We start from the raw sequence: 71298 nt of genomic DNA, 5'->3' as shown, positions 1-71298 counted from the left end.
AGGAAGAAAAAGTAATAAGCTATAAGACATAAGCTAAAACGCTATTTAAAATAGCGTCTGAAAAATAAGCTATAAGCTCGTGATGAAAAGACTGTTACCAAACAGGTCTAAATTATCATATGAGCTTATAAGACATAAGACATAAGCTATAAGCTCAAAAATATGTCTTACCAAACAGAGCCATACTATTAAAAAAAGATAAATGTTAGAGTTTTATAAACAAAAATAATATTATAACGAATACAAGAGATATTCAATTCAAATATAAAAGACAAAATACACTAACAATCTAAATTTTTTTTTATCCGATTTTCCTTTATGTAAAGGAGATGGCTCTTAATTGTAGCCCCAAACCAATCTCAAACTAGGGGTATAGCCACCAAAACAATATCCTAATCATCCACGTAAAAGATAAAAGGCATTTTGGTGCCTCAATGGCCATTGATAAAATCAAGTAAACCATTTTCAACCAATTTGTATTCATACTTAATTAAATAAATGTATAAAATATGTTTACAATGATAATCTGTCATGTCATTAAGCTTTTTTTAAAATAAAATAATTGTTTAATCGAATACATGGTGGTGATTGATTGACAGTATAAAAATATTTTATATCACCTCTTTTCTCGTTAATTAAATTGAATAAATATGTAAAATATGTTTACTATGTTAATCAAAATATTTTCATATAATAGAATAATATGTCATTATGTGCTGTAACATGTTCAGTCAATAGAAGGAGGGGAAAAGTAAGTTTTTTTCCCTTTATAATGAGAATCATGCCTTTCTCATTCTCATCACATGAAAAGCTTCTCTTTTAACATTTCTTTTGGGTAAACAAAGGCGCTTAAGTTTTTTTTAATTTTATTTTGAAATAGATAAAACGTTAACTTGTGTTTTGACAGTGAAAAAGTCGTCATAAAAAAATAAAAAAGCCAATAAAAAGTGTTCATTATTTTTATTTATTTATTTAAAATATCAATAATCAAATTTTTTAAATAAATAAAAAAACAGAATAGCACAAGAAAGTAGGCTAGTATAATGACCGTTACAATTTGCAAAACAGAGAAAGATTGAACCGACCGTTACCACCTATCATCATCAACATCATCATTCATTCCTCACTTTCACTTCATGTTCATGTTTCTGTTTATGCTTCTGTCTCTTTCTCTTTCACAACAACGTTAGAATCAGACACAAAAATGGTTTCCAAAACCCCACTCACACAAAATAATAATATGTTACCTGTTTTTAATCCTGTTCTAATCAGAGAAACACTAAACAAGGTAATTACACTAATCACATCATTAATTAATTTTAGTTACATTTTTATGATTCTCTGAATGTGAATTTTTCATTATTGTTTGAAGGTGGATCGTTGCATGAATCGACTACAAGAACTTCAGTTCACTGTTTCTGGACTCAATCTAAGCCCTCGCAGTGCCAGAAATTATCTCAGAACAAGTTTAAGGTGCAAGCAAGAATCCATTAGGTAAATTGATTATCATTATTATGATTGATTGACAATTGCTATTAATAATTGTGTTGTAAAACATAAAAAAAATTCTTCTATGTTGTTATTTTGAAGGATCAAGAATAATGCACAAAAAACATCTCCAGTGGGGAAGTTTTCAAAATCAGATAATTTAGGAGGTATGATGGGTTTGCTTGCTCTAATTGTCTCAAATTAAATTCAAGCTTTAAATTGCGGCCGCGATCAGAGAATTGTGTTTGATGCGGCCGCAATTGCAAATCCATTGTGGCCGCAGAAACATAAATGCGTTGAAGCGGCCGCAATTGCAGTTATTTACCCTGATGCGGCCGCAGAAATATAAATATCTTAATGCGGCCGCAATTATAGTTAGTATTGTGGCCGCAGAAACATAAATATTTTTTAAATTCTTATTAGCTGTAACGTTGATGCAGGTGAGTGGAGGCAAATGTCATTGCCTGCAATGCTTGTTGGTGAAACTGTCGTAGAAATTTTGCAGGCAAGTCAGTTTGCTAGAGAAATGGTTTCTTCCGTTGGTCCGAAACCTGATCCAAAAACTCCGATATCTCGATCCTCACACCACAAATCAGACCCTGAAAACACACAACTCAGAGCTAAAAGAAGCAAAGAGAAGGAAAATAAACAACAGTTTGATTCGCCTCCATTACAACCTCATCGTGTGCGTTCGAGAATCAACTTCGAAGTGGTCGCTCCCCCGAAAAAAGCAAGAGACTTTGATAAAGAGAAAGAGAATATTAAGCATTTAGCAAATAGAGTATCTCCAAGGAATAGGCCATGGTCTAAAAAGACAGTACTGTTTCCCAACCCTTTATTCTCTTCAACATCTTCACATCAGCGAGAGTTTTGCAAGACAAAATCACCTGTCATGTCAACAACGCCGCACAAGTTTCGGATCAAATCACCATATAAGTTTATGATTGAGTCACCAAATAGAGTAACAAAAACATCTCCTAAGTTTCGGATAAAATCGCCTCATGTGTTTGTGGACGAATCGCGAAATAGAGTAACAAAAACACAGCACAAGTTTCGGAAAGAATCAGAAGAACATAAGTTTCTGATCAAATCACCAAGTAGAGCAAAAACTACAACACCACACAAGTTTCGGATTGAATCACCACATAAGTTTCACATCAAAACACCACCTTCACCCAAGAGAGCTACAAGATTGAACTATCCAAAGAGATTTGGTGCTGCATCGACATCAAGTCGAACCATCTCTCCTTCTAGATTGGCTGCACCAACAAAGAGCAAGAAAAGTGTACAGAAGAGTAATGCATCAGTGTGTTTGAGTAAGAGTTCTCCAACTAGCGAGAAAAGTGATGGATTGAGTAAGAGTTCTCCAAAGAGATCAGCGGCATCAAAATTGCGGCGATCGTTCTCTCCTTCGAGACTTGTAACAAAGGCGCTTATTTTTGAAAGAGATAAAACGTTAACTTGTGTTTTTGACAGTGAAAAAGTCATCATAAAAAAATAAAAAGTGTTAATTATTTTTATTTATTAACTTAAAATATTAATAATCAAATTTTAAAAATAAAATAAAAAAACAGAATAGCACAAGAAAGTAGGCTAGTATAACGACCGTTGCAATTTGCAAAACAGAGAAAGATTGAACCGACCGTTACCATAATCATCATCATCATTCATTCCTTACTTTCATTTCATGTTTCTGTCTCTTTCTCTTTCACAACAACGTTAGAATCAGACACAAAAATGGTTTCCAAAACACCACTCACACAAAATAATAATAATAACATATTACCTGTTTTTAATCCAGTTCTAATCAGAGAAACACTAAACAAGGTAATTAATTACCCTAATCACATGATTAGTTCATTACAATTACATTTTTATGATCCTCTGAATGTGAATTTTTATGATTGTTTGAAGGTGGATCGTTGCATGAATCGACTACAAGAACTTCAGTTCACTGTTTCTGGACTCAATCTAAGCCCTCGCAGTGCCAGAAATTATCTCAGAACAAGTTTAAGGTGCAAGCAAGAATCCATTAGGTAAACTGATTATCATTATTATGATTGATTGATAATTGTGTTGTAAAATATAAACTCAATTTTTCTGTTACGCTAATTGATATTTTGAAGGATCAAGAATAGTGCACAAAAAACATCTCCAGTGGGGAAGTTTTCAAAATCAGATAATTTAGGAGGTATGATAGGTTTGCTTGCTCTAATTGTCTCAAATTAAATTCAATCTTTAATTTGCGACCGCGATCAGAGAATTGTGTATGAAGCAGCCGCAATTGCAAATCCATTGTGGCTGCAAAAACATAAATGTGTTCATGCGGCCGCAATTGCAGTTTAGTTACCCTGATGCGGCCGCAGAAACATAAATACCTTAATGCGGCCACAATTATTACAGTTGTATTGTGGCCGCATAAACATAAATACCTGGATGTTTTTTAAATTCTTATTAGCTGCAACGTTGACGCAGGTGAGTGGAGGCAAATGTCATTGCCTGCAATGCTTGTTGGTGAAACTGTCGTAGAAATTTTGCAGGCAAGTCAGTTTGCTAGAGAAATGATCTCTTCCGTTGGTCCGAAACCTGATCCAAAAACTCCGATATCTCGATCCTCACACCACAAATCAGACCCTGAAAACACACAACTCAGAGCTAAAAGAAGCAAAGAGAAGGAAAATAAACAACAGTCTGATTCGCCTCCATTACAACCTCATCGTGTGCGTTCGAGAATCAACTTCGAAGTGGTCGCTCCCCCGAAAAAAGCAAGAGACTTTGATAAAGAGAAAGAGAATATTAAGCATTTAGCAAATAGAGTATCTCCAAGGAATAGGCCATGGTCTAAAAAGACAGTACTGTTTCCCAACCCTTTATTCTCTTCAACATCTTCACATCAGCGAGAGTTTTGCAAGACAAAATCACCTGTCATGTCAACAACGCCGCACAAGTTTCGGATCAAATCACCATATAAGTTTATGATTGAGTCACCAAATAGAGTAACAAAAACATCTCCTAAGTTTCGGATAAAATCGCCTCATGTGTTTGTGGACGAATCGCGAAATAGAGTAACAAAAACACAGCACAAGTTTCGGAAAGAATCAGAAGAACATAAGTTTCTGATCAAATCACCAAGTAGAGCAAAAACTACAACACCACACAAGTTTCGGATTGAATCACCACATAAGTTTCACATCAAAACACCACCCTCACCCAAAAGAGCTACAAGATTGAACTATCCAAAAAGATTTGGTGCTGCATCGACATCAAGTCGAACCATCTCTCCTTCTAGATTGGCTGCACCAACAAAGAGCAAGAAAAGTGTACAGAAGAGTAATGCATCAGTGTGTTTGAGTAAAAGTTCTCCAAAGAGCAAGAAAAGTGATGGATTGAGTAAGAGTTCTCCAATGAGATCAGCTGCATCAAAGTTGCGGCGATCGTTCTCTCCTTCGAGACTTGTAACAAAACTAGTGTTACCATTGAAGAGCAAGAAAAATGATGGTTTATTGAAACAGCGGCCACCAACAACAGTGCACTTGTCTGGTCCAAGATTTTAAGAACATAGTGTGATATGTTTTCAATTTTTGTGTTTTTTTTTTTTTTCCATAAGGATGTCAAGCTCCTTAAGAAATTCTATACTGTGTCTCTATACTATACTAAACACTTTTTTGTTTTTCATGTCAATGCAGAATTTGACCATATTTATATACTGGGAATTTCATGTGCCATATGAGAACATGAATTTTTCTATTGAAATATTTGTTCATTCAATTTTTGTCATTTTAACTGATAACTTCCTTACTCTTTTATCTATTCTTTCTCTTTTGTTAATATGGTATCAAAGAAATTTATTGACTCGATGAGATATTTGTAACAATAAAAATTGTTCTCTAACTTTACTACATTTTGTTTACTCATTCAATTGACTAGTTTGTCAATTTGTGTCTTATAATTTGTTGATATACAAAAAATATTGATAGAAATTTTTTTGGATTGCTCTGCATTTGAATTCGTTTGTATTTTAAATTTTTAGAATAATAGTAATGGTTAAATATTCAATCATAAATTTTTTGGTACCCATGAATTTAAGCTGGGTACTCATATTTTTAGTATAAATTGTATTAAAATTTTAATTTATTTTAAAATAAAAATGTGAGGGTACTTGTACCCAACTAAATTTAAAGATACCAGAGTGTTCACCTTCATCAATATGTTAGTGTTCAACTCAATGCACAAAATTATGACTATTGGAGTTATATAATGAAAAAAAATTGTAAGAAAAATAATATGAAATTATGTTATAGAATGAAAAAAATTGTACGGAAAATGATATGAAATTATGTTGAAGGAAATTTTGTTAAATCCACGTATAAAAAAAAGATAAAGCAAGAAAGTTTGAAATATGGGACGTTAGTAATTTGAAGATCTTTGCTTGAATAAATAAATTGTTTCTCGGCCAATAGATGTGCAACTAGCAAAATATAATACTTTTAAGAATGTTTGGCATCATTTGAAATATTTGTGTAATGAGTCTAATATGATCATTCAAGAATTTTATTCAAGCATGAATGATTGATGTGATCAATTGGCTTTTATAGAATCAATATAATTAAAAATTGTCAAAGCATACATACACCGATCAAAGAGAAAAATAATGTCTCATTTAATTTTTTTATGGACCTTAAGAATGATTTTGAGAGTATTGTGGAAGCATTCTACTTCGTAATGTTATTCCTAAAATGTTGATTCAGTTGTCAATGATGTATTGGGAGAAGAAATTAAATTTAAGTTTCACTATAATATGATTTTCAAATAAAGAAATTCTCTACACTAGTCCATTTGTTTTGTTCTTTCTATTCAAAAGAAAAATATCTAGGTAGAATTGGCCTTGGTCATTATGAATGTGTGATTTTCAAGGAAAAAGTAATTGGAAATCATAGTTTTCCAAAATTTTGGGAGCAAATAAGAAGAATTTTAAAAGTTCATTATCCAAAGTTGCTATTACTTCTCCTATTACCATTGATTTTGGTTTTGATTATGTATATTCATCTAAGACCACTTCTCAAATATCTAATATTGCATAGCAGCTCCAAAAGATTCTTGCTACTCAGCCACATGTCATGTCTACCTCCACCATTAAAGGTTTGAATTCTTATATTTTTTTAGGTATGTCTCTCTTCATATGGATCATTGATTATGGAGCATCATAGCATATGTCATATGATGATAAATTAGTTGGTTTTTAAATCCTACTTCATCTATGTCGGTTATGACTACTGATGGTACACATATGCCACCAGCAGGCATTGGTTATGTCTCTACAACTAATATGACATTTTCTCGTGTTTATTATATTTCTAATCTTACTTTGAGTCTTGGTTTTGTTAGTCTATCATGTGATTCTAATTATTCTGTTACATTTTCTTCCACTTCTTGTTGTGTGCAGGATCCACATTTTGGACGGATGATTAGGACAAGTTGTAGACAGGGGGACTTTAAGTTTTGGATGAGTTGAGAGTCTAAAATATTGCAGCTTCAACTTCTAATTCCACTACTTATTTATTAGCTTCTTTTTCATTTGATATCTTCATCTTCTAGCTTTTATTTATGACATGTATCTTATTCTAGATTAAAGTACTTAACTTCAACTAGAATTTTAGAAAGACTACACGTCAATAATATCTCAAATTGTTGTAGTTGTAAACTTGCAAACTTTTCAGTGTTACTTTTTATTAAAAGTGTTTTTATTTCATGTGAATAATTTGACTTAGTTCAATCTGGTGTATGGTGTCCACCATTAATTCTTACCAAAGCTGAATCTACATATTATATTTTATTTACTGATGACTATACTCGTTATTGTTGGGTTTGTCTTATGAAAATTCATTCTGAATTTTTTTGACATTTATCTACGTATGAATGAGTATCGACTAGTGTGTGGACACATGGTGGAGAGAAAGACGATTTTCTCATTACAATTGGTTTGCATCAAAGTTTAACCCAAAGCCCATATCTTTTACCTTAATTTCGGATTACTCATAGAACACATCCAAGAGCTAATACCAAGATGCATGTTTTTTGCAGATGATATAGTCCTTCTTAGAGAGTCGAAGGAGGATTTAAATGAGAGGTTGGAAACTTGGAGACGTGCTTTAGAAATGCATGGTTTTCGCCTAAGCAGAAGTAAAATGAAGTATATGAAATGTAAGTTTAATAAAAGAATAAGCATTTTTAACCTAGAGGTGAAAGTTGGAAACCATATTATCGTACAAGTCACGTAGTTTAAATATCTTGAGTCCCTAATACAAAATGATGGAAAAATAGAAGGGGTGTAAATCATCGAATTTAAATTGGGTGGTTGAAATGGAGAAGTGAATCAGGTGTTTTATGTGATGTAAAGATGCCGCTCAAGTTGAAGGGAAAGTTTTATCTGATTGTGGTAAGACCTATGAATTGTATGGGACAAAATGTTAGACGATTAAGAATCAACACGAAAATAAAGTAAGTGTAGCAGAGATAAGGATGTAGTGGTGAATGTGTGGTAAGACTCGACAAGGTAAAATTAGAAATGAAAATATTAGAGAGAGTATCAGGGTTGCGCCTATAATAGAGAATATGGTGGAAATAGACTTAGGTGGTTTTAGCATGTAGAAAGAAGACTGGTAGATTCTGGTGTAAGGAGGGTAGACCATATGGGGAGAATGCAAACAATTAGAGGAATGAGAAGACCTAGAAATATTATTAGAGAAGTTATTAAGAAAAATATCAAGATTAATGATTTGGATAGAAGAATGATCCTTGATAGAACATTATGGCAAAAGTTAATCCATGTAGCCGACCCCAGATAGTGGGATAAAGCTTAGTTGTTGTTTTTTGATGTAGTTATATATGTTTCGTGCAATGGTTAAGATTCAACATATTGGCGTTATAAAGTGTTTCCATTGTGGTTTAGGTGGTGAATATATTTGTAATAAATCATTTAAATACTTGAATATGATAGTATTATTTACCAAGCATCTTGTACTAATATTCATCAATAGAATAGAGTTGCTGATATAAAACATTGTCACATTGTTGAGATTGCTTGTTTCCTTTTGTTATCTGCTTCGATACCCGATGATTATTTGGGTGAAGTAGGTCTTACTATTCTTCTTGCTATTAATAGAATCTCATCCTCTGTCACATTAGGTTTATCTTCTTTTGCAAAATTGTATGATTTTATCCCTGATTATTCTTCTTTGAAAGTATTTGGCTCTAATTGTTTTGTTCTCCACCCACAAGTAGAACGTAGTAAGTTATCTTCTCGTTATTCCATGTGTATTTTTCTTGGTTATGGAGTTGGTCAAAAAGACCGTCGTTGTTATGATCCTCAAGCAATAAAATTTTATGTTTCTCTTCATGTTGTTTTTCTTGAACGCGTTCCTTTTTACTCTATTTCTTTTTATTCTAATATTACTAGTAGTTCTGAACTCACGCATATTGATCTTTTTGGTCTCAATGATAATATTTCTAATGATTGAAATTTTGAGAGTGCATGAATGATACTATTTTTATTCCTGATATTGACATTCACAACTATAATAGTTTGGTTTCGTTGGTTACTTATGAAAGTGAATATTCTTCTTTCTGAACCAACTCTCATGTATTGTGATAACAAGAGTGTCATTTAAATTGCTCACCACTCATTCAAATTGCTCTTTTTCTATTATCACGTGTGTTTCGTTCTATGGTGAAAAGAATTTATTTTAAATAAATTGATTCTATAAAATTGATTTTAGCTAAAAATAAGTTGAATGTATAGTGATTCATGTTTTGACAAATTATGGAGAAATGAGTTGAACAATAAAATTTTAATGTAAACTCAAAAATTATAAATTATTGTTTGAAGTAGAGTCAATTCTAAATGCATAATCGATTCTATTTTAGAAGAATCAAACAGCCCAAATTATTTTAAAATCAATTCTGAATTGCTTTTGATTTTTCAAGAAGTTAAATCAAATATACATAATATTTATATTCTATTATAATTCTTATTCTATAGATTTATACTTCCTCCGTTTTTTATTATAAGTCGTTTTAGACTTTTCACACAGATTAAGAAAAATAATAATTGTTGTATGAAAATTAAAAATTACGAAGGTTTTTACAAAATTATCCTTCATTAATGACATGTGGAAGATAAATTTATATAATTAAAAGGAGAGAGAATAATAAATACTTAATGATATAATAGGAAAAATAGCATTAATTATTTAGAATTGTAAAACGACTTATATTTAAATACAATTTTTTTTTCTAAAACGACTTATAATAAAAAACAGAGGGAGTATCATTTTATGAAAACTCTAATTCCTTTCTCTTTTTTATCTAGTTTCTCTTTTTGTTAACAATTATACCAACAAAGTCCTTCCATTACTAGTTTGATTAATATTAGCTACTGATATAGCATACAGTGAAACAAATTGAAACGAAAAGAGACCAATGTTTTGAAAAAATGAAAGGATTGTATAAAAAGAATAAAAGAATTTAGGTGGGGGAATTTTTGAGGATTTATTTTTATTAAAAACCAAAAATCTCTTAATTTAGAAAACTAAAAATTTATATTTTGAAGGAGGTTTTGAAAGTTTTGGACGGCTAAAAAAATGAAGGATTATGTGAAAAGAATAAAAGGATTTAAGTGAGAAGGGTTTTGGAAGATTTATTTTTATATTCAAAAGCCAAAAATCTCTTAATTTGGAGAATTAAAAAATTGTATTGAATGAGTGATTTTGAAAGGTTTCGAAAAAAGGGAACGAGGGTGTAAAAAAAAAAAATTTAGGTGAAAAGAGTTTTGGAGAATTTATTTTCATTTAAAAACCAAAAATCCTCTAATTTATGGAACTAAAATAAATGAAAATGATTAACATTCTTTTATCATTATAAAGAAAAAATATTAAAATTTTCTATATTTTTTTTTTTTTTAAAAAAAGTTGTTTAAAAAACTGACTCTTTCCCTCTCATTCAAAATCTAGAAGAAAAAAAAATTTGAAATCAGAGAAATCTCCCCCATGCCTTCTCAACAAATAATGTCAAAAGTGCAAATAGAAAATCAATCATTCGTATTTTAAAATTCTAAAAAAAAAATATTTGCATCTTTCATCAAAAGGAATTACAAGTCATTTTTATGCCACCATTTTTAATTGATGAAATATCTAAAATGTTTTTCCATATTTTTGTATTATCAAAATATCTAGAACATTTTTTCATGAGTTAAGATCTCTCCAATTGATGCCTTTTCCATTTCTTCCATTACCGAAGTTTTTTAAATATAAATGTAATTATGTAATATTTAATTATCTCATTTATTTTTAATAGATATAAAATTTTTCAAAACTAGAGTAATGGAGAGAGAAAATTGAGAGGATCGGAATATGTTAAAAGTCAATACAGAATAGTTAATTAACAAGTTAAGCTACATAGAGGTTGTGCATGTGAAATGCACCTTTTATCTTTGAGAATAATGGCAGCGGATTTAGAAGCAAATTTAGAGACATGGTCAGCAACAAAGAAGAGTATCATAATCTTCTCTCATCCGACCATGCTGTCATATCTACCCATACCATAGAATATGCATATTCTCTCCATCTCGGTATATTTGGTGTTTGAGGAATTTTCAAAAACATTCAGTTACAAACTAATTTGATCAGAAACCAAAAATAAAGTTAAAATCTAATCTAATCACATTAGTTTCATATCGATAAATCAAACTGCAATTACCATTGAAAAAACAGAGGCAATCTTGCGCCACACAATTCTGATTATTTCTATATTCATAATACAGTGGGCATATAAATTTGAGACGAGCATCCATCTCAAGCCCAATCGAAAGCCAAAAATTTCAAGCAACACTGGTGTAAAAAGCTTTACATAACACAACAGCACGGACAAGGCCATCTGAGATATGTCAAATGACACAGTGATTTAATCAGATATCAGATTGGATAATATATAACGTTGACATCCCAACAAAACTGCGGCAAGGCCTGTTTGCAATCTGACGTTCACGAAGACAGGATGAACGCTCTAACAACAGTTATTAACTGGGAGAAGCAAATCTTGTCGGCTGTCGACGTAAAGCTCGGTCCTTTGGTGAGGATGTCTTTGCCATACCTTGGCGCATCATTTCTGCAACATTATCCAAAAGCCAATAAATGGATTACATGCCAAATGCTGCTAGGCATCACGATATATTTTTAGACACTGATATGCCATTATTTATTATATACAGTGATTTTTTTTAATACAACAGCAGTGCTGCAAATTGTGGATCACTGAAAATAGTGGTTCGTTCAAACTTTTTGCTACACAGCAGTGCTAGCCACTATTTCACAATATTTTATACTAAATAGTATATCGCAGAATAATAGCGATTTGTTCAATTTTGCTGTGCAATAGTGCTAAAGCAGCTATTTAACAAACACTAGGCAACAGTTGAGTAAAAATAATTACATTGGTTACTTGTATATCAAATAATCTAAGAAAGATTAAACAATAGGTTCTTATATTTCAAAGGTGTGTGAGATGTTAATCTTAAAATATCTCAAGATATTAAATATTAATATCTATTTAAGTCATTTTTAATTCAAAGATGAATTAAACATTGTCCAAGAATTGCTTTCTAAAAATTTCTAACCTCGTTTTCTCTCTAGCTCCTGGTCGAGCTCTTCTTTCCACTTCCTCTGTCTTTCGGAAAAGCTTAAACTGCAAGTGAAACATAGCATTATTAAAGTACTGTATTTTTTAATATAATTGATGCTGTGAAAGTATTTAATTGGGATACACCATTAGTATAAAAGATTTTACTTTGTCAGCAGATCATAACCAATTGTATGTGTGGCTTTAGAAGCAATTTTGATTAAAATCAAATAAATTAGTGATCTTACGGTTATGATTGATTGTCAGTGTAAAAAATAATTACAATGACGGTGCATATGTATTAAACACTCTGGAAAAAGCAAAGCAAGGAAAAGAATTAACACAAATAAAACCTTGGGCTAAAGGGCTCCTGCTGAGAGTCAACTATCATTCCTTTCCGTTCATCAACGGGAGTTGCTGGAACATCTTGTGAACCATGACTATTTACATTTCCAACTGCTGACGAGGACCTGCCATTACTTCCAGGACTTCCAGCATTGTCAACTGCTTTGGAAGGAGAGCTAAATGGTACCCGACTTGGTGATTTGCTTTTAGGAGGTAATCTCAAGTATTTTCGACCAGCGATGTCATCACTTGGGCTGTCAACCACGTTGGGAGAGCAAGATGCATTTAAACTGTTGAAAAACTCTTCATATAAAGGTGTCTGCAGTTTTTTCAGTTCAAGAGCCTGTCGTAATCGGACAGTCATCATTCATCGTCATCATAATCATCAAGAAACAGCAGTTTGTAGATAAAAAAATGGATGAAAACTTTATCTCTAAGGCTAACTTGATTCAAACTTAAAAGCAATACCTTCTCATCCAAAAAAGCTCTAATTTTGGACTCGGTGAGCTCGTCATCTTCTTCTGACAGAGATGGCACACTTGGAAAGGATAAATCTTTTTGTTCCTTATTAGACTCCAATTGAGTACGTGACATGCAACTTTCATCAGTGTCCAGACTAACTTCTCTATTTTCCAGTTCTGGAGTTGCATCAAATTTACACCCCCAGTCTTCAGAGGGATCAGACATTGGGTTGAAACTCTACAATAAAAAGATTAAGTTTTTTCAGGAATTGCTTTCATATTAAATAAAACAAGAAGTTGAATGCAAGAAAGAACCTCAAAATTATCTGGCACAAAAGATTTGTGTTTGACATCGCACGCTGAGAACTCTTCTTTATCATCAATCACACACATGTCATCATCATCATCATTGCCCATTCCCCATAATTGATTATTTCCTGAGTCCTCAGGATTTGCTGTTGAGCTGCATAGTCTACATAAGTAACGAACATCTGTTAACCAAAATAATTTTACTGTTTCGCTAGAATCAACAAATAATGTACGGGAAAAAAACAGCTTCTCTAAATGTGCAACATAAAAAACTGTCGGGTTTTAGAAGTTGAAGAAAAAATGTTTCAACACTTACAAGGATTCAACATTTGGAGCACATGATGGCGAAGAAGCTCTAAAATTTCCCTGTCATAAGTGAAATTAATGTCATAAAAATCAAATTTTAACTTAATAATTAAAAAAGATACACATAACAGCATTTCAAATAATACTTGATTTATACATACCATGTCAATAGATGACTGAGGATTCGAGTCCGTATTTTCACCGGTAACAAAGGGGTGCTACAGCCAATTATAAACTGAAAGTTAATCTCAGGGGTGGAGCTGATTATCTCATGCAAAACACTGATTACAACAAAGTAGACTCCAGTAACTCCACTACTAATCAATAGCAGTACTAAAATGACTACAATGCTCATATGCAGAGTCAAAAGAGAAATGCTTATAGAATCACCTGCAGCAGTTCTGATGCTGATAGCCTCAAGATTGGTTCCCTACAAAATCATTTAGTATGATCAATTATCCTGCATATATTCATTATAAATGGAAAGCAGCATAAAATCAAAAGGAACATACTTCTGCAAGCACTTTAGAAGAAAATCCTTTGCTCCAGCAGATAGATGATCAGGTATAGGTGGATGAGACTTAGTTGTTCCTATATGGAAGAGAGCAGCAACCTGAAAGCCCGTTATTTAGTAAATATACATATTCAAAGAGCATCTCAAAAGTCGAAATGTAAGCTACCTCTTGTTGGTATTGCTGGCTCCAAGGAGGCTTTCCTGTGGCCATCTCAATTACAGTACAGCCCACGCTCCATATGTCAGCAGAGCTGAAAAGGAAGCATCAACATATGAAAACATCAATATTTAATCTTGAAAGCTTTTGGAAAATTCCTGCCGCTGACTATTTTTCTATATCTCAACCAAAGGTTTCTATTTTTGAAAAATGATTGTCACTGTAAACAATGATTCACAACTTTTTTTCTTTTACACTTTTCATCTCCTCCACCTTTTCTCCATATTGTGTTCTGTTTTTTCTCTCTTCACACTCATTTACTATTTGTAAATAGCAACTATCTACTATTTTAACAGAAGTCACCATTGTCTAATTAATATATAATTAAGTCAGTTGCAATGCAACTCCGGATATGCCAGACTTGCATAGAATGCTCAAACCTTGGAATAAAAAAATAATAAGTCTAGGCTACCATACCGAGTGACATCTGACTAGTAGAAACCTCCCATTTGTTTCATGTCAAAGTATATTAAATACAGAGCAGTATATCATAGAATATGTGAAGAAGGTTAATATCCTTACAAGCTATGCCCAGTCTGGAGAATAACTTCGGGAGCCATCCAATATGGAGTACCCTTCATCGACTTGGCACCAGACATGGTAGCCTAGAATAAAACATTGTACCTCTTAAATAAAGATGCAAATACAATATCCTTCACAAAGGTAAAGCGTACATATAGTGTCATAATTGTAGAGTGGCAGATAAGAGTATTACCAGCTCAACGACCTGTTTGGATGCTCCAAAATCTGCAAGTTTTATGCATCCTTTATTATCTACAAGAATATTGGCCCCCTGAAATTAATTTATACTTGGACATCAGTAGCTGAAAAAGAACCAAGCTTACATGCATATCAATGAGATGATACAAAAGGCAACCTTAATGTCCCTGTGCATGATTCCATTTTTATGCAAGTACTCGAGTCCAAGCAATATCTGCTTCGTATAAGTTCTTATGACCTGTTGAATGAATTAGTGAAAATAGTTTGGCATAAAAAACCACCAAAATACATTGATCCGGTAGCTAGAACTTACAGCCTCTGGGAAAGCTCCAAACTTCCCCAACAGTGAAGATATGGATCCACCAGGAACAAACTCCAAGAGAATATTTAAGGTATCTTCTTCTCTGACTGTACCCAAATATCTCTACACCAAAAAAAAAAAAGAGAGAGAGGAAGAAAAATTATTAATTGAAGAGATGGTTTGGGTGAACTAATCGGTTTGTTAAAATATCGTTTACCAATCAAACATTATACTTACAACAATGTTGGGATGCGAAAGATCTTTAAGCAGTTTAACTTCTTCCTCAAGCTCTTTTACATGAGCCTGTCCATAGTATGCAAAACATTAACGAAAACAGAAGTATGCACAACACTAACCAAAACAACATATGGTCTCTCCTAATTCAATTTGTATAATTACAGTCCTAAATCTGAACCATCCCACAAGCAAGTCTTCTCAATTAGTGTTGTCATATATCGGACACAGCGGAATCATAACGAATAGCATTGGCATATTTCTTGACAACCGCCACAGCCAATTTGTGAAGGATGGAACCGCCGTGGCAATTTATGGCAGCTAAAAATGGTGGATTTTGGCTTTCGGACATGAGTAGCGTACTGTATATAACGTAGCCATTGCATCATGAAGATTACGAGCAAACACGTGTTTCATTTCTAAAGGTTAGTCAAACATTGAAGTTGTGGAATAGCGGAAATCATATAGGCAAATGACCAATGATATCACCTCGCTATTTTTCGCAAAGCAATTGCTCGGGAGTCAGGATCAAGTATCAGTCAGTTTCTAAATTTAGTGACATTTTCATTTGATCTACTTAGTTAGAACTTTCAAATTTCAATCAAATGGTTAGATTTATTGAATCCATAATCTCCAGTCCACATATCATAAAAAATTGTTAATCAAATGGGACTGTATATACAAAAAACAATTAAACCGACTATCGTCAAACTACTGTAGTGAACGCAGTCATAATTAGTAACACAGATAACTTAAATCAAACAACAAACCTGTGCCCTCTCCTTCGAAGCACTACTTGCTGCAATCAAAACCTGAAAAATCAAACAAATAACAAAATCAATTAATCCTTCAAACCTCAATCCATATCCACTTCAAATCAAACTGAACATGATTTTCAAAAACACAAATAAAAAAAGCCGATTCCGAAGGATCAAAAGGAACTGAAAAACAAATAGCTAATAACCGAACTGAAATCAAAAAATACACTAAAATCAAAAAAAGGTGAAACAGTAAAATCGATCAAAGAACGAAGAACTGAATAAACCTGTTTAACGGCTAAAAGCTCTCCGGAGTCGAGATTCATTCCAACGTAAACATGACCGAAAGCACCACAGCCGATCAACTCTCCTTTCCTCCATCTGATTTGCGGCACGGTATCCTTCGGAATCGGAGGTGACGGCGGCGAAGGTTTAGAGAAAACTCTAGAATTACGGATGCAGTAACCGATCTTATCAACTAGGGTTCCGCCAACTCCGAGTGAGTGATCTTCGTTCTCCGGTGAAGCAGGACGGAAGACCAGTGACCGGCGAACTGATCCGAAAATGTCTTGCATCTGTGAGAGTGATGAGTGAGAGAGACGTTGCGTTGCGTTGAACAAAGAAAGAAAGAAACTATACAAATGAGAGAGATTAGAGGGAAAAGACGAAGGGCTTGCGTATTTTCAAATTTTTCAGAAATGGGGAATAAAATAATAAAACTAACTTTTTGGGCCATTTTGTTAATTCTTTTTTATTTACTTATTTATTAATTGGAACACTTTTTTATTTCTTTTTTTACCATTTATTTTTAGTATTTGCATCTTTGTTGAACTCATCATTCTTATTGACATTTTTCAAAAAATAATCATCATCTTTTTGTTCCCAAATTTTTCTTTCTTGAAAATATAATATAAATGATATTTTTATTTTTATGGGGAATCCTATAGTAGTAGATATTTTTGAAATTGCAAAAATACATGTTTGATTTCCCAAAATATTAAATTTGTGTTAGATAATTGTTTTTTTATTAAAGAAGCTGATAATTCCACAATTAATAATAATTGAACTAATAATTAATTCAATATTACAAAAATTGATAATGATAATATGCCTTTCCAAAATAAAATAGATGTTTTTTTATGGAAAATATTACGTACTATAGTAAATATCTTTGATATTACGTACATGTTAGATTTCCCAAAATAATCTAAATTCATGTTGGATATTTGTTGTTTTATGAAAAACCCGCTAATTCCAATAATAGGTACTAAAATAATATGTATGGGTTTAAGGAGGAAAAAACGAAAATAAATATAAATAAAGTGATAAACATATAAAAAAAAATTTAATAAATTTTTAAATGAAATTTTAAAAAAAGAAAAAAAATTCCAAGTCCGAATAATTAATCTTCTACAGAATTTTAACTAAATCAAAATGGATAGTGCTTTGGACCGACCTCAAGACCCAATAACCAAAGATCAATAGCAAAATAAGCGATTATCGCATGAAGAATATGCAACCTCATTTTTCCTATGTGTCACATAATATCTAATACGAATATATTATGTCAATTTTCCATAATCAATCCAACGATTGACTGCATCTCATACACATGTGTCAATCATACATCATATTTAAAGAAGATAACACGTCCCTCTTCAGGTATCAATCATTCTCAATCAAAATTTTACTTTCACACTCTTACTAACTGGAGCGTTAGAGTGCTAACCTTGCAGGTCAGCTTTCACTTCACCGCATCGGAAGCTTTGGACCACCATAACTCATCGTGAACTCAACTTCTTTGATCATTACACAGTTCCAAAACAAAACATTAGCATCATTTGTGGGAATCAGCTTTTGATTCCTACGATTTTCACAATTCACCATTTATCTATTATGGTGAATCAGGTCCAAATCTCTTTCGATCGAATCACAGATCTCTATCTCTAAATCAATTCCATCTAGTTCATAGTCAAACTTTTTCTACCAGATCCCTCATACTATGGTAGCTTCCAAAGTCACTAGTTTTATTGTTCAAGAAAAAACAACTGCAGCCGCCAATGTGGCTTGGATTCCTCATCTCCCTAATTCCACTTAGCCACAAAGCTTTCTTCAAACATACACTATTGCCTGCTATAACCTGGCGTGAAGCACTCCTTGGCTTCCAACTCTTACAAGCTAATTCTGACCTACAAGAAGTTAATGAAATATTTAACACTGTGTACTAAATGGTTCAACACAAAACTCGCAAGCCTTGGCAGACAAACTAACTCGGATCAAGGAGAGCCTGCACAATGTTGTCCCAAAGAACAACATTGCGTAGAAGGCGGCGTCACATAAAATCGTTGAGCCATTAAGGGATCTCACGAAGAGATCATCCTAATTTTTTCTACAAAAAATAATTCTATTCCTCGGGGTTTCCAAGGACATATGGGCGATGACGCTCTTATGAAATCCAATCAGAAAATAATGATGGAAAGTTTCATCAGATGTTAGACCAAGCAGAATACTGAATTCAAAAAACATAATATGCAAAAGAGTAAAGTTCTAAATAAGTTAGAATCTAAGTGGATTTGATATTCACACATAACAAAATATTAGAGACTCCAATCTTTCAAGTGGCAAGCTTCATCTTCTACTTCAGTTAGAACATTTTTGAGACAGTCTGTGTGAATCCCAAAAGGACATTAATGTTGTCACTTTAATAAGCGAAAAAATCAGAGGATGCTAGTGAGAAGAATAATGAGAGCAATGACTATCCAACTTACAAGTGAGATTATGGAAGAAGAATAAGAGAAACCCTATGTACCTCCCCCCACCATATAAGCCTCTTATCTCATTTTCGCAGTGATTTGCAAAATCCAAGATAGAAGAGCATTTCAGCAAGTTTGTTGAGGTTTTGAAAAAGTTATATATCAACACTCTTTTCACTTAAGCATTATCCCAAATGTTATCTTATGCTAAATTCCTTAAGGAAATTCTATCAAATAAGTGGAAATTGGAAGATACTAAAAATGTAATGCTAACAAAATAGTACAATGTTTTAATATAAAATAAAGTGCCTCCAAAATTAAAAGATCCTAGGAGTTTTTAAATTCCATGTGTTATAGGCACCATGAATTTCAAGAGAGATTTGTGATTTACGGGTGACTGTGAGCTTAATGTCTATGTCTGTCTATGAAAAATTAGGCTTTGGTGGGATGAAATACTCCAGAATATCTTTACAGCTAGCTGACAGGTCACTCAAGTACCTAGTAGGAATTGTGGAATATGTACCGATAAGGATATGACAACTTATTATTCCTATGGATTTTGATTTAATGGAAATACAACAAGATTTTGAAATCCCAATCATATTAAGAATACCTTTTCTTCCCATATATGGGGCAGTCATAGATGTTAAGTGTGAGAAATTCACATTTGAAGTAGGGGATATAAATATTGAGTTCTTATTGCCCAAAATTATAAAAAGTCTTGCTTTTAAAGATTCTTGTTGGAGGCTCGACATAGTTTAAAAACATATCGATGAGTCCTGTTCTGAACTAATCCCCCTTGACATAGTGGGAGTTAAGCTAGTGAGTCTTATTAGCCATGGTAGAAAATCAAAAGGAGATGAGGCTTACAAAAGGACCTGTATGAAAGTCCCACCACTCAAGACCAAGATTTAAAACAAAAGGCTTTGTACTAGCACACGGGGCTATCCTAAAAGTAAAAATATATATATATATATTTACCACCATACCTCAGGTATAAACCCCTTCACATAATAAAGATAGAAAAGGGTAAAGTATTTGGGGGATGGTTGGATATGTTCAAATGGAGTCCTAAAAATGTTGATCACAAGTATAAGGATTCAAGTTTGAAGGAAGCACACTCTTGATCAAGAGGATCAAACAGGTCAAGCTAATGACCTTAAATAAGTGTTGCATGGGAGGCTACCCAGAACTGTGTGTTTATTTTTGTAGGAATAAAAATAAAGTTGCATAAAAAGATTTAATTAACCACCACCTCTTAACAAATTATATGTGTCAACAAATGTTAATCAGGAGTGGGGTAAAGCATAGAAGCGAGGCAAGAAAGTCAAGCCATTTTCCATTGCCTTTGTGATAAGATATTGTGATCTATCTCTCTCCCATTTCTTTTACTATTTCATCGGAGACAATGTTTAGTTCAAGTATGATGGATATTTATTTTTTGTTTGGTTTGTTTATTTTCTTTGTGTTTATGTGTGTTGCTGCTGTGAAAATCTACATATATTGATGAAAATTGGAAAAAATTTAAAAGTTTGATATGATGCATTATGTGAAAAAAGTAGTTAATCATTGAGACGTAAGGCATAGGACTAAGAGTTTCGAGAAAAGTTTAGCTACAATTCTTCCTAACGTCTAGAGCCTCCCGATTTGATATTTATTTAGCATGTTTTGACTTGTAGCCTTAGTTGCTTGATGACTGGGCATGATATCTGTTTTTTCTATGTTGATAAAGCTTAGTTAGAAAAAAAAAGGAAATTGCCTTTACAAAGTTGAGTAACTCTCACCGAGTTCTTCGATCCAAAGACGAGTTGATCCCCAATGCATATAAAAAGATAAAATTATGCATTAATAAAGGATGTTTTAATCAGAGTAACAGTTATCCCTTTACCAGTTGTCCTTCCTAAAAGTTATACGAATCCAAAAGAAATTTTTTGTTCAGCTCTAAACAACACATAAAATTGAATTAGGAAGGAATGTAAAAAAAAAGGCCTTAGAATTGACCACATATGTGTTTTGAAGAGAAAGTGGTAGGTGTGTAGACTTATAGTCAAAACAAAGGCAGAATTTTATTTTTGAGAGAGGCTTTATTAAGCGTTTTTATAAGAAATTTAAGCTAATGTGAGTACCGAATGATCTAAACCTAGGCTGGGGAAAAACATGGATTATAAGCGAGTACCCTATATGCATCCCTTGAAAATTTTCTTTAAGAGAAATTTGCTTAGTCCTAATCTTCCCTATCTTAGAAAATTGTTTGAGGACAATCAATGAATTAAGTATGGAGAGACTTTACCAGTGGCATTTAAGTGTGTTACTAGAGTATTTAATTTTTGAATCTTAAGTAGTTTGATATCTATTTGGTGCATTTTACTCTTGTATCTTTGTTTTTTTTATGTTACAGATGAATGAGAATAATACATGACAAATAGGAGATGAATCGGGGAAAAAATACACAAAGACTGCATAATGAGGAAGTCTCTAGTACAAAAAATCAAATTCTACTGCAGTTTGGCAAAAATGGGAGCCTTCATACATAAAAACAAAAAAACGTTGCGATCTGTCATAACCAACATTATTGGTTGTTTCCAGCATTACCACTTGCTCGTAGCCTACAATACTAGTCGTAGCCAGCATTACCATTAGCTTGAGAAAAGTGCATTCCATCATTTTACACATTAGCATAATATTAAGTTTATTTGTTGCACTTTATTATTCTCTGCATTGTTGTAATCTTGAATTCTTCTTGGAGCAAGCTTTATTTATATACTTCACTGCATTTGACCAGGTTTTATATTGCACTCCTCTTATTGTTATTATAATTATATTTGAGTTGTGTGTTGTTTATAAATATGTCAGAGTTAACTCTTAAGAATCTAAGACATTAAGGACTGTCAAATTGACTGACCTCATGCAACTACCAAGGAGTACTGTAGGTTTGTTCAATTTTACATTAACAACTATGGGTGTTCGCGGTGCGGTTTTTGTTAGATTTACAATAGTTATTTTTAATATTTAATTGTTTTATGTTTATTAGTCTGTTAAATTAATGTCCTATTCTTTAGGGAAGTGGAAGCACTTTAATAGGAATTAGAATCTTTCTTTCAGTGACTAATTCCACGTTCTAGGCAGTAAAACGTGGAGTTGTTGCAGTTCTCAATTTGTAAGGCTATATAGCCAACAGTTTGCTTTTAATTCAACAAGTAATTCTCTCCAACTTTATATCAGTGTGCAGTTTCAACAATTGGTATCAGAGCTCCATTATTGGGGCCTGATCCTTAGTGTGTGAGTGTGAGAGAAACACAGTGAGTGTGAGAGAAACACAGTGAGTGTGAGAGAAACTCCCATTTTCTTTCAAGTAGAAGAATGGCAGAAAATGGTAGCAGTAGTTTCATGCAGCCGGCGATTCCCAAGTTTGATGGTCACTATGATCATTGGGCAATGTTGATGGAAAATTTTCTCCGATCTAAAGAATATTTGGGTCTCATTGAGAATGGAATATTGGCCGTGGCAGGTGGAGTACAACCGACAGAGACACAACGTAAATTGATTGAAGAGCAGAAATTGAAGGACTTGAAGGCAAAAAATTACCTCTTTCAAGCAATCCCACGTGATGTGCTTGAAACAATCCTTAACAAAGACACATCTAAAGGTATATGGGATTCAATGAAGCAGAAATTCCAGGGCTCAACTCGGGTTAAAAGAGCCCAACTACAAGCTTTACGAAGGGATTTTGAGATTCTTCATATGAAAGAAGGGGAAACAGTGAATGCTTATTTCTCTCGTACTCTAACCATTGCTAACAAAATGAAAGCTCTTGGTGAAAGTATGACTGAAACAATCATTACTGGGAAAATTTTGAGATCAATGATCTCAAAATTTGATTATGTGGTATGCTCAATTGAAGAATCCAACAACCTAGACACGATGACAATTGACGAGTTGCAGAGCAGTCTTCTTGTTCACGAGCAAAGGATGAGAAGCCATGGAGAAGAAGAGCAAGTTCTAAAAATATCACATGAAGATAGAGCAGGAAGAGGAAGAGGTAGAGGTGTATTTAGAGGTGGTCGAGGTAGAGGAAGGGGAAGACAGCCCATCAACAAAGCTGTCATTGAGTGTTTTAGATGTCACAGGTTAGGACACTATCAATATGAGTGTCCAGACTGGGAAAGAAGAGCCAACTATGCTGAATTGGAAGGGGAAGAAGAAGAGGAGCTTTTATTAATGTCCTATGTTGAACTCAAACATGCCAAAAAGGAAGAGGTGTGGTTTCTCGACTCCGGATGTAGCAATCATATGAGTGGAATCAAGGAGTGGTTCACAAACTTGGATGAAAGCTTCAGACAATCTGTAAGACTCGGCAATGACACTAGAATGGCGGTTATGGGAAAAGGAAGTGTTCATATGCAAGTTAATGGAGTTACTCAGGTAATTTCTGATGTTTACTACATTCCTGAGTTGAAAAATAACCTATTGAGCATAGGGCAGCTTCAAGAAAAAGGCTTAGCTATTTTGATTCAAAATGGGAAGTGTAGGGTATATCATCCTACAAAAGGGTTAATTATGCAGACAAATATGAGTGGAAATAGAATGTTTTTCTTGCTAGCTGGTATGATACCAAAGGAGTCTATGTGTTTCAAAACTGAGTCAGAAAATGAATCTTACCTTTGGCATTGTCGGTATGGTCACTTGAGCTACAAGGGACTTAGGACACTTTTTTATAAGAAGATGGTTAATGGATTGCCTTCACTCAAGATTCCAAAAAGGTTGTGCACAGAGTGTTTAACCGGCAAGCAACATAGAGACTCTATGCCCAAGAAGAGTTTATGGAGAGCATCAAACAAGCTGCAACTTGTGCATGCAGACATATGTGGACCCATTAAACCAAATTCAAATAGCAACAAGAGGTACATTCTAAGTTTTATAGATGATTTCACTCGTAAAACTTGGATTTACTTCTTACATGAAAAATCTGAGGCTTTTGCTATGTTCAGGAATTTCAAAGCTTGTGTTGAAAAGGAGTCTGGTGAATATATCACCTCTCTAAGGACAGATAGAGGTGGTGAATTTACCTCAAATGAGTTTGAAGAATTTTGCAAAGTTCAAGGCATATCCCGACAACTGACAGCAGCCTATACTCCGCAACAAAACGGAGTTGCTGAGAGAAAAAATAGGACGATCATGAACATGGTGCGCTCTATGTTAGCCGAGAAAAAGGTTCCTAAAATGTTTTGGCCGGAAGCTGTAAAATGGAGTGTGCATATCCTCAATAGTTGTCCTACTGTGGCAGTGCAAAACAAAACTCCAGAAGAGGCATGGAGTGGTGTGAAGCCAACAATTGGTTACTTTCGAGTGTTTGGGTGTGTAGCTCATGCACACGTTCCAGACCAAAAAAGAAGTAAACTAGATGACAAGAGTAAGAAATGCGTTTTGTTGGGAGTAAGTGATGAATCAAAGGCCTACAGATTATATGATCCAGTTTCGAAGAAGATAATCATTAGCAAGGATGTGGTTTTTAAGGAAAATGAATGTTGGAATTGGGACATAAGCAAAGATGAATGCAAGCTGGATGTCTTAGAGTGTAAAGATGATTTTGAGAATGACATTGAACGAGTAGAGAGCAATGAAGATGAAGGCGATGGCGCTGTTGCTAATACAAGAAACTCAAGTGAATCTGGTTCAACATCTAGTGAATCACATGAGGATGAACCACTAATTACTAATGAAGGGAGGGTAAGAAAACCACCGTTTTGGATGGAAGATTATGAAACTGGTGAAGGTTTGTCAGATGAAGATGGTTTGAATGCAATGATAATGCTCACTGAAGATGACCCACTTACATTTGAAGAGGCTGTCAAGAGCAAGAAGTGGAGGGACGCAATGACGACAGAGATTGAGTCAATAGAAAAGAATAAGACATGGGAACTAACAGTTCTGCCCCAAGGAGTAAATCCCATTGGAGTTAAATGGGTTTTCAAGACTAAACTTAACGAGAATGGTGAAATAGATAAATACAAAGCAATGCTAGTGGCAAAGGGATATGCACAGCAATACGGAGTTGATTATACTGAAGTTTTTGCTCCGGTGGCCAGACTTGACACTATTCGGTTGATACTCGCTTTGGCAGCTCAACATAGTTGGAATGTTCTTCAGCTTGACGTAAAGAGTGCGTTCCTTCACGGTGAACTAAATGAAGAAGTGTTTGTGCAACAACCGCTAGGATATGAGAAGAAAGGTGAAGAAGGCAAAGTCTACAAGTTAAAAAAGGCGTTATATGGCTTGAAGCAAGCACCAAGAGCATGGTATAGCAAGATAGAGGCTTTCTTTGTTCGAGAAGGCTTTGAAAGGTGTTTTTGTGAACACACTTTGTTCACAAAGTCAAAAGACAGAGGTAAAATTTTAATAGTAAGCCTTTTATGTTGATGATTTAATATATACCGGAAATGATAAGAGTATGTGTGAAGAATTTAAGAATTCGATGATGTTGGAATTTGACATGTCGGATTTGGGGAAGATGAGATACTTTCTTGGTATTGAAGTGTTGCAGAGTTCTCGTGGAATTTTTATTTGTCAAAGAAAGTATGCTCGTGAAATATTATCAAGGTTTGGAATGGAAGAGAGTAATTCAGTAAAGAATCCTATAGTTCCAGGCACAAAGTTGTCAAAAGATGAAGCTGGAACCAAATTTAATGAAACTTTGTTCAAACAAGTTGTTGGCAGTCTAATGTACTTGACTGCTACACGACCTGATTTGACGTATGGTGTGAGTCTTATTAGTAGATTCATGTCTTGTCCAACTGAATCTCATTGGCTTGTAGCAAAAAGAATACTAAGGTATTTAAAAGGTACCATTGAGCTTGGAATTTTCTACAAGAAGGAAGGTTGCACATATTTGGTGACTTATGCTGATAGTGATTTTGCTGGTGATTTAGATGATCGGAGAAGTACTTCGGGCTCTGTTTTTTTACTTGGTTCAGGAGCAGTTTCGTGGTCTTCTAAAAAACAGCCTGTTGTGACATTGTCTACTACAGAGGCTGAATACATAGCTGCTGCATCTTGTGCTTGTCAGTGTGTTTGGATGAGAAGGGTGTTGGAGAAACTTGGTCACAAAGAGGAGAAGAGTACTCTAATTCAGTGTGACAATAACTCTACTATAAAGCTGTCAAAAAATCCAGTTTTTCATGGTAGAAGCAAGCACATTGACATAAGGTTTCATTTCCTAAGAGATTTGACAAGAGAAAATGTTGTGGAGTTGAGCTACTGTAAATCTCAAGAACAAGTTGCAGATATCATGACAAAACCTCTCAAGTTAGCACAATTTCTGAAACTTCGAAATATGTTGGGAATGGTTGAAGCTTCAGCAGTAAACTAAATGCTTATTGCATATAGTTTAAGGGAGGGAATGTTAGATTTACAATAGTTATTTTTAATATTTAATTGTTTTATGTTTATTAGTCTGTTAAATTAATGTCCTATTCTTTAGGGAAGTGGAAGCACTTTAATAGGAATTAGAATCTTTCTTTCAGTGACTAATTCCACGTTCTAGGCAGTAAAACGTGGAGTTGTTGCAGTTCTCAATTTGTAAGGCTATATAGCCAACAGTTTGCTTTTAATTCAACAAGTAATTCTCTCCAACTTTATATCAGTGTGCAGTTTCAACAGTTTTATGCAGTTTTGACGTTAAAAATTATCCGAACCGCAAGAAAAAAAGACGCGTGGTTCGGTTTGGTTCGATTGGCTTTTAAAAATAAAATCGAACCAAACCAAACTAATGCGGTTTGGGTTGGTTCGGTTTCTTACAAAAAAAATAAGGGATAAATAACTGTTCCCCCCTGCCATTAGGGCGAGTTTTGATTTTGCCACCTATTAATTTTTTTTGTTAGATTCCCCCCTTATAAAATACAGATTCTGTTTTCAGAACCCACTATCCCTTGTTTGGCTGACTGGGTGTGGGGAATCTGGTGACGGGGCGTCCATGTGGCATTAGGGAAAATTAGAAAATACAGATTTCTAAAAATATATATATAGCATTAACGTTTTGTTTTATATAGCATTATATATATTAACGTTTTGTTTTATTAACGTTTTGTTTTATATAGCATTATATATATTAACATTTTGTTTTATATATATATATATATATATATATATATATATATATATATATATATATATATATATATATATATATATATATATATATATATATTAACGTTTTGTATTATATTAAGATATATCAATATTTTTTTTTTTAAAATTGTTTTTTTGTTTTTTTGTTTTATATAGCATTTTTTATATAGCATTTTTTTTTTAAAATTGTTTTTTGTTTTATATAGCATTATATATATTAACGTTTTGTTTTATATATATATATATATATATATATATATATATATATATATATATATATATATATATATATATATATATATATATATATATATTAACGTTTTGTATTATTTAAAATTGTTTTTTTGTAAAATGATATTAAGATATATCATTTTTTTTATGTAACGTTTTTTTTATATTGCATTTTTTGATTTATAAAAAATGTTTGTTACTTTATAAAAAAATGTTTGTTAGTTTATAAAAAATATTAGTTTATAAATAAAATGTTAATTAGTTTAAAATTATAAAATATAAAATATAATTTACTAAAACGCTAATATAATATATATATATATATATGTTGCATTTTTTAAAATTATCATTTTTATAAACTGTATTAATTAATTATTTTTTTTAAAATTCAATTTTTATATGTTTATATATTTTTTATAAATTTTTTTGTTTGTTTTTTATATGTTGACGTTTTTTGTTTCATATATATATATATATATATATATATATATATATATATATATATATATATATATATATATATATATATATATATATATATATATATATATATATATATATATATATATATATATATATATATAGTCAATTTTTTAACGTTAATATATTTATTTTAAAAAAACATATAGTTTAGCGTAAAATAAATTATCATAACTATATGTTTTATAACGTTAAAAAATATATTTTATATGTTTTATAACTATAAACGTTAATATATATATTGTTTTATAAAATTATCATAAAAAAATTTCTTGCAAGGTGTTAATATAAAACAAAATAAAAAACGTTAATATATAATAAATAAATAAAGGAGTACGCTTAAAACAACTAAAATATATTGGTGTAGTGGTTTGGTATTTGCTGGCTTTACTAAGGCTCTGTTTGATAAAACTAGCTGATAGCTGATAGTTGATAAGTTAATGTGAGTGTTTGGTAAATTAGCTGTTTCATTAGCTGATATATATAAAATGACATTAATGACATTTTAATTAAGGGTTTAATATACTTCACCCCCTGCCAATATAGCGAGTTTTGGTTTACGCCCCCTGAAGTTTTTTTTTTTATTAAATGCCCCTTATAAAACCCAAAATCTAGATTTACCAAACCCTTTTACCATATTTGCTGACTGGGCTTTGATTTAATTGGTGATGTGGCAAAAGCTACTTGATGACATGGAATTTATTTAATTTTTTTCTTTTTTGTACGTTTTAATAGTTGCCTCACTACTGAGTAGTACAACGTTTCATCTTCTTCTTCTTGCCATGTTCTTCTTCACGTTTCTTCTTGCCACATTCTTCTACATTGTGACAGAAAACTAGGATATTTATTCCAAAGGGAAGAGCAATGATGGGTGTTCTAGATGAAACTAAAACCCTTGAATATGGTGAAGTTTTTGTTCAATATTCTTACGACAGGTTCAGCAACCATTCTCATGTAGTTAAAGGCAAGGTCATAGTAGCGAAAAACCCCTGCTTGCACCCGGGTGATGTTCCTGTTTTGAAGGCTGTTGATGTGCCAGATTTGCGCCACATGGTGGATTGTGTTGTTTTCCCTCAAAAAGGTCACAGAATGCGCCCTCTTCTGCTTTATCACAGAATTCAAATTTAGAATCTTTGAAAAATGGATGAACTGCATGCTTAACAGGTTCTGCACATTCTTTGTGGACGATGTAATTGCAATTGCTTTTTGCACAGATGTAACTTGATCCAAAACCTATCTCTTTACAACCATTGCACATGTATGAAGGTGCTCCTGAACCATTCAGTTGGAATGTGTGTTAATGATCCATCTATTTGTATCTAATTTTGTTAAATACTGTAATGAGTGTATGAGATTTATGCTATAGCTAGCTAGTATGTTGGGTGTTATATGTGTGAAGATGCTTTCTCAAACCACTCAATTTATATGAAAAAAGTGTATCAATATTACATACTTACGGGTTTCCCAGAAAAGAATAATGCTCATATTTCTAGAATGGCAAATTGATGTATAATATAAAATTGACATATTCAACTAATACTCGATTCCTTTTTGGTTATATATGTGTCAAGTGTCAAGTGTCAAGGTGCATGCATGGCTTCTTTTAATAACTTTTAATCTATAATATAATTTGCAAAAGCAGGTGGACGCATTTCTTTTTAGTTTTTGAAAACAAAAAATAGATATACTCAATTCAATGAATTAAGTAGGCTGTAGCAAGTGGCCCAAGTTGATTTAGAAATCGAAGGGGACACAAAAATGCATATGCAACATGCAGTTTTTGCATTAAACATGACAGCTTCAGTCATACATTTTAATTACTCTACTAGAGTAAGATTCTTCATATTTTGACCAACATGCAATATTCAACTAAGACTTGGTTCCTTTTTGGTTATATATGTGTTAGTGTCAAGGTGTATGGTGGGTTCTATACACTGACTTGGCCAAGGGCAGAATTTCATCATGGAGCAATAAAACACCGAGAGAATGAGTGATACATGACTCTACTGCGAATACATTTGTATATGCAACTTAGAGCTTAACTAATAAACTTTAGACTTTTTTTATAGACTTTAAATCTGTAACCGCAACAGCAAAAAAGAAGTTCAAACTGCTACTGGTAATAGTTATGGACAATAACCACTGCTTGTTAATGTATGCAGGTTGTAGTATGTTCAAGAGAATAATGCCCACATATATTTGCAAGAAAACAACTTACCTTTAGATGGGGATCCATCCAATCCAACTCAAGCTCAAAGCTACTCACGGCCTAAAATCAAGCTAGTTGTTTAAAGTTCATAAAAAAAAACTCTAAAAATGGTCTTCCATAGTGTAGTTCATGCGGAAATATGAGATGTTGTCACGAATCCGTGATATTGCTTCTGGTAAGCCACGGGCGGGATACCGAGTGATCGTATATCGAACATGGTTTTCCATGGTCGACGAGTTCCTAAGCGGGCTTTGATTCTTTGTTTGCTGCGTGTTATGTATTTGAGTTTTGGTGGTGTTGTGAGTTTGTTTATGTTTTATATATTTTAGTTTTGTGATGAGTGAATTATTATGGATTATGGATTTGGGATGATGGGATGTGATCATGTGGATGGTAATAATTTGGGTCTGTGATTTGTTTTTTGCTGTTGGATTTGCATGTCTCTTTGTGAGTTAGATAAGTAGATGTTTGATATGTTGTTTTCCAAATGAGTGAAGACATTCATAACATAATATACATTTTGTTGTGGTGGTGGTGGTGTTGCTGAATGAGATGAAATGGAAATAAAAATGAAGTAAATGGTGTGTATGAAAGGGTTGCTGTGCTGATGATGATGATGCTGTTTGCGTTGTTGTGCTGAAGATGATGATGTTGTTTGCATTGCTGTGATGTTATGAGAACTAGGAAACTATTTCAATGGCTTCTTAATTAATATTTTAATATTGAATATAAGGGATAAAAGGGTAAAAGCCATGGTCATATACAATCATTAAGTCTTATTTTGCCACATCATCAAAGTCCAGTCAGCAAAGAGGGTAAAAGGGTGTGGTAAATCCAGGATTTATATTTTATAAGGGGCTTTTAATAAAAAAAAAACTTCAAAGGGCTCAAATCAAAACTCGCTATAATGGCAGGGGGGTGAAGTATATTAAACCCTTTAATTAATGAGGGTAATAATATATTTTAGTTAAAATAATAAGGGTATTAATGGAAGAAAAACTCACAAGCTAAAAGCTACAAGCTCAAAAGCTACTTCAATTAGCTTTTGAAAAAAAAGCTAAAAGCTAGTAAAAAAGCTACCAGCTAAAAGCTAAAATAGAGTTACCAAACAGAGCTTTTTTATTAATACGAGCTGAAAAGCTAAAAGCTCTTTTTTTTGTCTTACCAAACAGACTCTAAGAGTCCTGGGTTCAATCCCCATGGAGACCATTTTTTAGAATTAATATTCTATAAAGAAATCCATAGAAATCCAGCCAAACAAACAAATCCAACCAAACAAGAGATTTCCAGCCAGCCAAACAAGAGATTTCTCATGCCCAGTCAGCCAAACAAGGGATAGGGGGTTCTGAAAACAGAATCTGTATTTATAAGGGGGAATCTAACAAAAAAAATTAATAGGGGGCAAAATCAAAACTCGCCCTAATGGCAGGGGGAACAGTTATTTATCCCAAAAAATAATTGAATCATACATACACATATAGAGGAAAATATAATTTTGTGTTTCATCGTTCATCCATTACCATGAAAAAAGTTTATAGTTGTCAAAATAAGTTTAAAAATTGATAAATAAAATTGTGTCTTACAAGTTTATCTTAAGTCTAAAGAATGATATACTGAAATTGCATTCTTAAATAAATATCATACAAAGAATACGATAAAATTTATTTTATCAAAATAGTATTTATAAATGAATAATATTTTGTTTTTTGTTGATATGTAAATTAAAATAAATATCATACAAAGAATATGATAAAATATACACACAATACATGTTGATTTTTCTAAAGAATTAAAGAAATATATATTGGTTAGTAAGGTTTTGTAACATAATGCGGTTTGGTTTGGTTTAGTTTGGTTTGGTTTACAAAATACAAACCACAAACTGAACCGAACCGTGCAGTTATGTTAGAAAAAGGTCCAAACACATCCGAACCAAATGCGGTTTCGGTTTGGTTCGTTTCGGTTTTGCGGTTTTTAATTGGGTCGGCTTGGTTTTGAACACCCCTATTAACAACACTTTCCTAAATGGATATTTAAGTGAAGAGGTTTATATGCAACTGCCTAAAGGTTATCATGCCAAGGGAGAGAGTATGGTATGCAAACTCAACAAATCTCTTTATGGACTAAGACAAGCATCAAGATAGTGCTACCAAAAATTTAGCACAATTTTATTCTCTCTTGGTTTTGAACACTCTTCAGAATATCGCTCATCATTTTGCAGTTGCACTGGCTTATCCTACTAGTGTATATCAATGATATTGTGATAGTAGGTCCCAATTTAACTCATTTACAATAGGTTCGAATTCTTCTGGAGTAATATTTCAAGCTAAAGATTTTAGGTCATATGAGTTATTTCCTTGGTTTGAAAATTGATAAGTCTAATTTGGGCATTCACTTATGTCGATGAAAATACAACCTGTAACTGTTAGAAGACATATGACACTTGGCTTCAAAACCTACACTTATGTCAATGGTGTTAGACAAGTGACTCCAACTATAAGAGGGGGTGAATTGTGTGAGTTTAAAAACTGATTTTCATATTTATTTTTCCTAAATTCTGAGTTTAAAATGAGTTTATGAGATAAATGTGAAATAAGCAGCAAAATAAAATAAATTAGAGTCAAGGAAATGCAGCAAAAATAAATAATTGAAATATAAAGAGGTCAGGGAAGAGAAAGATGCACCAAAAATTTATAAAGGTTTGACCTAATGATTTTTCTTACTTTTCTCCATAAGAATTTCTTTTTGAGAGTTTCCACTATGATGTGAGAATTTGACATGTTTTACCCACGAACCTCCTTGCAGAGGACTGGAGTTTTACAATGTATTTCCTCCCAATAAACACGAGAGTTTTAACTATAGAGACATCCCAACCAAGATATTTTACCTTCAAGACAATCTCAAACCAACTGAGAGCTTTTAACACCAAACTAAGCTCACGAACCAAACGAGAGTTTTAAATACGGAGACCACCCAACCAAACAAGTGTTTTAACAAGTTTACCTCAGCAACCAAATAAGATCTTTTCAATTAGTTTATATCACAACCAAAACAAATTTGTCACAATAGAAATATTAAAATAGTTTTACACCAGACTCAAACACCTCACAAATAAAAGAATTCACTCTCAAAAACACTAAGGCAAAAGTGAGAAAATAAAAAGAGATAGAGAAGAGCCTGAGAGAAAAAACTCTTCTAATTGATTAGAATGGGCCTCTAATACATTAGGCAAGCACGAAAACATTTTTTGATTTATTCAAAAAGAGGTAGTGGTGCAGCTTGTTGTCTGTTTGCTTACTATTTATGTATCATCTTTTATATATATATATATATATATATATATATATATATATATATATATATATATATATATATAAAATTTATGGATTATAAAATAAGATTTTTAAGCTAAAAATATATATTTAATTAAATAAGAGAGGTTTTTTTTTTATTATTTGAATGTCTGTGTGATTTGTCTTAGTAAATTCGAGAGCTAATCATCTTTTTCACAACTCTAAAGCTTGATGTTTTTTGTTGCATTATATTTGAGTTTAGCATTTCACTAGAATCTTAAATCTTATCTCTAAATAGGCTTGAGATAACTTCAGGATAAACATCATCATCAGAGACAACTGGAAAAATAACATCAGATATCAACATGATCAAACACCACAACTTGATCGCCACATCAGATGACGACTTCATTTCATAGTGTTGTCATCATAAAAACTAGATGGACTTCATTGGAGCTTCTGATGAAGACTCCACTTAAAAATGTTATCATCATCAAAATCAAATAGGCTCCTACAGGCATCATACCTGCAAGTACATAGATCCAGAGATGGATTATGGTACTTCTCTCACTAATACAATTGATGTTTTGACTGGTGTTTGAGGTTATATAAGATTGATTGGCAGGTTAATGCATTTAACCATATCCAGAGCTGACATTGCATATGCAATTGAGTCAATTCATGCGACAACCTTGTGCCATTCACATGATTATAGTTCATCACATATTGCAATACCTCCAAGGCACACCAGGCAAAGGACTTTATTTCCCTGTGAAATTCAATCTCAAACTCATTTTCTTGTTGATATAGATTGGGAAGCTGCAAAGTATCAAGGAAATCCATAATTGTTTTTTGTGTTGTTCTAGGGAGTGCATTTGTACCCTGAAAATCAAAGAAACATTCCATTGTTGTACGTTTCTTAGAGGTTGAATAACATCCATTTATGGTATTTTGTGATAGCTTCAAATCCTATAAACCATGACAAATCAAAATATATAGACATTGATTATCATTTCATCGGACAAATTAGCAGTCCATGTTCTTAAGGTTAGTTCAAAAATATATAGACATTGATAATTATTTCATAAGACAAATTAGCAGTCCATGTTCTTAAAGTTAATTCAAGCTAAGACCATTCTTCAACTTGTTGATCTTCTAACAAAAGCCTGGCTACAGTTGTTGTTTGATTCTCTAGTATCCAAGTTTGAGTATGATGGATGCATACCTTCCTAATTCAGGGGAGTATCACAGTTAAGATTTTTAAGTAGTTAAAAATATTTATTAGGTGGGGTAAACATAGAGCTTTAACTCATCTGTCTAACCACAGATTGTCTGTAGCCATAAATTGTACTGTAATACATTAGTACTTAAATAAAGAGGAATATGAGGAATATGCAATTATGCATATGGATAGCACATTACTCTGCTCAATTCAGTTTCATCTTACTTCTCCAAGATGAACAGAGTTCACCATTTCCTTGATTATTCTTAATAATTTTGTTACTGGCATCCTCAATCATAACATAATAGGAATTGTATACGAGAAATGCGTGTCTTTTTTGGTGATTTATTTTGTATAATTAAGTGTAATAAATGTAATAATTGACGAAATAAAAAGTTAGATTTTAAAAACAAATAACTACTATTGTGAGTTTGATAAAATAAGGGTCAAAAGTAAAAATGATTAAAGTTTTTTGACTTTTATTTCTTAAACTGGGTTTATAATCTGTTTCACAAACTTTTGAGATTCACTATATTGAATTTTAGAGATTTTTTCAGCTGGTGTGACATCATTAATGATAATAGCACAATAATGTGATGTTATTATTATATAATTAGATTATACTTTATGATCCAACTTCACCACAACAAAATCAGAAAAAAAATTAAATAACAAGGTTTAAAAAAAATATTTACCAAAAAAATAAGTTTTTCAAAAAATTTACCAAAATGTCTAGGTTTTGCAAGACCCCCTGAAATATGCGCCAAATGAATTGGCGCAATCATTAGTATAAAAATTAGGTGTATGCGCCTGTGGATGTTTCTTTTCTATTTTTTATTTTTTTGACTTTTTACTAACACTTATACGCCAAATGAATTGGCTATTTCAAAAAAATTTGTACTAATGCGCCAAATGGTTTGGCGCATACTCTAAGGGGTCCCGCAAAACCTAGACATTTTGGTAAATTTTCTGAAAAACTTGTTTTTTTGGTAAAATTTTTTTTAAACATTGTTATTTAAATTTTTTATTCACAAAATCATTGTCATATCATATCATTAACAAAAGTTGCTAAAAAGAAAACCAAAAATCTGATGATAAAATTAAAAACTTTTAATTTTAATTTAGACATAATATGAAACTAAAAATATATTTAAGTCAAAAATAAAAATAACATTCGGAAAGATACAATTTGGCATGCAACACCAATTTGTCTATCTATTTCCCTACTAATTTTATTCTTACTACCATTTACCTACTTATTATTACCTATTACTTGATGTAAAATCATTTAAAATGAATATACTTAGTTATAATTTCACTTAACGTGGGTTCTTTTTAAACACTACTAGTGTTTTATTTTTCTTGTTATCAACCGAAGATAAACTCTGCGCAACTAGAAATGCTTGTCCCTCGAGTCAGGAAGGATAACTCTAGTCAGCGATGCAAATGGCTCATTTGTCCTGCCAAGCTCAAATCTTACTCTATCGAATTCAAGTTTTTTTTTTTCAAGAAATTTCTGTAATCTCTACTCACTATATTATTCACAGCTTACAAATAAAGTATGAAATCTGGAGTACGCCAGAATGAGAAGCACAGGTGCCGGTGCCCAAGCACATTAACATGAAAATGATTAAGCTGTCTCAGTGTTGATAGGTCGAGTGTTGTTCCAAAGCCATTGGCGAGCAGAACCATCCAGCAATGGTGAAACCTATGAATGCATCAAAGTAGTTAAAAAGCACATCTAGACTAGATGAATATTACTTCATAGCATAGCCATTGAATACATGGCCTTCTAGAGACAAATGTGATTGTGCAAAGGATAGGAAAATGCAAACAACGCAAATTACCTTTTCCCAGACTATTGAGTGGTAGTTGTCAAGCCAGTCGATCTCCGTTGCAGATAGCAGAGATACATCAACCAATTTAATCTGCAGGTATGCCCAGGTTAGGTTACAAATGGATGTTTGAAAGAACATATGGCTCAGAACAAAACATCCTAAAACTTCAGGAATGAGCTGCCATTTTTCATTGGTAAAGTTCCAAATACTTTCACAGCAATAGAGACAGAGAAAGTAGATTAGTCCTAATACGCAAAAAACAACTTATGTACATATCACAAGCTACTTTTATAGGCTCTTCCAAATACTTAAAAAGTGTTTGTTGCATAGGATAAGCCAAATAAGTTCTTCCAATCGATGTTGGACCAAGTCAGCCCCAGTTCCTCTCTTAATAAGGACTTACAACCAATATATTAATAGAGAAGCATAAAAAGATAAAACATTATTGGAGCATAATCTATTCTACAGCTTCATGCAATTAAAACATCCTCAATTTCCTGATGTTGAACTACAACAGGGGTTTTATTTTTCAGAAGAAAAGAAAACTAACAGGAAAATATATATCAGACCAGGGTGATTGAAAGCCATCAGCATACCTGAATGGGTACGTATGTAAGTTTTTCAAATCCTAGGTACTGGATTCCGCCAAAACGATTTGGTGTCTCAACATTTCTCACATACAGTAGATTCTGCAAGATAAAATAGTGTCATCGTTATGTAACCCATAATAGGAATGACAAATAATATTCTAATAGTTATGCAGAGAAAAAGGAAAAACAACATTATGTACAAACTTAGTGATCAAGTAGGATGGTATTCGCCATTAGGGCATAAAAGTTCACAAATAAGTGATGCTAAAAATGTCGAAATGTATGAAAATATTGAATCCAGTAATTCACAGAAAGCCTCTTAAGACACTCGGGAGTCATGGAAGGTTTTGGAATTCATGCATATAAGTTGAAACTGGAAACTAAACTTATAAACCAGCTAGGAAATCTAGAAAATAGTTATCAAAATTCAACAGATCTTAAAAAGCCTCATCTTTCATCACAAATTTGGCTTACTTCTTGAATTTTTCCCACATACATATAATTAGTGTACCAGATGATGAACTTGGGAAAGGAGTTACAGTTAATATAACTATAACATGCAACAAAACAGGGTTAACATTTCAGAGTGTGTCATATAGCTAAAGAGAATATTACCTCAATCCGAATGCCAAAGGCATGGTCTTCATAATAGCCGGGCTCGTTGCTAACAATCATGCCATTCACCAGAGGGGTCGAATTTCCAAAACGATGACTGATACTTTGAGGGCCTTCATGAACATTCAGTGCAGCTCCTACACCATGCCCAGTTCCTATATAGATATCGGTTAAGCGCAAATGATCAGTCAATCAATAAATTCATCTGGGCTTTAAGCTAATAAATAACAGCCCTCCACTGGATGCAGATATATACCATGTCTGTAGTCAAGTCCAACTTTCCAAAGAAAGGATCGGGCAAATGCATCCAGCACAAAACCAGGGGTATCTTCTGGGAAGACTGCCTGATCAAGAGCTATATGACCCTAGCAATTAGATATATGTGTTAAGACAAGCAATTACTTGAGAAATTAAGATTACTAGGACGAGGTGTTAACATTAAAACAAATAAAAGGTATATATTTGCATAATAGACTTGTGAGGAATATTAATGAACAACATGCAGATATCAACTTGGGAAAATTTTAATTAAAAAAACAGGAAAAGGTATAAAAGCACGATACCTGCAAAACTCGGGTGAAACATTCTTTCTCTCTAGTCGTTGCCTTGCCAAAATGAACTGTTCGAGTAATGTCGGTTGTGCCATCAATGTATTGAGCACCACTATCCAATAAGAATAATTTATTGGCATCCACAATACTACAACTCTCTGGTTCTGGTTTGTAGTGTATTATAGCACCGTTTGGACCGGATCCTAAACAGATGAAAGGAATAGATTATAGCTCAAGGGGAAGATGAGTTGGACCATAGCTTATATCTGTCTATCTAATATCTATCTATCTTTTTAGCTCAATACAAGATGCGTGTAAGAAGATACTGAAAATATTAAAATAGAACTACTGGCAAATGTGTCATAATAATGGAATACCAGTGACATATTTTCGTAGACTTCCTATATTTTTTTTACCCAGAATCACTTATTGTTTCATGTTTTACCCATATCTTGTATCATTTAATGTTTCCCTAACCAATACTTCAGTGAAAAAATAGAAAAGATTTGTCAATGTACTACAGTACCACTTATCGTGTCAAAGCTAGTATCCAAGAAACCAGCTTGTTTTGTGCGAAACTCAAGAAGTTTGTCTGAAACTTCTACTTCTGTTATTATTGTATTGTTACTGATTTCTGTCTCTAGCCAATCCCAGAACTGAGCAAGAGCAGCAGCATCTCTGCAAACAATAAAATAGCACAGTTGTAAATTTGCCTTACTTAAAAATAAAAAAATAAAAACAAAGTTATCCACCAACTGAAAGAAAGTGGACTTTTCCTCATAAATTCAACATTCTTATCAAATATTTATGAATAGTCAATAGGGGTAAGAAAAAAATGCAGCTACCAGTCGAAGCTATCAGTATCTCTTTTAGATGTAAACAAACAAATTTCATTTAAGTAGAAAATATTAACCAACTAAAATCTGCATAGTAAAAGAAGACAAAAAACGTCATCCACCCTGGAAAAATAATGTTTTGACAAATAGAAGGTGAGTGTTAGTTTAGTTGACTGCAAGTTCTATGATGATTTCCCAAATCTTCAAATCATTTTTTTAATAACTGAAAGAGAGCGTCCAATGCATAACTTATGTAGAAAATGTGTGGTTTCTGTATGTGCAATAACTCCAACATAAAAGAGATTATCAAAATATAGATATCAAAATATGGAAAAACATTGTGAATAATCACTGTCAAGGTAATGGTCACCTTAAATGACAATCTTGCATTCCTTTCAGCTCCGCTTCATTTTTTATGGCCTTTGCTAGAGAAACAGGGGATAATTTCTGGACAGCAGTGGGTACATTCGAGATCTCATTTGATTTATCAACACCTTTGTTCCTAGTTTTGTGCTTTCTCTCGTAGTTTTGATAATATTTGTCGCAGGCAGCTTTATAGGCATTTACAATAGCAGCATTAACAGAGGAAGTATCCAACCAAAGGGCAGCACCACGAGCTGCCAAACTGAAAGAAAATCAAGCTCAGTTCAAAAAACAGTGTTGCTTTTACAAACAAAATAAGTAAGCATAAAAGAGTGACAAAACGAAAAGCTACTATTTTAAGCCACATCGGCCTATCTAATGTAATATTCTTGGCCATTTCTACTAAATGATATGAGAAATGGAAGGGTCGAGAAAAATTCAAAAAAAAGAGTATTCCAATAATTACTTTTCAATCTCTGATATAATTGAATTGTATGGCCTGATCTCTATGTTTGCTTTCTTCAAGTGGTCATCCACCTCTTCAGTAACTTTTGAATTGTCAATAAATAATTTAGCTCCATCAATCTCCACAATCAAATATGCATACACGACAGGTGAATGTGGGATATCGCTGCCTCTCTTCAAAGAAAAAGTCAAAAGTTACTCTCACTGATTAAACCATCAACAGAGAAAAGCAGAGGAAGCAAGGAAATCAATGAGCAACTTATATTAGACCTAAACAGCTTGAAAATACCCGGAATGAAGCTTTACAATGATATGTGATTGCATACAAATAACAATCAGCAGTACATCAAGTTAATAGGTGATGTTAAGATGCATTACCAAGTTCAACAGCCACGCAATTTCATCAAGCGCAGAGATGATAATTGCAGATGAACCAGCCTTAGCAAGTTCGGACCTCAGAGTTGACAACTTCGACGTAACATCTAAACCAGCATACTTTAAGTCGTGCACTCTAACCGGCTTATTCGGAGATTCAGGCCTAGTTTCTTTCCATATTTCATCCACAAGATTTGAATTGTACAAATAAACAAGCTCATGGTTTTTCTCAGAAATGACCTGCTTAAGTTCTTCAGCAGCATCCGAAGTAAAAAGAAACTGCCTCCTTAACAATACAGAACATAACACCCTATCAGGCACAGTAAAAATTAAAACGCAAAGCGATAACACAAGGAAGAAGTGGAAAATATGGTTTCGATTGGTTAAGGACTTTCGTTTACTAGAAATATAAACGAAATACTTGAATAGGATGCTTAGGATTGATATTACCAATTAGAAAAGATAACCTACTTAAATTTTGTTTGTATAACTATAAACTAGGGGTGTTCAAAAATATGGTTAACTGAATTGTATACTAGAACTGAACTGAATTGCACTATAAAAAAACTGAACCAATTAAATGGTTAATGAACTGAACCATTTAATTTAAACAATTCAAATTCAATTTAAAACCGGTTCAGAACCAGTTTTCTTTTATAAACTGAATTAATTATATAAATTAATTTTTCATAAAAATAATAAAAAATTAATTGAGAGTAAAAAAAATCTGAAATTAGAAAATAATATTTTTTTTCAAAAATTTACAGAAAATTAAAATAAAATAAACAATATTTTTATAAAATAAAAATTCTGGAAATAAAAAAAATATAATTTATTAATAAAGAGTAATAATTGTATTCACACCAAGCTTCTGAGCACTCGCAACGATCTTGAACGTATCCGATTTAACACTAGTAAAAAAAGAAGACCTTTTTTTTTTTTGAATTGAAATTTTCAAAACGCAGTGTTTCAAAGTTTTCTTGTTGTTGTTAGAGAGAGAAGAAGAAACATTAATGCCAATAGTGTTGTTGTGAGGATTTTGTTGTGAGTGGATTCATCAATGGTGGTGGGTTTAGGATTGAGTTCAGAGGAAGAAGATGAAGGGGATTCAAGACCGGATTGGATTATAATTTTAATTTTTTAGTGAGCGTAAATTTGAAAGTTTTTTTGGTGAAGGTAAATTTTGAAAGACATGGTTGTTATTACGTCATAATCTTTTTGCAAATTTATTAGTTTTCAGACAAAAATCAAAATGAAAACAATTCGGATTTGATTAGTTCTCGGAAATTGAGAACGAATCCAATTAGAAAATTTTATGTTAAAAATCCACTATTTTTTTCATTTTTCATCCATTTTTAATTATAAAATTATTTCATACATTAGTATATCACTAATATCAACATATTTGGATTTAAATGAGAATTTTAAAATTATCATTTATTAATAAAGAATAGTGATCAAAGCGGACACAGTGAATAATTGAAGTGTCTATACAACAAAAAAAAATATAAAAAAAATATGGTAGATCGGGTTTTTAACAAAGATGGTGTATCGGTAATTACTTTAAAAAAAAATCTGAAAATAAAAAAGTTGAAAATAAATATTTTGAAAATATTATTCTTTTAATATATATATATATATATATATATATATATATATATATATATATATATATATATATATATATATTCATTTTTTAAATATTAAAAAAATTGGTTTTAAAAGAGTTTAAAATATAAAATTGGTTTCAAATTGCAAATTGATTATAAACTAGTTTATAAATATAAACTGGTTCTAAACTAGTTTTAAATTGAATTGAAACCATTTTAACAGTTAATTGGATTTTTATTGAAATGGTTATTGCAAACTGAATTGAACCATAAATGTGGTTTGGTTCAGTGCAGTTCATGAACCATGAACACCCCTACTATAAACAGCTTAATTTATATAAGTGTTCATGCGTAAGCTATTTATGTAACAAGATATAAAATAAAATAAAGTAAAATTGTTTTTATAAGTTATCTTGTAGAGCTTACAACAACAACAACAACAACAACAACAACAACCAAGCCTTTGTTGGAAAAATAAATCCAGCGTCACCCTTAGGGATTCGAATGGGCTTAACATCCCAACCCATGGCGCCTAGAGAGAGCTTACAAACCTCGCTTTAGGTGCAGCCCCTGAGGGCTCATACTATAAGGAAATAAAGTTGCGCCCTCACTAACAGCAATTGCTTTTAGCGCAGTGGTAAGCGCTTGATCCTACAAGTGGTATCAGAGCATGGTCATGGGTTCGAATCCCCCCGGCTGACACTGGGGGGGAGATTGTTGGAAAAATAAATCCAGCGTCACCCTTAGGGATTCGAATGGGCTTAACATCCCAACCCATGGCGCCTAGAGAGCGCTTACAAACCTCGCTTTAGGTGCAGCCCCTGAGGGCTCATACTATAAGGAAATAAAGTTGCGCCCTCACTAACAGCAATTGCTTTTAGCGCAGTGGTAAGCGCTTGATCCTACAGCCTTATCCCACTAAGTGAGATCGGCTACATAGATCAACTTTCGCCATAATGTTCTATTCAGGACCATGTTTCTATCCAAATCGTTAAGCTCGAGATCTTTTTTAATAACTTCTCTTATAGTATTTCTATGTCTTCCTCTTCCTCTAGTTGTTTGACTTCTTTTCATCTTATCTACTTTCCTTACCACAGAATCTACATGTCTTCTCTATACATAAACCACCTTAGTCTACTTTCCACATCTTATAGAGCTTATGAAAATAAAATATATACAGTTAATGAACAGGTCATAAGCTATTTCCATAAGCACTCCCAAACACTTTCATAAGTACTTATGTTGGTAAATAAGTTCAAATAAGTCAATTGAAACAGGATCATTTGCAATGAAGATAGAAAATAAAAGTTAAGGAGCATGATTAGCAATTACTAACAGGATCAATTCCAACTCTAGCACCTGGAGCCAAAACCTCATTGAGCCACTCACTAGTAGTAGGAACTCCTGGATTCCCAGCACGCATGAGAATCCAATTGGAGTTCAGCTGCTTCTCTGCCTACAGAACAAAAAACAACAACTCACAATATGTAAGCATACAGTGGAATCAAATTAACTAACAGTGAAGAAAATCGAAAACAAAAGTTCAAAAAACCTGTAGAAAATAGCGACCATCAGTCCAAAGAGCAGCTTTATCGTTAGTAACAACAGCAGTTCCAGCACTGCCAGTGAAACCAGATATGTATTCTCTTCTACCGTAACATTCAGCAATGAACTCGCTCTAATGAAAAAGAGAGTTTCAATTAGGGTTTCGGGGGGTGGGAGAGTAAAAAGTGAGGTGTTGAAAGAAGAAAGTTGTTATTAGTTAGTTAGTTGTTACCTGGTGAGCGTCTTGAGAAGGGATGATGTAAGCGTCGATGGAGACATCGGGATTGGAGAAGATTTGACGGAGGGCGGTGAGTTTGGGGTCGGAGATGGAGTTTGGGGGACGGTTTTTACGGAAGTGGGAAGAGGGTTTTGCGGTGATGGAAGTGCAGTTGCGGATGGTAGAGAATGGGGGTTTGTGGGATTTGAGTTTGTGGAAGAAGGGAGTGAGAGTGGGGAAGGTGGAGAGATGGATTGAAGGTGAGAGGAGGAGAGCTCGGTGTAGTGCGGTTGCGGGTGATGACAGCGACCTCATGTTCATTGTTGATGATGAAGATGAAGACGATGGAATAAGTGTAAGTGAATGCAAGACACACAAGAAATACCCATGTGTTTTTTTTTTCTTCTTTTTCTTTTATTAATTTTCGGGCAACGATTTCAACATTTAATCTTTCACTTAAATTTTGGTTCTTAAATACATGAAATTTTGGTTCTTAAATACATGAAAACATTTTGGTTCAAATGAGAGGGAGGGGAGAAAAGGGGAGAGGAGATGAGAGATTTTAAGGGAAAGGGAGGGGAGGAATTACATAATATTGGAAAACATAGAGTCTGTTTCTTTCACACGCCACATAGTATGATCAGTGTTTTTAACTACAAAACAAGTCATTTTCTTTCACATGCCACATAGTATGATCAGTATTTTTAACTACAAAACGAGTCTTTTTCTTTCACGCGCCACATAGTATGATCAATGCTACCCTTTGTACTTTGCAGACGAATTGCATTCAAGACCTACACTCTACTAATTGTATTGTATTTTAAGACTTGCCCTTCTATGTGTTGTGTTTGAGTGCAGGTGGTCCTAACTATTTTTTTGGTTTTGTTCTCCCTGGAAGTTGGTTTGTCTTGAGATTTTAGGTTGATTTTCTGATAAAAGTTATGATTGGCTTCTCTTATATTAGTTGTAGTGTTGTAGTCTTTTGCCATACTCCTTCTCTTGAGTGCACCTTTAGTGCTCTTTCACTTTAACTGTTTTATATTTATTGATATATGGTATCATATTTATTAAAAAAAGAGTCTAACTCTTCTTTTCAAGCAAGGAGATGGATAATGGGAAAACACTATCCTCCTGGCTAGCAAAAGGAAAGCAATTCATTGTTGTCATTTCCTTACAAATGGCATATGCGGCAATGAACATCATGATCAAAATATCCATGGACCGTGGCATGCACAGTTACGTCTTCGTTTTCAATTGATATGCCATTACTTTCATGGTAATTACGCCATTCGCATTTCTGTATGAAAGACAATCAATTCTTTTGTCTCTATCTTTTGTTCTACAACTACGCCCGGAAGATTGCTAGTCTCGCGCATCCTGACCAGCCGTGGTTCCCAGGATGTACTATCAGCTTCTAGCCTGAGGGACCTCTGTCAAGTCGGCTACGTGACGATACATAACGGGATGCTGATGGCATTTGCAGAGATATGACATCCGGAAACTTCCTCTTTTCATCTTCCTCACGGTGAGATTACCATCACACTTGATGATGTGGCATGCCTCGTGCATCTACCTATCAGGGGTATCCTCCTTGATCACGGCAGGCTGGCAAAGGAAGAAGCAATGGAGATGCTGATTGCGGAGCTGGTGGTTGATCCTGCTGACGCGCTTGATGAGGTGGACAGGACCCGTGTGGCGCACGTGAAGTTTTCCTTCTTGCAGCGGAGATGTGATGAGGCGCTGAGTGTGACACACGAGGCTTCTGATGACGATGTAGAGGCGGATATACACATAGAGTAGGCGTTAAGGTGTTACTTATATATGTGATAGCCATTCAACTCTTTGTGGACACGATCTCGATGTACACAGACATCGTCTACCTCAGGTACTTATCAAATACAACACGTATCTGAGAATACAACTGTGGAGCGGTTGTACTGGCGCACATCTACTCTAGACTCGGAGAGGGATGCCTGTGGAAGGCAAGGACAATGGCAGACAACTGTACCATTTTTGTGATAACAATCTTATACCATTTTACTTATTATATATTTGTGATAATACAATAAAATAATAATTTTTTTCAGGCTTGGATACTACAACGCTTCCCAAACATTATTGGCTGGGGAGAGGTGCCTATCTACATTGAGCTCATGTCGCGTGTCAGTGCATTCAGCCCCCGGAGAGGGAACCAGGTGCCAGATCCTTACAGACGCGCACTTGATCGCATGGCTGCCGAGGACATACATTACGACTGTTATGCTAAGCATTATGGGACGATTCCTTTTGATGAGATATCACTATATTCTGGATGGTTGGCCGCCAGCTCGACCATTATTGTACGTTATCTTCCGGAGCGCGTCATGCGTCAGTTTAGCTACGCACAGACGATACATCGCGACCCTACTGTCTCTGCTCCTATCACCATGACTCGTCGGCAGTTAGATGAGGTCTTTGCAAACTGGGAGCATCACATGGTACTTGAGGAGGCTCGGGCGATGATAGCAGAGCCCGACCGGAGCTGTGGCGAGGGGTACATCACTTGGTATTACAGAGTGTCACACCCGTACATGCTTCCCACTGCACCTGGAGATCCGCCCAGACCAGCCCACGAGGAGATTTTGCGGACTCATCAGGCTGAGTTGGACCACACTCAAGATTTTCTTCGGTGTCGTCAAATGGCTGACACGGGTCTGGGAGCCATTGCAGATAGTTTATTCTCTGAGGAGTCGTAGCAGAGGCGTGTGCTGGATGTTATGATTAGGCTGCCAGATGAGGCATTTCTGTACCGTAGACATCGTGCCAGGACTGGTGGGGCACTTGACGCTATAGGCAGAGCCAACAGAGGGCGTGGTGGACGCAGAGGCGGAGGCGGGGCCAGAGGCAGAGGAGAGGCGCAAGATGATGTCCGAGATACACAGTAGTGATGCGTATTGTTTTTTATGTCTGTATTTTTATTTCGTTTATGTATGTTATTTTGATGATGTATTCGACATTATGACCAACATTATTAATACGATGTATATTTTTTTTTGTCTATATACTATTGTCTTTAAAATGAATTACTTTAATTTTACATTTTTGCAATAAACATTGAGTTTTGGAGTGTAATGAACATAATTTGAAAATATGGCAGACTGTTCCGTAGGTGCATATACGGAACACTTTGTTTTCACCACGTTCCGTAGGTGCATCTACGAAAGGATTGTTAAACTGAAATAAGTTGAATTTAACTCTGCTATACTATATATTTTTAACAGTTAGTGCAAAATAAGGGTGCTTTCGAATGTGCATCTACGAAAGTAGAGGGCAAATTTGGAATTTCACGTGGTGTATAAGATATCTATGGGGTGCATTGAGAAATCAGATGTAATTGAGAAAATCCCATAAGTTACAAATTAATCGGGAAAATACCAAATTAATTAAGTTCATGAAATCTTTCGTAGGTACATTTACATAAGAGTTTGAAAACAGAGTGTTTTGTAGATGTATCGACGGAACATTGTGATTTTCACAATTAATTGAAAAAATCCCAAATTTCACTATGTTTTAACGCTTCCCTATATGCATCTACAAAAAAATTAAAATTTTTGAAATAAATGTACTTTCGAAAATGCACCTACGGTAGCAAGGGGTATAATTGGAGTTTCGCACGGTATATGAGAGATAGGGGTGGAAATAGGTCAGACCGATAACAGGGGCCTACAGGCTAGCCTATATAGGCTCAGGCCAGGCCACACGTTATTTTTAAATAGAAAATGCCTGAGCTTGTTTATAAGTCTATTTAGTTAAAAAGGCTAGGCCTCAGGTCCTAAAAGAAGCCTTATAAGCCTATCAGGCCGGCCTATTTAAATAAATATGAATATTATTTATTATCATTATGATATATTTTATACTTTGAATTAAAATACATAAATAAAATTTGGTTATCTCGATGAACTTGTGAAAATAAGATGAAAACATCTGTTGAACATTGTTTTCATAAGTTCTCTTAAACAAATAGTCTACTAGAACTTATGCTAAGAGGTAAGTTAAAATAAGTCAATGTAAATAAATTGTTAGTCTCTCGGTCTTTTAGTTAGTTAGTTTATTTAAACATTATAATTGCTTGGATACATATGTTTAAAACAAATAGGCTTTTATATAACATAACAGGCTAACCAGACATTCGAAAAGGCCAGGCTCAGGCCTAACAAATAGGCCTACGACAGGGCACATGCCAGACTTAGACTTCATTTTTTTTGACAGGCCAGACTTAGGCTTGGCAAAGTCTAGCTCGGCCCAGCTTATTTCCACCCTAATGAGAGATGTGCATTTTGAAAAATTCACCTTTATATATATATATATTTTTTTTTTGAATATGTTTAAACTATCATATTTTAAATTTCAAACAGATAAGATGGGTTTCATGGCGGTGGCGCCAGCGTCGTTCGCCGGCAGCTGCCATAACCTCGCCGTTCCAGATATTCCAAGTACGCTTCCGACTTCACTCAACAAGCACGCGTTTAGTCGGCGTTGTCGGAGTTCACACAACAACAACGCTGCACTCACCGTCGAAACTGCACAGTCATCAATCGACGCCGGAAACGTAACCGCTACACCTTCTTCTTCCAATAGGTAGGTGCATTCACTTTCAATTTATTTCTACCGCTTACACTTTTTGTTTTTGATACTGATACTTGCTTTTTCTTTAAGCTACCCAAAGTACGATCGACTGCTTCCATGTCCTACGCACAAAATTCCCCCAAGAATTGAACACTTGATTGTTTCAGAAGGAGGACCTGTTTTAGAATACATTTGCAAAGCTTTGGATCTTCCTCATTTGTAAGTGCCAAAAATTGGATTGAAGTATAAACTCTCTTTGGATAAACAGCTTAATTTGCCGCTTATAGTTAGAGCATAAGCACTTATGAATAATCTATTTCTATTACACAAGATAAAATAAAGTAAAATTGTTTTTCATATATGCTATGAACTTTTTTCTTAAGCTATTATCTAGAACTTATGGAAATAAGCTGGAAACAACTTAAGAATAATATATCATAAGTTGTTTTCATAAGATTTTCTAGACAGTCTTTCAACTTACAAGTAATTCTTATTCTAGTAGATAAGTTGAAATAAGCTAATCTAAACAAGCCGAAGTTTTATTTTTGTGAAGGTTTGTGGCAGATCTGATTCAGTTTGGAGCTGTGTATTTTGCTCTTGTAACTCCGGAGCCTCCTCCTACTGCTACTGCAGAGCGAATTAGAATTTTCAAAGACGCAACGGAACCATTGGTTCTGCAAAAAAGAGCTTCCATCAAAGGAAAAACTTTAAGAGAAGCACAGAAATCTTTCCGTGTTACTGATGTGAATCAGTTTGTTGAGACAGGAAGTTATCTGCGAGTGCACGTGCACCCCAAGCGTTTTCCTAGGTAAAGTAAAATATTCTTTGGAAATTGGAAATTGAAATTGCAATTTTGTTATTATGGAGCCATGGTGTGATTATGTTACACTTTAAATCTATTTTTAGATGCTATGAGATTGACTGGAGATCAAGGATCATAGCTCTGGAGGAATCGTATGTAGTTTTGGATAAACCTGCTGGTACTTCAGTATGTAATCAATCCTACTCTATGAACTGAGTAAAAGTTATTAATCCCCCATATAGGATTTTATAGAATTGTTATTAAATCTTGGATCGAAGACAACAGTGCCAAGTCCTTTAATTTTGGTATCCAATGGGAACTTCTACATCAAGTGAGTGAAAATTGTTATCTGAATTCGGCTGATTGGTTTTTATCATGCACTCAGTCTAACAGGTCTCGTAAATACCAATCCATGTATTTCAATATTTTCCCTCTCTATCCTTCTTGACTTCAATGTAACTTCGGCATAATCTTGATTGGATTGTGACAAAATTAAAAAGCTGAAAATTAGGTTTTCTATGGTGAGTTAATGTTTTGGGAATGGTTAGAATTTAGAAAGTAGCAAAGAACTAGTGTGGAAATGTAGTAAGTTGAAGTTCTATTTATCTTTGCTAACTGCAGAGGGAAGAGTAGTATCTATTATATCCAAGTTTGTTGGATTCTAGTGGAAATTCAAGCTGGTAGGAGTGTAGGACTAGGAATACCATTTTGAAGGAAAAGATGTTCAGTGCTTTTTGTCAAATCAGATTAGGTTGGTGTGCTGTAGAATTTTTCCGGAAATAGCATGAAACATGAAAAGAAAATAAACCAAAGTTGCACACCCAAGTTTCTTTAATTATTAACTGAGAAGAGGAATTAACCGAAAAACACACAAAAGTGAATGAAAACACTGCCATTGTTTTAAATAAAATCCCTATAATTTTATAAAAAGTATAATTGAATCTATTAGGATATTAACTATCTAACCTAGAATGGCAAACCTGAAGCTTTAAACTAAAATCTAAAACGCTTAAAACAACCTAACTCGCTGGTCATGTATGACCCATTGTTTGGTCATTAAAAAAGTATTGCAAAATTTACTCAAATACGCCTAATTGAAATAAAAGCATATGTTATAGTTCCTAATTAGACCCTAGAATCTCTTCATCAATGTCTTGAAAAGTTGTTGCCGTTCTAACATTATTGTTTCTGTCTTACAAAGTAGATGAAATTTATAATAAGTATTCTGATTCCTAGTACCAGATTCCTCTATCTTTTGATAGGCGTCGGGCTCCATTAACTTGTAGTCCTTATCAAGCAATAACGGTTTTGTAAAGCACTGCTAAGTTTAGCTATAGCAACCTCAAGAATGATCCTTTGTTGGCTTGATGCTCAGTAGGTGGAGAAAATCACGAGCCGTGGCTATGAAGGATATTTACTAGATTTGAATGAGACATAGCGTTAGATTTCTATTTCAGAGCGTCACAAATTTAATATTCTGTATGACTTGTGTTGAAATTTATCGATGCATCTACATTATTAATTGCTTCCTCTGTCCTATAGAGTATAGAATGTCATTCTAGCCCAAAAAACTTGTCCCAATTTATTTGTCGTTTTACAATAGAGCAATGATATATGTCTCAAACCCTTTGTCCGGGAAATTACACGGTGCACGATTTAGGTTCAAAACCATCCTCAAAACTGTACTTCCAAATTTGGCGGAGGACATGTTGAGTATTGGTGTTAATAGCCCGTCCCAAATATTTCCGTCGTGGTGCATTAATGATGTTCGATGTCGGGATGTTTATCACCTGACAATATCAATAAACCATTAATGTTTTTTTCTTTTATATCTATTACTCTTTTTTTTAACTCTTCTAATTTCCCTTCCATAACATTTAAATAAAGTCACAATTTCCCTCTCTTGTGCAAAATTAACTGCATTTCTTAATTTGTGTGTCAAGTGATTGCCTAAAGTTTCCATGCAATGTACTCTTTTCTAAATTTGGTTAGGTAGGTGAAAGTATCGGCAACATTGAAGAAAGCTGTGCAACTTTTGCAACTCGTGCTTTGGAATTGACCACCCCTTTGATGACTACTCATCAGCTTGATAATTGCACGGAAGGCTGGTAATGTGCTTATGTTAAAAAAAAATTAGTGCTGCTTGTCATTATGTTTGTGATAGACAATGTAATAGACTGTTATTTACGTGCAGCGTAGTATTGGCTAAGAATAAAGAGTATTGCTCCATCTTTAATACCAAAATCCGGGTAAATCTTGATGTTATTTCATAGCTTATACTAGAACAATCTTGTACTGTTCTACTTATAACATCACATTGGCACAAGGCATGAGCTGATTGATCTTCGTCATGAAACGGGGCTTAATTCCTTGAAAATGTTCATTTCGCCGCGTTCCAAGTGAATGTGCAAATTAATTTTATCTGATATTATGTTGTTCATATGTTAATTCATTAAACTAAATTATTTTTTTCAGGAGAAAAAATTGAAGAAGATCTATCTTGCTCTTGCCGCTTCTCCTTTACCAATTGGAATCATTAAGCACTATATGCGTCCTGTTAACATGGCTCCTCGTCTTGTTTCTGAAGGTAACTACACAAATTGGAAGGCTTAGCAAAAATTGTTTGAGAACCTTGAATTGAAATAGTGAAACAAGTGTACTTTCGATGATTCTGTATTATAAGCAACTTCTGGGGAGAAGTCAACTTCATGCCTCGTGGTATTGTAAACTGTTGCCTTGTATCGAGAATTGGCTTTGGCCCAATCCTCTCCTTCCCCTTAGTCATAACTCTGTTAGAGACAGTTGGAGACAGCTGGCATACAGTTGTCATTATAGTTAGAATTAGTTGTATCTAGCTATACTATAAATACACCAACCAACGTACTCTAATGCTATCCGTAATTGAAATGTACAAGATTCTGAATCTCAGATTCCATCTCTTTCCTTTACTTTCCATGCATCTCAGTTTCTAAACATTAGCTTTACCTTTGTCGGATATTCCATAGAGTGACACACTTATTTGGGAATACTATTATTATTATTATTATTATTATACTGCATGAAGGAAATTGTGATATCATAAATTTTTTAACCATATGATTTAGTCAGGTGCATTAGCGAAGATAGAAATTAGCTACCGAATCAACTTATATCATTTTTATCTTCTTTGATTGAGTAAAATTTGAATAGGTGTTTAGTCAACCTAGTGTACTACAGCAACATGATGATTCAAAAGGCAAAGGCATTTCCATTGTAAAGTTAAATTTTAAAATGTTTGTTGGCTCTGCAGAGTAGGTTAAAGGTTTCTAGAAAGTGTCTTGTATTGTTGATTCAACCCCGTAAATTAATTGAGTGCAGATTTTATCAAGGGATGGCTTGTTTGTCAACTTGAGATCTTGGAATGCAGAAAAATCCCCTGGCCGACTATTCTTGTTCAAGATGAATATTATGTTGAAGACTGTGGGTGGCCCTCTCAGGATTATGCGTACGAGTGTAAAATCAACCTTCTTACTGGTCGTACTCATCAGGTCTGATAGCTGTCCTTTTATGTATTGTTTGTATTTTTATTCTGTTGATTCTTAACACATTACAATAAATATGAATGATCAATTCAAAAAATAATGAAAACGTAGTTGATTGATAATTCTTATCCTTAAGTAAGCTGAAAAGCAGTTTATTTCCTACTTTGTTTTCTGTGTTTTTATGTCACATGGATTCATGAGCCTGAGCCGGCTGCCTTTGCTAGTGAAGCAATCAGTCAGCTGCTACAAATCACCATTGTACAGTCAAGTAGTGCTTCAATTTTAAAATATGTCCCCCTCCATTTGTTTTCTGGAAGTTTGTATCTTCTATGGTACCAACCAATTGAATGTTCAGATTCTTTTATATGAATGGTGAACCAACTGGTTTCCATTTATTTGAGTGTTTCTTGGGGATGCTGTCCTACAAGCATGCTATCTTATAAATCTTATGCCTTTTTTGTTTTGTTTTTGGTGACCAAGTCGTTCACTCGGTCCTTTTTCCTAATGCCTTTTTACATTCACTTCCACCCTCGTGTCTTTAGGTCCACATGTTTTGTCCACGATCTCTCTCTCCTAACCTTGACAAACTTTCGGGTCGATCACTCAAGCATGTCATTTTCTTCCTCGGTTATCTTCAGTATCAATAAGGCTATTGTTGTAACTCTCGTACTCTTCGAGGACACCTGATTCCAGTTAATTTTATCTTTTACAAGCCTGTCCCATATAGGGCTGGCAATGAACCAAACTAACTCGGAAATAGTTCGAAACTCGATTCGAAAATTAAATCGTTGAACTAGGTTCATAAACCAAATGAGCTGAGTATGAGCTAAAAACTAAGTTTGTTAACTAAATGAGCTGAACTTGAACTATACATAGTTCGACTCGTTAGGTTCATGAGTCAACTCGATTATATATGAGATACATTATACTTTCTTTAAGAGTAGGTTTAATTATTTGCTCTAAATCTTAGTATCGTATTTTATTTTAATCTAACGGTTTTAATTGATAATTTATATTCTCTAGTGAGCAAAATATTTCTACAAATAATTATACAAATAAAATTAACATCGTATAAATTTCAATCTTATAACTTTTATTTTATTTCTATATTTTTTATTTAAAAAATATTAATTTAAAATGTCAAATATATATGTAAAAAAATAGACTTTAAAAAATTACTTTTAAGTCCGTGAAATAAGCGAGTTGAAACTAACAAGATACACCTAACGAGCTGAATCGAGATGTTCGTGAACTTCTAAGAAGTCGAGTTTGACCTGAAAAAAAGTTCGAGATAAACTCGAACTCAAACTCGGCCAATTCTTAACGAGTCGAGTTTGAGCAGAAAAAAAAGTTCGTCATGAACTCGAACTCGGCCAATTCTTAACGAGTCAAACTGAGCTGAGGCGAGTTCGGCTCGACTCGACTCATTTCCAGCCCTAGTCCCATACTTTGAGTTGATCCTCGTACCTTTTTAACCTTGTTCTCTCGTTGTTCCCATCCCGCCCGTTGCTGTCCCTCTTGAGCCGTTGGTGTTTATCGCCACTCAACCCTATGGTGCATCTACCTCATTGTTTATGTAGATGATATTGTCATCACTTGTATTGATCAGCAGATCAAACTCCAGTTGAAACATCTCATTAGTTTTAGACTAAAGACCTTTGCGAACTTGCTACTTTTGGATATTGAGGTAGCCCAATCAAAGAAGTAATACAAAAATAAATATGAGATACTATGCTATGATATGATTTGCTTATAAATACATATAATATACTTTCAATGATTAAATTTATAATGAATAAACAAAGAAAATTTCCTTATTTCTTTTATCTGATTGTGTTTTAGGAAGACAAAAGAACTGTTTTTATTGATACAGTGACTTTAATTTTAATGCAGATCCGAGCTCAATTTGCTGCTTGTAATGCACCGATAATTGGCGATTCTATGTATATGCATGCTGCAATTGCAGAGATGACTAATCCTGGACTTAATCCATTTGGAAAATACAAGAGAGATTTCATTAGTGAGAGTGAAAAAGAAACTGCTGAAATAAATTGGATCGCACAACATGGTAAAGAGCCTAGGGTTGCAATTGGCCTTCAAGCTTGTCAAATTTCATGGGATGATGATGAACACTTTTACAGAGCTGGTTTGCCTTGGTGGAGGCGTTAAAAGGCTAGAAATGTGCTCGAGTTGTGGATATGACTCAATTTCACGTGTTAAAAGGCTGTAAATGTGCTTGAGTTGAGGAGCTTCATGGGGCCATGGAGGGATGGTAACGGTTCGGATGACTTTTTACTATAGTTCGGTTCAGTTTGATTCGGTTTTTTGACTAATCTGTATCATGAACCGCCCTAATGGTGTATGCTATCACATACCAATGAGCTTTGAGCATCTTCTTCTATTTTAATCAACTATAAATAGTTAAGCTAGAAAATATATTATTCTTCACTGTCAAGACCTCTTTCTGAAAATGTATATTTACTTGGGTATTGAATAATTGAGAAAATGTCACAATATTAAAAACCTAGCTGATTAGAATGTGGTATTAAAACCTCGAGCTCTCGTTGTTTAATTGACTTTTCCTGTTCATTTTGATAGTGCTCTGCTTTTTTTATTCAACTTCAACCGCTAAATATACATTCTTTTTAAAAAAATATATACAACAGTTTGTGGAGTAAATGAACTTTTCATTCAAATTCAACCGATAAATATACATTCTTTTTTAATTAAGAGTGAAGATCTATTTTGGTCCCTCACAAAAATGACACAACCCAAATTAGTCCCTCACAAAAAAAAGGACTCGATTTAATCCCTTACAAAATTTAACCGGACCATATTAGTCCTGATGTTAATATTTTTACCAAATTGGTTTTTTTCATACTTCTAAACCGTGACTGGACTGCCACGTTAGCTTTTATTTTTTATTTTTCATTTTTTTAAATATTAAATTAATTTTTAATTATAATTTCATTTTTAAACAATTCTGAATTAATAATATCAAAAAAGCCAAAAAAAAAAAAATATGGAATTGAACCTATGATCTTTAATCAATATCTTAAGTCCTTACCACTAGTCTAATGTATATTCATGACAAATAATTTTTATAATTTTTAGAAATATTAAATAATGTAGAATTTAAAACAAAACAAAAAAGTTAAAATTTGTACCAACTGCGTCTCAAATTTAAATCTGTTCTAGTTAAATAATAGTCACTTTCCAACTATACAAGTCAATTTATATTGTTAATATTATTAATAATGAATACTTAAGTTAATAATTTAGAACAAATATTTACTTATTTCAAATAAAAAAAATAAATATGTACTAATTTTAAATAATACAAAAATTTAAAAATAAAACTAATAAAATATAAATCCTAAATAAAATTAATGAAATAAAAATAAATAAATTAATATTTAATGGAATTACTATTAAATTAATTGATTACTATTTAGTTTGTATTAACTAAATATGTTATTATCTTATTTGGATGAGATGATAAGATTTCTTTTGACTTAATTATAGATTTAGATTCAAATTCAATCATGAGAGAAGACACCACTCGTCTTCTTTTGTTAGATACTCCTATCACTATTATATAAAAAATAATTTTAAATCTTAATCGGTCATTAACTTTTAACTTAAAGCAATTAATATTTATATTACTAGTAAATTCTTGACTTCATTTAAATAAAAATATTTAAAATTAATAATTAATTTATCAAATATATTACTTGAATTTAAAAAGATTAATTATATTAAATTAACTTTTTTAACCAATGTGAAAAGTAATTATTTTTATTTTTAATTGTGATTGAAAGGAATAAATTTTATCATTGAAATTAAAATTTTGAACAGTGTAAGAACGCAAAGCATATAAGATTTTAAGTTAACAGAGATATTTTTTATATTAAATATAATTATTATATATTTCTAATATTTAAAGACAATTTTATATTTAAAAAAGAAAATAAGAAAGAAAGATTTTTATTCTTTTTACCAAAGAAAGGTAGAAGAAAGATAAAGACTCTCCATACAATGCAATGATGATGTCCCCTTTTGAATCTTGATCTCACTTTTTCAATTTAAAGCCTCAAAATGAATAAAACAAACTCTTCCCAAAACCTTCCCAAAAACTCCATCACTCATGGCTATCATCACAGAACAAGAACAAGAACCAGATCAACAACAACAACACCAACCTAAACAACCGCCCAAAACCACACCAACTCAACCACCAAACCAATTATCATTCTGGCTATACTTCACTCTCCCAATCTCTCTCCTAACCCTCTACTACCTCTTCACTTCCTCCTCCACTCCCTCCCCACAAACATCCTTCCTCAACTTACCCACCACCCTCCGTCAACACTACTCCAATGGCCGCTTCATCAAACTCCAAACCCATCCAAACCAACAACCCATTAACCTCTTCACTTTCCAACCACCTCCCACCACTCCCACACCTTCAGAAACCGTTCTCATTCTCCACGGCCAAGCTCTGAGTTCATACTCTTATCGTAACCTTGCTGAATCTCTTTGCACTCTAGGTGTTCGTGTTATTGCCATTGATCTCCCAGGTTATGGATTCTCTGATAAATCAGTTGAGGTTTCAGCGGATGGGTTTGATGGTTTTTTTGGGAGGGTTAGTTATGTTTATAGTGAGATTAAAGAGAAGGGTTTTTTCTGGGCTTTTGATCAAATTGTTGAAACGGGTCAGATTCCTTATGAAGAGGTTTTAAAGAGAATGTCTGAGAGGAAAGTAAGTAAGCCTATTGACTTGGGTTTGGAAGAGATTGGAAAAGTTTTGGGTGAGGTGGTTGGTGCATTAGGGTTGGCTCCTGTTCATTTGGTTTTGCATGATTTGGCTTTAGGGTTTAGTGCGAATTGGGTTTCGGAGAATTCGGATTTGGTTTCGAGTTTGACGCTTATTGACACGGGGACTAAAAATTCGGGTGCTTTTCCTGTTTGGGTTTTGGAGGTTCCTGTGATTAGAGAGGTGGTTTTAGGTTTTCCTTCGGTTTTTGCGAAGGTGGTGGGTTTTTGCTGTTCTAAGAGAATTGGTGGTTTGGAGGGTGATGCGAATAGGGTGCTGTTGAAGTCTGGGGATGGGAGGAAAGCTGTTGTGGCTATTGGGAAGAATTTGAATTCTAGCTTTGATTTAGCGGAATGGGGTGGCTCAGATGGATTGAAGGATAAGCCGGTGCAAGTGATCTGGTCTAGTGATTGGTCTGAAGAATGGAGTAGGGAAGGGAAACGGGTTGCTGGTGCTCTTCCACAGGCAAAGTTTGTTACACATTCGGGAGGCCGGTGGGCTCAGGTGTGTATAAAGTTTATCGGGATTGTTTTGTGTTACTTTTCATGCCTTGTGTTGTGCTTCTATACTTGTCTATGATTTTGTTTTTAAAATATTTGTTGTATGGAATTGTTTAATTTGATTGAAATGAATGCTGAGATAAAATGCTAACTGGATGAGTTACACTGAGAATTCGGGAAGAACTAGAAGTGACAGTTATTACTTGTGAATGAGCTGGCTATTGCTATTGTTCTTAAACCTTGATCAGACTAATTGTACAATAGTTTCAGTACTAAATTTTGTGATATCTGTAGCTATGTTAGTATTTGTCTAAACTTTCTGGAAGACTCTTAATTGCTATGCTTTAATAACAAATTTTAACAATAACAACAATAAACCCTTTCCCATTAGGTGGTGTGTTACATGGATCAAATTGCACCATCATGCCTGTCATGCATTGAGTTTAAAGATAAAAACTACTTCTAAATCTCTTTAATTAATGGTTTGATCTATATAACTTCTAAATTATTTAAGATTTCATTACCTATTAGGAAAGGTTTTCAACATTCCTATACACCCATCATGTTTCTTCTTTTGCTCAATTAGTTTATGTATGTTTTTCCTAATCTAGGGTAGAAGGAACCAAATGCTCCATCTGAAAAATAGTCTAGGGAAAGAGGATCCCTTTTCTATTTCTGTTGCTTTTCAGATGTCTTCCTGGCATTGACTCATCATTGGTCTTCTCTTGTACTTTGGGATGTTCTTATTGGAGATGTAAATGTCGTACAAAAACTTACTATACATGTTTATTCGCTGTATATTATAACAAAGGATTTGGGAAATCCTTCTAGAATTGGCTAAAGAACTTAGCACTTAATTTATACTTTCAACCTTTGTGAATCTCTGTAACACCAGCTACAATAGCCCTTTAGTGATGAAGTAGAGATTAATTGATCATGTTACTCTGCGGTACTAATTAGTAAAATACTAACATCAGATACAGAATGAGAACATTACCTTCTCTCAGTATTTAAAGAACTACATGCAATTCTTTGCCCTTATTATATTCATTCATAAATTCAAGGATGAATAATATTGGTTCCGTGGGGGAGAGCAGAGGATGTTTAAATACAATATTTGAGGTATAGGGAGAAGAACTACGATGATCTTTATTTCTTGGTTTTGCTTAAAGATTTCAATCAAAGAAAGCTCGGAAATCTTGCTCTTACCTCCTGATTTTTTTCATATCCTATTCCTGCTCACTCAAACCATTTGTTTGTGTTTATGCATCACATAAATCTCCATTTTGATATTATTTTCTGTTTGCTATTTAAACTAACTCAATTTGTGATTTTAGGAGGATGTAGCAGTTGAGATAGCTGAAAAAATTTCTCAGTTCGTCTTGTCGCTACCAAAGACTGTCAGAAAAGTTGAGGAAGAGTCCCCCATCCCAGATTACATACAGAAGAAACTGGATGAAGCAAATAGCGACGTTGGTCATGATCATCATCATGGTCATGGACATGATCGCATTGCTGAAGATCCAATCCATGAAGTTGGTTATATGAACGCATACGGGCTTGGTCACTAGATATTACTGGCTAATATACACACGCTAGGAGACATCACACTCAACTAAAACCGACATGTTGTATGTTATTTATTTGAGCCATTTTACTCTTTCAAAATCTGAAGGGTGGTGAGAAAATTATGGCTATGTAACAATTATGAATAGAGTGACTCTTGTTCTAACTGAAAATCTAATCACATCTTATGCTCCCGTTTGGTCTTTAGAGCCTGTTTTTGTGATTGGATTTAGGAACAATTTTTTGAAGGTGTTTTTCGATATGAAATGTTGATCAAATGTACTTGAAGTATTTTGGTTAATTAGATGACTGAGGAATGTTTGAAGTACTAATTAAAATCTCATTGCAGAAATATGAGAATATATTTATACTGTGATATATATGTATGCTGTAACTTTTAAAAATTGCAGTAACATTTTTTGAGATATAAGAAATTTTACAGCTCAGAGTAAATGGATGTAACATGCAGATACATAAGGTCACCACAGCTCCTCCTTTCTCATCCTAGTTTCTATGTATTCTGACTATTCACTTTTCCATATTCAATGAGAATCGGGAGCAACTTGTTCTTTTTCTCAGATTTCACCCAGATTCGGTAATAGAGCTTGAAAATTCGAAGTGCATAATAAATTTGCTTGTGTACGGATTAATAAGTAATCAATAGTTGGTCTAATATAATTTTTCTTGGTTCTAAATGGACCAGGAAACTTATATTTAGGGCTTGTGAGAAGAGATTGAAAAGAGAGAAAGAGATGGGAAGGAGATAAATTGATAGATTTGGACTATTGATTGATAGAAGGCTATCTTTGGATTGATGGAACGAAATAGAATGAGATGAAATGGAGTGCTATAAATTTAAATTTTATTGTTTGGATTAATTAAAAATAGATGGAATGAAGCGGAACCTGATGAAATGCATTTCATTCGATACCATTGCACTAGAGGTAATCATGCATGGTTTAGCTTTTTGGAAACACTTTATGGGGATCACGTGAAGGGGCCTAAGGATGACGATGATGATGATGAGCGGGTTCAGTACCATTGTTCTTGGTTGGAACGTCCATGTTTGTGGACAAAAGTGCTATATATGTTGATGTCGTATATCTAAAGTACTTCATAGACCTGACTACTTTAGCCAACATCGTCATTGTTCACAAAAGAGGGATTCATTGAAATGTCCTGCCCTGAGATCGTTATAGAACGCTCCCACGAACATTTCCTGATTGGGGTGGATCATCTTTATGCTCACCTCATTGAAGTGGGTGAGATACTCCCTTACTGGTGGATCATCTTTATGGTCACCTCATTGAAGTGGATGAGATACTCCCTTACTGACTCTAATGGACTCTAGCGCATGTTGAATAGATTGGTGGCCAACTTTCAGTGCATACCTGCGGCGAATTTATGGATTAATATATTTACTAAGTCATGATATTTGGTGACATATAGTCTGGGGAGACCCATATACCATTTCAAGGTTGCGTCCGTGAAGGTGCTAGACATGTGTTTTTCGTGAAACAATCACTAGCCTCTTATTAAAGGTTACTTGCAAGATCGGCTACAAAACCCTATACTTAGTGTTAAGTTTCTACGTGAATTGGTGATAAAAAACAAACGGTGTAAAAAACAACATGATCTTTTCTTCATGGAGTCATGTTCTCTTATGATGTTCATCTGGGTGTTAATGGAGGCCACGTGCTCGTATGGGTCACCGCTTCCATCAAACCTAGCCAACATGGAAGTTTGAAGTTTTTAAGAACGGGTGCCTCCCATATCTCGTCCGATAGAGAATGGGAGTTCAGGGCCACTAGTTCGCTCATCATATTAACTTCCTACTCACATTGTTGGATATGCTGAACATTGTCTTCTAAAGCTTGGTTCGGACGCAGAAGGTCGACAATAGCGACACGCATCTCCGCCATGGTACTTCCCTTGCTGTTCAATTCTTTGCTTGCCAAAGTAGTCGTATTCCTATTCAATATTGTGTGGGTGATGGCAAAGACATGGGCTTAAGGCTGTGAGAGACTTGGGGTTTTTTAAGGGTAAAGAGCTAGCTCACACGTGATGATATCGGAAGCTCTGTATGATGGTTTCACGTGATACTTAAAATTAGATTGCTAATAATACAAGTCAACTCCTACGAAGATCCTCTCTACTATATCAAAATTCTATTTCACTGAACATTTCTAATTCTCTAATTTCTAATTCTCTAATGACACATATAAATATATAAATATAAAGATATGTGAAATGCGTAATCTAAAATTTGATAATGATAGAAAAAAAGAAAAAAGTAATTTGTTTATTTTTTAGTTGCCTAGCAACAATAAAGATGTTACTTAAAACTTTCACAAATATGGTAGATTCATTTATTAAAATACATTTATTAATTTTGATTAATAGATTAATTAAATAAAGTGAAATTAAATAAATAATTGTATATTAATGAAAAATAGTATTAGGGGTGACAAAACGAATTGTGGTCCGCCAGGCCGGCCCGCGCACCCGCTATAAAATGGCAGGTTGGATGGGGATTTTGGACCCTCGGTCCACCAAAGTCCGCCCCACCAAAACCTGCCGCTCGTCAATGCTCGCCCCTCCAAGACCTGCCACTCGCCAAAGCCTATTCGTTCAGCCTGTTCCGTCTTAAGCCCTTCTTTTTTTTAATTAATTCTAGTAATTTCAATTCTTCGTGATTTTATTTTATACATTTGTTTGTGAATACATATGTAAGATTTTTTAAGTAAAATTTGTTTAAAAGATGTTTTATAAAAAATTATTCTAAAAAATAATTGAAAATTTTAATTAAAAGGTAAAAAATTACCTATTAATCTATTAAAAAAATGAAAATAAATAAATAGGGGGCAAGCCCGCCGCCCGCCAACCTGCCACCTTGGCGGAGCGAGCTTGATTTTTATGATCATTTTTACTTGGCAGACAAGTCTGCCTCGCTCTTTTTTCGCCGGGCTTAAGGCGGGGCGGGTGGCCCGTTTTGTCACCCCTAACTAGTACTTTTTATCTTTGAACAATGTTTTAAAAATCGATTCGAATCGGTCGGTTCAACCGGTTGGACCGGAAACTAGACGTGAATCTGATTGGTTCAATCTTTTAAAATTGCTAGTGGGTTAAATTGAAGTAAAATCAGAAAAATCAGATTGAACTGTCCAAAATTATTTGAACCAAAGAACTAGAGCCGATTTTGTAAAACTGTCTGGTTCAAAAAAATGCATCAAGTTGACCATTTTTTAAATTTTTTAAAAAGTTTAATATATCAATATCAAAACTTAAAATACATTCTTCAATCTCAAAAACGAATTTCGTGTTCTTTTAAAACCATACAAATTTTTAAGTTTTGTCACTCCGTTGTAGTTTTTCTTTCAACTACACTCCATCATCATGTCATCTCTTTCAAACATACTTACGTTGTCCACCGTTGTCGTCCTAATCAATATTATTTGTTGTAGTCAATTATAACTTGTTTGTCGTAATTCAACTCAAATTATATTATTTGTTAAATAAATATATTATATTATTTATGTTTGATATTCTATTTAATTTAATTTAATTATTTATAATTATTTGAATTTTTTAATTATTATGTTCTATTATTTTAATTTTGATTTAAATTAGTTTAACTTATTTTATTATAATTTTTTTATTTTTTCAAATTATTCTTAAATAAAAGTTAAAATAAAATGTACAACTATGTTGTGTTATTATATGTAGTAACGATATTGTTGTATTAAGTTTGTAATAGATTTTTAAAATATTTATTTTATTATATTGTGAGCATATAATTATTTGTAACATATCAATAAAATTTAATTTAATTTAATTAATTTATTTAATAGACAAATTAATTGTAGATTTAATCGGTTAAATCAATTAAACTTTAAATGAGAAGTTTCACTTATTCGATCTTCAATCTGATTTTTAAAATATAGCTTAACATATCTTCTGGGAAGTGTGGATGACATTATAGTTATGTATTCTATTTTCTTTTTCTGATATTCAAAATTTTAAAATAAATATTAAATAATTAATAAATACAATAGCGTATGTTATCCATTGAAAAGAAATATGATGAAGGTCATTAGGTTGAGAACTTTTTTCTTTTCTTTCATCCATCTACTCCACCTCATCTTTCTCTATCAAAATTTAATAAGATGAGATGTAAACATGCATCTAAATTTCGTGATAGAAGAAACTTAATCAAAATCAACAAACAATACTCTAATTCAAGTAAGTCATTAAATACTCATCTGAGGGATAGTTAAACGTCACACTTCAAGTACTAGAAGTAGGAATTCTATTTTTGAAAAATTCGATTATTTGATAAATTAATTAAAATTTTGAGTTATCAAGGTCATTTACGACAAGTTGTTGGGTATTGTGGAACATCACATTTTCTTACTCATTTAACAGCATGACTTATATGTATGTTAACGAATAGGTTGTTCATATATATGGATGAGTATGATATTATAATTAAATGAAATAAAATAAACTATTTCAATTAAATGATTATTAAAGAAATTCTTAAATTAAAACCTAACATTAGAATTTAGAAACCTAAAAAATTGAGAACTTAGTACATGTTGAAATGAGAGAGAAGTATAACATCATTTTCAAAGAAGTAATTTGTGTTCTCAATTTTCAAACCCTAGAAGCAATTTGTGGGGAGTGGTCCAATCTGTCTTCTTTATGAAGGTAGTGTTGGAACTAAGGTTGTTTTTATGTGTAGGACAAGTGTTTAGAAATATTGGAGGCTTGAATAAAAACTTGATAGGTAGGAGAATTCTTTATGGAAGAGAGAACTTTGTATTTTGCTTGATGCAAATGTGTAGGATTACATCTCTATTTATAGTACTCTAAGGAGAACTCTAGACTCACTAATTCTAGAGAGTTCTCTATCCTAGAAATTCAAAGAGTATTCTAGAGAATATTACAATATTAAGAAATATCTAGACTCTCCAAATAATACAAGAATTCTCTAGAAACTTTATCCAAAATTACTTAAGCCCAAAATAACTAAGCCCAAGAATACCACTAATAATTAGGCCCAAATCAAGTTTATATTTCAACATCCCCCCTTAAACTTGATTTGTGACTCCAAGCATACTCCTTAGCTTCACGAAAGTTTCCAACTTGAGTGGCTTGGTGAAAATGTCGGCAGCTTGATCTTGAGACATCACATACTTCAACTTCACCTCTTTTCTCTCAATGCATTCTCTTATGAAGTGGTAACGTGTGTCGATGTGCTTACTTCTTTCATGGAATACGGGATTCTTTGCTAAAGCAAGTGCTGATTTATTGTCAACACATATTTCCATAGGATCTTTTTGTGGCATCTTTAACTCCTTCAACAAGTTCCTTAGCCAAACTGCATGACAAGCACATGATGTGGCAGCGACATACTCGGCTTCACAAGTTGATAATGTGACTATAGGTTGCTTCTTTGACATCCAAGTGAAAGCAGTATCTCCCATAAAGAACACAAAACCAGTAGTGCTCTTTCTATCATCCAAGTCTCCACTCCAATCGCTATCACTATAACCAACAATGTCATAATTGTTAGAAGAGTAATAGTGCAAGCCAAAGTTTGTTGTACCTTTGATGTATCGAAGAATTCTCTTTGCCGCCTTGAAGTGAGTTGTTGTTGGAGCTTCCATGTAGCGACTTACGACTCCTACGGCATAGAGAATATCCGGCCTTGTACATGTCAAGTAACGTAAACTTCCAACCAAACTTTTGTAAAGAGTTGGATCCACGATGTCTCCATTTTCATGCTTGCTCAGCTTGCTTCCACATTCCATCGGGGTGCCTACTGGATTGGCGTCATCCATCTTGAATTTCTTAAGTACTTCTTTGGCATAACCTTCTTGGGTGATGAAAATTCCTTTGTCTCCTTGCTTTACTTCGATGCCAAGATAATATGCCATGAGCCCCAAATCTGTCATCTCAAATTCATTTGCCATGTCTTTCTTGAACTCTTCAAACATGCTCGGATTGTTCCCTGTGAAAATCAAGTCATCTACATACAAGCACACAATCAAAATATCTCCACTTTGCGCTTTGATATAAAGTGCATGCTCATATGGACACTTGATGAAGTTCTTGTCTTGAAAGTACTTGTCGATTCGAACATTCCAAGCTCTTGGTGCTTGCTTGAGACCGTACAATGCCTTCTTCAACTTCAAGACTTTTTCTTCTTGCCCTTTTACTTCATAACCCAATGGTTGCTCGATATAAACTTCTTCTTCGAGGAAACCATTCAAGAAGGCCGACTTCACATCCATTTGATAGATCTTCCATTTATTTTGGGCTGCCAAAGAAATGATCAGTCTAATAGTTTCAAGACGAGCAACGGGAGCAAATACCTCATCATAGTCAATTCCTTGTCTTTGACTATATCCTTTCGCCACCAATCTTGCTTTATATCTCTCCACGTCTCCTTTTGCATTCTTCTTCGCCTTGTACACCCATCTTACTCCGATTGCTTTGTGTCCTCGTGGAAGCGTAGTAAGTTCCCACGTATCGTTCTTCGTGATTGACTTGATTTCTTCGTCCATGGCATCTCTCCACTTTATGTTTTCCGCCGCTTCTTGGTAGCTTAGAGGCTCACAATCACCAAAAAGACAAAAGAGGTTAATGTCGTTTAGGTTTTCGGTTACCTCATAAAGCTCTTCAATGCTTCTTAGTCGCGGTGTCCTCTCACTTGAGCTTGTTTCTTCCAACCTTGGTGTCGGTGAGGTCGGTGGTGTAAGATGTTCCTCTATCATTGGTTGTTCAATTTCTTCTTCTTCTTCTTCAAAGTAAGGAAGAAAATCATACCTTTCTTCTTGAACACTCCAATCCCAACAATCTTCTTCATCGAACTCCACGTCGCGACTTATGACGATCTTTCCACTACTTGGATTATAAAGCTTGTATCCTTTGGAACTTGAGTCGTAACCTACGAACACATATTTCTCACTTTTATCATCGAGCTTTGTTCTTCTTTCGTCTGGAACATGGGTATAGGCAATACTTCCAAACACTTTGAGGTGAGATATCCCTGGCTTCCTTCCACTCCATGCTTCTTGTGGTGTCTTCTCATGCACACTTCTTGTTGGGGAGAGATTTGTCAAGTATACCGCACATGCCACTGCTTCGGCCCAAAACTCCTTCGGCATCTTCTTGCTCTTGAGCATGCTTCGCACCATGTTAAGTATGGTTCGGTTCTTTCTCTCTGCTACTCCATTTTGTTGTGGCGATCTTGGCACAGTCAGAGGACGACGTATTCCATGGTCTTCACAATATTTGTTGAACTCATTTGAAGTGAACTCTCCTCCTCGATCAGATCTCATGGCCTTAATGGAAAGACCACTTTCTTTCTCCACAAGGGCTTTGAACTTCTTAAAGTTTTCAAACACTTCTGACTTCTCCTTCAAGAAGTAAACCCATGTTTTTCTGGAATAATCATCAATAAATAGGAGAAAGTACTTACTCTTTCCAAATGAGTTGGGTTTGATTGGTCCACAAACATCTGTGTGTATGAGCTCTAGCGGCTTTGTGGCTCTTGATGTTGATTCCTTTGGAAAGCTTTTTCGGAATTGCTTCCCAATTAGACATCCTTCGCAGAGTTGGTCTGGGTGGTTGATGTTAGGCAAGCCTCTCACCATCTCCTTCTTTGCCAAACGTTCTAGGCCATCGAAGTTGAGATGCCCAAATCGTAGATGCCATAGCCACGAGGAATCGGTATAGCACGCCTTGAGACACTTTGCCACATCATTTTGAATGTTCAAGAGGAACATTCTATTCTTTGACATAGGCACCTTAGCAATCAAGTTATGTCTACAATCTCTTAAGAAAAGACTATATTCTTTCAAGTGGATGTCATAGCCTTTCTCTAATAATTGTCCCAAGCTCAAAATATTATTCTTCATGTTAGGGACATAGTAGACATTGGATATGAACTGATGACTACCATTCTTCAAGCGTATGAGAATTTTACCTTTTCCTTTGACCGGTATCTTCGAGTTATCTCCAAATGAGACATCGCCAGTTGCCGCTTCATTGATCTCTACAAACATGCTTCGATCGCCGCACATGTGATTGCTTGCACCAGTGTCGAGGTACCACTTGTTTCTTTTCTCTTCAACTTGGTTTTGACATGCGAGTAACAAAGTTTCTTCTTCTCCACCTTTTTCTTCTACGAAGTTAGCTTTCTCTTCAACCTTCTTCGAGAATCTACACTCGGATGCATAATGACCAATCTTGTTGCAGTTGAAGCACTTGATTTGTGATTTTTCGTACCTCGACCATGAATTTCCTCTTCCACGACCTCTTGTCGCTTGTGGATTCCAACTTCTTTCTCCATTGTTGAAGTTGTTAGAGTAGTTGTTGTAACCTCCTCTTCCTTCTCCTCCACGTCCGCGTCCACGTCCACGATCTTGGCCACGTCCTCGTCCTCTTTGGCTCTTGTAGTTTACATAGTTTGCTTCCTTTATGTTGAGTTGTAGTAGTTGCTCTATAGCCTCCTTTTGTTTAGTTTTTCTCTTTTGTTTTTCTTCATATGCTTGTAAGGAACCCATGAGTTGCTCAATGGTCATGGTCTTTAAATCCTTATTTTCTTCAATGTTGGTAACAATGAAGTCAAAACTTGGATTTAAAGTGCGAAGTATTTTCTCCATGACTTTCACATCATCAACATCTTCACCATTTCTTTTAAGTTGATTGACTACGGCCAATACTCGAGAAAAATAATCAGAAATTGACTCGGACTCCTCCATAAACAAACGTTCAAAATCACCTCTAAGAGTTTGAAGACGAATCTTTTTTACCTGCTCAACTCCTTTGTTGCAAGTTTGAAGCTTGTCCCATGCTTCTTTGGCCGTCGTTGCGTTGGATATCTTCTCAAAAGTATCTTCATCCACCGATTGATAAATGAGAAAGAGAGCTTTCTTGTCTCTCTTTCTTGACTCCTTCAATGTATCTTTCGCACTTTGGCTTAACGAGGCTTCGTCTTGCTCCTTGAAGCCTTTCTCAACGACATCCCACACATCTTGAGATCCTAGTAGCGCCTTCATCTTGATACTCCAATTATCATAGTTGTTCTTTGTGAGCATCGGCATTTGAAAAGGGAAACCTCCATTCGCCATCTTTTGAGGACCTTGAAGCTCTGGTACCACTTTGTTGGAACTAAGGTTGTTTTTATGTGTAGGACAAGTGTTTAGAAATATTGGAGGCTTGAATAAAAACTTGATAGGTAGGAGAATTCTTTATGGAAGAGAGAACTTTGTATTTTGCTTGATGCAAATGTGTAGGATTACATCTCTATTTATAGTACTCTAAGGAGAACTCTAGACTCACTAATTCTAGAGAGTTCTCTATCCTAGAAATTCAAAGAGTATTCTAGAGAATATTACAATATTAAGAAATATCTAGACTCTCCAAATAATACAAGAATTCTCTAGAAACTTTATCCAAAATTACTTAAGCCCAAAATAACTAAGCCCAAGAATACCACTAATAATTAGGCCCAAATCAAGTTTATATTTCAACAGGTAGGTGTACAACGTGTTTTCTCCTTTTTAATGTGTCTTCTATCAATTTTTTTTTTTTCTTATAACACACTCATTTATTTTCATGAAAATGTGTTAGCATGATGCAACTTTTTTTATTTAGGCACTAAAAGTTAAAATTAATCTTTTTAAATAAGTGAAGCCAAAAGGATATAATTAATTGTACTTTGTATTTAATTATTATTTTTTTTAATTTTTTAATTATTTCCTCCTTGTTCAAAGCTCTGTCTAATAAAAATCTATAAGGAAAATTAGAGAATCGAAAGTTACATAAAGGATTATGGTATGACTATAAGATCATAAGTGACACATATTGCTGTGAATTAAGGGGAGAGATATATGGATGAATTTTTCTTTACCCATCTCTCTATGGGGTCACCCCCAGCGAAATCCTCCAATTGTCCCTACTTCGGAGATGCATCTCCGAAGTTATTATTTTTTCTGAATTTTCATACTTTTCGGAAATGAATCTCCGAAAACACCAAAAAAGTGGTGTTTTCGGAGATGCATTTCCGAATTCAGGAAAAAGTCAAAAACCGTGAATATTTCGGAAGTTCATTTCCGAAAATAGTTCTGCATATACAATTTTCCCTCCTTCACTATTTCATCATTTTTTCTCCAAAACTTCCCCAAACCCTCTCCAAAACTCAATCAATCTCCATCCATTTTTCGTCTCAAAATCAAGTTTCAAACCGTTGATCACGTTAAAGGGAGCATAAAAAGCTACAATTTGAGGTAAACATCTCTCATTTCATCCCCTATTTCACTACATTGATTCAACAAATTTATGCTGAAACCTGCGATGGTTCGAAAGTTCATTTCCGAAATATATTACCTAACAAATTTCGGAAATGAACTTCCGAAATATGCCCTGGCAGTTAAAAAAAAACAGTTTTGGCCAATTTTGCTAATTTTCGCATATGTTAGGTATGGTGCATCCGGACAACATTGTGCAAGCCGATGGCGCAGTAGTTCCGGAAGTTATCAACGTTAAAAACGATTCGTTATCGACGATCGAGCTATGATCAATGCGGTTGATGTTCAGCAACAATTTACCAATGATCGGAGCTTCGGTAGTCGCGAGCATTTGATTGATTGGGTTCGGAACGAAGCTAGTAAAGTTGGATTTGGAATTGTAATTTTAAGGTCCGATAATGGAAATAGTAGGCGGAAAGCTTTCGTTGTTTTGAATTACGAACGGGGTGGGAGTTATGCACAATCAAACCGGGTGCTAAAACACGAAGACACGGGATCGAGAAAGTGCGGGTGTCCATTTAAGTTGCGGGCGACTCAGAGGGTTGATGATTTGTGGCGTTTAACCGTGATTTGTGGAATTCATAATCATGCATTGGATTCCAAGTTACACGGACATCCAATGGCGTGTCGTTTGTCCCGCGAAGAGAAGAATGTGATTTCGGATTTAACGATAGTCAAAGTGGCGCCTCGCAACATACTTGCCGATTTGAAGCGTAAAAAACCGGATAGCGTTTCAAATATCAAGCAAGTTTACAATGAACGACACAACCTCAAAGTTTTGAAAATGGGTCCTCGGTCGGAAATGCAACAACTTTTGAAACTATTAGGCGATAACAAATATGTGTCAAGCTTCCGAACGTCCGAGGACAAAGTTACCGTTCGTGATATTTTTTGGACTCATCCCAAAAGTGTCAAATTGTTCAACACATTTCCAACCGTTCTTGTCATGGATTCGACGTACAAGACAAACAAGTATAGGCTTCCTCTTCTAGAGATCGTCGGTGTGACCTCGACGGACAAGACTTATGCGGTCGGGTTTGCTTTTTTGGAGTGTGAAAAAGAAGAAAACTTTACATGGGCTTTGGGAATATGCAAGTCTTTGTTGGTTGATCAAAATATTATGCCAAAAGTCATTGTGACCGACCGGGACAATGCTTTGATGAATGCGGTTGATACCGTCTTCCCAACATCGACCGCGTTACTTTGTCGGTATCACATAACTTGCAACGTGAGAAGTAAGTTGAAACCCGCCGTTGGGACAAAAGATCGGCCGAATGAAAACGGTAAAGTTATCAAAGCCGGTGTTGTGGTTGAGAGGATAATGGCGGCATGGAGGGAAATTTTGGATGCATACTCCGAAGAGGTGTATACCGAGAAATTGGTACACTTTAGGTCTTTGTGTGGTTCCATTAAGACTTTTTGTCATTACGTCGAATCCACCATTCTTGACAAAGTAAGAGAAAAAGTCGGGTGCGCTTGGACAAATCGAGTAAGACATCTTGGTTGCACCACGACTAATCGAGTT

At 34.1% G+C, this 71298-nt stretch overlaps 6 protein-coding genes across 7 annotated transcripts; 4 read left to right on the top strand and 2 right to left on the bottom strand.

Annotated features, from left to right (window-relative positions):
- The first annotated feature begins 1080 nt into the window (after positions 1 to 1080).
- Positions 1081 to 3131, top strand: LOC131610601 (probable microtubule-binding protein TANGLED). Its single transcript, XM_058882590.1, has 4 exons — positions 1081 to 1288; positions 1373 to 1494; positions 1591 to 1655; positions 1929 to 3131. The coding sequence occupies exons 1-4, from the start codon at positions 1205 to 1207 to the stop codon at positions 2987 to 2989; spliced, it is 1332 nt and encodes a 443-aa protein (XP_058738573.1). The 5' UTR covers positions 1081 to 1204; the 3' UTR covers positions 2990 to 3131.
- LOC131610600 (probable microtubule-binding protein TANGLED) lies at positions 3101 to 5201 on the top strand. Its single transcript, XM_058882589.1, has 4 exons — positions 3101 to 3315; positions 3403 to 3524; positions 3615 to 3679; positions 3964 to 5201. Exons 1-4 carry the CDS (start codon positions 3226 to 3228, stop codon positions 5040 to 5042), a joined length of 1356 nt encoding a protein of 451 aa, XP_058738572.1. The 5' UTR covers positions 3101 to 3225; the 3' UTR covers positions 5043 to 5201.
- A 5927-nt stretch (positions 5202 to 11128) lies between these two features.
- On the bottom strand, positions 11129 to 17007 carry LOC131612829 (mitogen-activated protein kinase kinase kinase NPK1-like). The gene is made up of 17 exons (XM_058884581.1): positions 16612 to 17007; positions 16337 to 16378; positions 15570 to 15635; positions 15345 to 15455; positions 15189 to 15269; positions 15027 to 15104; positions 14834 to 14916; positions 14261 to 14345; positions 14093 to 14193; positions 13971 to 14010; positions 13742 to 13798; positions 13591 to 13640; positions 13281 to 13437; positions 12973 to 13203; positions 12513 to 12847; positions 12158 to 12225; positions 11129 to 11649 (listed from the first exon to the last, which is right to left on the bottom strand). Exons 1-17 carry the CDS (start codon positions 16897 to 16899, stop codon positions 11561 to 11563), a joined length of 1962 nt encoding a protein of 653 aa, XP_058740564.1. The 5' UTR covers positions 16900 to 17007; the 3' UTR covers positions 11129 to 11560.
- Positions 17008 to 36030: 19023 nt separating this feature from the next.
- On the bottom strand, positions 36031 to 44059 carry LOC131610599 (aminopeptidase P2). Its single transcript, XM_058882588.1, has 13 exons — positions 43657 to 44059; positions 43432 to 43557; positions 43216 to 43335; positions 40273 to 40548; positions 39896 to 40068; positions 39437 to 39691; positions 38757 to 38908; positions 38243 to 38433; positions 37936 to 38044; positions 37680 to 37834; positions 37071 to 37163; positions 36484 to 36564; positions 36031 to 36344 (listed from the first exon to the last, which is right to left on the bottom strand). Exons 1-13 carry the CDS (start codon positions 43960 to 43962, stop codon positions 36267 to 36269), a joined length of 2115 nt encoding a protein of 704 aa, XP_058738571.1. The 5' UTR covers positions 43963 to 44059; the 3' UTR covers positions 36031 to 36266.
- A 3951-nt stretch (positions 44060 to 48010) lies between these two features.
- On the top strand, positions 48011 to 55153 carry LOC131610598 (RNA pseudouridine synthase 6, chloroplastic-like). Of its 2 annotated transcripts, none has more exons than XM_058882586.1 (9): positions 48011 to 48258; positions 48337 to 48465; positions 48800 to 49054; positions 49153 to 49234; positions 51041 to 51156; positions 51243 to 51297; positions 51524 to 51635; positions 52406 to 52575; positions 54463 to 55153. In XM_058882586.1, the coding sequence occupies exons 1-9, from the start codon at positions 48041 to 48043 to the stop codon at positions 54736 to 54738; spliced, it is 1413 nt and encodes a 470-aa protein (XP_058738569.1). In that variant the 5' UTR covers positions 48011 to 48040; the 3' UTR covers positions 54739 to 55153. The 2 variants fall into 2 exon arrangements, with proteins under 2 accessions (XP_058738569.1, XP_058738570.1); XM_058882587.1 differs by having other exon boundaries at positions 52401 to 52575; positions 54463 to 54648.
- A 1463-nt stretch (positions 55154 to 56616) lies between these two features.
- LOC131610597 (protein AUXIN RESPONSE 4) lies at positions 56617 to 59752 on the top strand. The gene is made up of 2 exons (XM_058882585.1): positions 56617 to 57889; positions 59223 to 59752. The coding sequence occupies exons 1-2, from the start codon at positions 56717 to 56719 to the stop codon at positions 59454 to 59456; spliced, it is 1407 nt and encodes a 468-aa protein (XP_058738568.1). The 5' UTR covers positions 56617 to 56716; the 3' UTR covers positions 59457 to 59752.
- The last annotated feature ends 11546 nt before the right edge of the window (positions 59753 to 71298 follow it).

This window comes from Vicia villosa, linkage group LG6, assembly GCF_029867415.1.
Source record: "Vicia villosa cultivar HV-30 ecotype Madison, WI linkage group LG6, Vvil1.0, whole genome shotgun sequence".
NCBI lineage: Eukaryota > Viridiplantae > Streptophyta > Magnoliopsida > Fabales > Fabaceae > Vicia > Vicia villosa.
Note: the sequence above shows the minus strand (reverse complement) of the source record. Positions and strands in the feature narration are given on the sequence as shown.

What these genes read in the sequence shown, in the direction of transcription:
- LOC131610600 (XM_058882589.1), top strand. Translation starts at nt 3,226, where the DNA reads ATGGTTTCCAAAACACCACTCACACAAAATAATAATAATAACATATTA. An exon ending in TCAGAGAAACACTAAACAAG is followed by an intron (nt 3,316 to 3,402) that starts GTAATTAATTAC and finishes GATTGTTTGAAG; the next exon opens with GTGGATCGTTGCATGAATCG. An exon ending in AAAATCAGATAATTTAGGAG is followed by an intron (nt 3,680 to 3,963) that starts GTATGATAGGTT and finishes ACGTTGACGCAG; the next exon opens with GTGAGTGGAGGCAAATGTCA.
- LOC131610597 (XM_058882585.1), top strand. Translation starts at nt 56,717, where the DNA reads ATGGCTATCATCACAGAACAAGAACAAGAACCAGATCAACAACAACAA. An exon ending in CGGGAGGCCGGTGGGCTCAG is followed by an intron (nt 57,890 to 59,222) that starts GTGTGTATAAAG and finishes TTGTGATTTTAG; the next exon opens with GAGGATGTAGCAGTTGAGAT.
- LOC131610599 (XM_058882588.1), bottom strand. Translation starts at nt 43,962, where the DNA reads ATGAACATGAGGTCGCTGTCATCACCCGCAACCGCACTACACCGAGCT. An exon ending in CTAGAGTTGGAATTGATCCT is followed by an intron (nt 40,549 to 43,215) that starts GTTAGTAATTGC and finishes TTAAGGAGGCAG; the next exon opens with TTTCTTTTTACTTCGGATGC. An exon ending in TTGCGTGGCTGTTGAACTTG is followed by an intron (nt 40,069 to 40,272) that starts GTAATGCATCTT and finishes TTTTCTTTGAAG; the next exon opens with AGAGGCAGCGATATCCCACA.
- LOC131610598 (XM_058882586.1), top strand. Translation starts at nt 48,041, where the DNA reads ATGGGTTTCATGGCGGTGGCGCCAGCGTCGTTCGCCGGCAGCTGCCAT. An exon ending in GCTTTGGATCTTCCTCATTT is followed by an intron (nt 48,466 to 48,799) that starts GTAAGTGCCAAA and finishes ATTTTTGTGAAG; the next exon opens with GTTTGTGGCAGATCTGATTC. An exon ending in CACCCCAAGCGTTTTCCTAG is followed by an intron (nt 49,055 to 49,152) that starts GTAAAGTAAAAT and finishes ATCTATTTTTAG; the next exon opens with ATGCTATGAGATTGACTGGA.
- LOC131612829 (XM_058884581.1), bottom strand. Translation starts at nt 16,899, where the DNA reads ATGCAAGACATTTTCGGATCAGTTCGCCGGTCACTGGTCTTCCGTCCT. An exon ending in TTTCGCATCCCAACATTGTT is followed by an intron (nt 15,456 to 15,569) that starts GTAAGTATAATG and finishes TTTTTGGTGTAG; the next exon opens with AGATATTTGGGTACAGTCAG. An exon ending in CTTCTAAAGTGCTTGCAGAA is followed by an intron (nt 14,011 to 14,092) that starts GTATGTTCCTTT and finishes ATGATTTTGTAG; the next exon opens with GGAACCAATCTTGAGGCTAT.
- LOC131610601 (XM_058882590.1), top strand. Translation starts at nt 1,205, where the DNA reads ATGGTTTCCAAAACCCCACTCACACAAAATAATAATATGTTACCTGTT. An exon ending in TCAGAGAAACACTAAACAAG is followed by an intron (nt 1,289 to 1,372) that starts GTAATTACACTA and finishes TATTGTTTGAAG; the next exon opens with GTGGATCGTTGCATGAATCG. An exon ending in TGCAAGCAAGAATCCATTAG is followed by an intron (nt 1,495 to 1,590) that starts GTAAATTGATTA and finishes GTTATTTTGAAG; the next exon opens with GATCAAGAATAATGCACAAA.